General features: G+C 46.8%; 1 protein-coding gene across 1 annotated transcript; it reads left to right on the top strand.

Annotated features, from left to right (window-relative positions):
* Positions 1–14,411: 14,411 nt before the first annotated feature.
* LOC137562083 (mucin-17-like) lies at positions 14,412–54,808 on the top strand. The gene is made up of 10 exons (XM_068273419.1): positions 14,412–14,427; positions 14,769–14,873; positions 17,802–17,923; positions 20,431–20,489; positions 21,108–21,256; positions 33,282–33,335; positions 33,428–33,590; positions 36,201–36,274; positions 40,335–40,496; positions 54,537–54,808. The coding sequence occupies exons 1-9, from the start codon at positions 14,412–14,414 to the stop codon at positions 40,469–40,471; spliced, it is 879 nt and encodes a 292-aa protein (XP_068129520.1). The 3' UTR covers positions 40,472–40,496; positions 54,537–54,808.
* The last annotated feature ends 17,281 nt before the right edge of the window (positions 54,809–72,089 follow it).

The following is a 72,089-nucleotide window of genomic DNA, read 5'->3' as shown; positions in this document are numbered from 1 at the left end:
GACCAAAAAGCCCTCCTACTAAAAAAAATCAAAGCTTGGTGTAATTTGCCTTCTTAAAACAGAAGAAAATCTGAAATAATTCAGCTATAAGTGAACATTTGTGATTACCCACAACGCACTGCTACTAAATATGCAAATTATCCCATTTCACGCTTGGCAAGTCAAGTAAGCATATAGCTTTAAGTTTTAGGCCCCATTCACACTTGCGGTTTTGTCAAAACCGCACCGGATGTCCGGACCGGACCTGATTCGCACGGTTCCTATCCGGATCCGGTCCGGATCCGGTCCGTTTGCATCCGGTTTCCGTGCGTTGTGAACACGGTTGCGGTCCGGATCCGGTTTCTTAAGGAGATAACATCCTGTAAATACCTGGGGTCTGGGAGGTCAGCAGAAGGGTCTGGGGTCATTGTTGGAGACAGGTGGACGTGTGGAGACCATCCGTGGATACAGAGACTGCAGTTGGGACCATGGATCCAGGCATTTTTTACTCGTAAACCTGGGAATTCTCTCCTTCCTGTTGTTCGCCTCCTCGTTATCAGACATCAGACATGTTGCTGCCAAAACGAGCTCCAGCATGAAATCGCTGCTGCCCCACTAACGCTGGGCCCATGTGGTCCCCATCCAAAATGCATAGGAAGTGGGGTAGAACGTCCGGTTTTTGTAGCCAGTGTGTTGTGCGCTCTCCGGCTCTCATTGCTTTGTATTGGCCGGATGGTGCAGTCCGGCTCCGCTCCGGATACGGCTGCCGGAGGAGCCGGACCAAAAAATAGCGCATGTTGGAACGGACGCCGGAGTCCGGATCCGGTCCGGCAGAACGGACGCATGTGAACGGACGCATAGGCTTTCATTGCTATTGCCGTGCGTCCGTTCCGTCCGTTCTGCAAGCGGTCCGGCTCCGGCACGGCGATTCCGGATGGCCACCGCTAATGTGAACCGGGTCTTACACAGTCATATCAAACCCACATGTGACAGCCTATTTCAGACATTTGGTCCTCATTAGTACATAGCAGGGATTGGTAAGGCTGTATGAGATAGGGCTTGGACCAGCACAACAGAGTAACCAAGCAGCTCAGGGTGACCCAAACTACTAAGAATGTATAGGGGATAAAAGAGACCAAAAAGCCCTCCTACTAAAAAAAAAGCAAAGCTTGGTGTAATTTTACTTCTTAAAACAGAAGCAAATCTGCAATAATTCAGCTATAAGTGAATATTTGTGGTTACCCACAATGCACTGCTACTGAATGTGCAAATTATCCCTCTTTGCCCTTGGTTTGATATGACACTACTTCTTCTTCTTGCTTGGACAGGCCCTGGGGGCAGGGCGCTACTTCTTCTACTTGCTTGAAGGTTGAGGCACTTACTCTATTATATATATAGATAATAATAATAATAATAATAAATCAGAGTAACACATAACCAAATATAAACAAATCAACATAAAAAACAAAATAAACCACATCATCAAAAACTATTTTCATCACAGAGCAAAAATTCTTTATACTTATCTGTATTCATAAATTCAATCCATCCCGACAATTCTGTACTATAGTTCTCCCACATATTGCACTGCAACGCCACCTGCTCCTCCGCATCGTTAACCATTTAGCCACCTGGACGTGATTGTCATGTCCAGGCAGCTGCTGTTGCTCTGCTGCGCGCTGCACCCCCCCCCCCCCCCCCCCCCCCCTTCATTAGCCTGGAACATAGTTCCCATTCATTGATCTAAGTCCCTGGTAGAAAGACAGATGGCTTCTTATCAGAAGCCGCCATCTTTCTTAGAAAAAAAAAGTTTCCCGTCCTCCTTATGCTTCCTGGAAGCAAGAGTCCTTGCTTCTAGGACTAAAAAAAAATGTTTTGACGGTGGCTTGGCTTGTGGCCAAATAATAAAACTACATCTAATTAAATTTTTTTATGAAATAAACACACATTATTACATTTAAAATTAACTGTTTACCTCCCACACCAAAAATTGCCCAAATAAGTTTTTTTCATGAAAAAAAATTACAATAAGAAAACATAAATAGTTACCTAAGAGTCTGAACTTTTTTAATATGCATGTGAAGAGGGTATTAAAAACATTTTTTTTTTTTAATTATAAGCTTGTAAATAGTGATGGATGCAAAACTGAAAAAAATGCACCTTTATTTCCAAATAAAATATTGGCGCCATACATTGTGATAGGGACATCATTTAAATGATGTAATAACCGGGACAAATGAGCAAATAAAATACATAGGTTTTAATTATGGTAGCACAAAACAAAGTGACCGCCACTCAAAGAACTATAAAAATACAAAACTTTAATCTCAATATCAATTCTGAACACCAGCTAATTCCCCAACCTAGTGCCTCCCCCCATTAAAAAGCTGCATGGACTACAACAACAGGAGTGCTCCTGAACACACACCCCCCCCATCAACAATTACACCACATGCATACAATCTTGATCGGCCGATCTTCTAAGTTATAATGTCATATGGAATCTATGGGGCTGCATTAAATGTCCGCCTCGGCTGGGCTGAGTAACTCTTCGTTTGATACCTCAATCTTGATAAGATCACAATAGAGCACTATATACTGCTTCGTTAACAGACCAAAGTCTAATATTTCCAATGCTTCAATGGCAAACTTCACCTTATTGATAAGCCGGTGGCTACAGGTTCAGCAACATAAGCAATTCAAGCCACAATGCAACAACCCGGTCATGCCGGCAAGGGTTCCTCTTCTTATAGCCATCGCATGGTAACAAGGCTTTACCTTTCTTTAAGGATATATATGCTCATGGTTTCTGTCGCGGCGTCCCGCGACACCAGGTACCCGGTCTATGTGGCCCAGGATGCGGACATCAAACTTCCAGCATGTGTATTGTGCAGGAGCGTCCCGTCAGCCATTAGCAGCTAGCCACGCCCACATACGCGTTACGCCCACATCACGTGAGCTTCAGGAAAAGGGAATACCCTGAATATGTACTTGAGGAGGCCATGGAAAAGGCCTCCTCACTAAATAGAGAGGAATGCCTTAAGAAAAGGACAAAAATGAATGGGGATGACAAGGTCAGACTCATCACTACTTATGGCCAGGGGCGTAGGGCCTGTGGTCGCAACGGTCGCCTCGGCGACCGGGCCCGGCTCCTGAAGAGGCGGGGGAGGGGCCCGGGGGGCCCATGTCCGTTTGGACTCGGAGATCCCTGCGTGCGTTATTGGGAGGGGGGAGCTGCAGCCGTGCGGAGAGCAGCCCGACCTCTCCCCGGGCCCCCCCCCCCTCAGATGCAGAGTGCGCGGCGCACGGAAGCGCTGTAGGCAGAACTCACCTGCCTGCGTTCCAAGCGCCGCTGGTCTCCTCCCGCTCTGCATAGATCTGCTGTTACACACTGCTTCCGGCTAAACAGGAAGCAGTGTGTAACAACATCTATACAGAGCGGGAGGAGACCAGCGGCGCAGGGACGGAGGTGAGTTCCGCCTACAGCGCTTCCGTGCGCTGCGCACTCTGCATCTGAGGGGGAGAGGAAGGGAGGGAGAGGGCAGCTAGCGACCTACCTACCTACCTAACCTACCCTGGGGGGCCAGCTACCTACCTAACCTATCCTGGGGGGCAGCTACCTACCTAACCTACCCTGGGGGGCCAGCTACCTACCTAACCTATCCTGGGGGGCCAGCTACCTACCTAACCTATCCTGGGGGGCCAGCTACCTACCTAACCTATCCTGGGGGGCCAGCTACCTACCTAACCTATCCTGGGGGGACAGCTACCTACCTAACCTATCCTGGGGGGCCAGCTACCTACCTAACCTATCCTGGGGGCCAGCTACCTACCTAACCTATCCTGGGGGCCAGCTACCTACCTAACCTATCCTGGGGGGACAGCTACCTACCTAACCTATCCTGGGGGGACAGCTACCTACCTAACCTATCCTGGGGGGCCAGCTACCTACCTAACCTATCCTGGGGGGCCAGCTACCTACCTAACCTATCCTGGGGGGCCAGCTACCTACCTAACCTATCCTGGGGGGCAGCTACCTACCTAAGCTATCCTGGGGGGGCAGCTACCTAACCTATCCTGGGGGGGCAGCTACCTACTTAACCTATCCTGGGGGGCCAGCTACCTACCTAACCTATCCTGGGGGGGCCAGCTACCTACCTAACCTATCCTGGGGGGCCAGCTACCTACCTAACCTATCCTGGGGGGCAGCTACCTACTCTAACCTATCCGGGGGGGCAGCTACCTACTCTAACCTATCCTGGGGGAAAGCTACCTAATCTATCCTGGGGGGCAGCTACCTAACCTATCCTGGGGGGCACCTACCTCATCTAACCTATACTGGGGGGCAGCTACCTAATCTAACCTATACTGGGGGGCACCTACCTATCTAACCTGGGGGCACTTAATTGTCTAACCTGTATTCGGGGCACCTAGCTAGCCTATACAGGTGGCAACTATACTGGCTACCTATATTGGAGGCACCTACCTAACTAACCTATACTGGGGGCACCTACCTATCTAACCTATGCTGGGGGCAACTATTCTGGCTACCTATATTAGAGGCACCCACCTAGCTAACCTGTACTGGCGGCGCCTGCCTATCTAACCTATACTGGGGGCAACTATACTGGCTACCTATGCTGGAGGCACCTACCTGGCTAACCTATACCGGGGGCAACTATACTGGCGTACCTATGCCTGGCTACCTATACTGGGGGACCTATAGCTGGCTATAGGGATTCGGATATGTGTGTGCGTCGGGTGTTGCCGGGGGAGGGGGGGCTGTTGTTGCCGTGGGGGGGGGGGCCACATCCAGATTCCGCATCGGGGCCCAGAGGTTTGTAGCTACGCCACTGCTTATGGCTCTCACTGGCCCCAATTAAGAAAAGTTCTACAAAAGCACTGGCATGTCCTTAGTCTTGACCCTGATATACTCAGAGCGGTAGGTCCTTTCCCGCTTCTGACTCCCAGAAGAGCGCCCAACTTAAAGGACGCACTGGTGAGGGCTGAGGTATATTCTAAAAGTATGAAGAAAAATGATGGAAGGGGGTTCCTTGGCCCAATACCAAATGGGATGTTCCCATGTGGTTCATGCATGCACTGTAAGTTGGTGGAAAGAACTAAGACCTTCAAGAATGCTCAGGAGACAAAGGAATTTGAGATACGAAGCTTCATTAATTGTAAATCTGAAGGAGTAATTTATATGATCATGTGCCCTTGCGGGCTCAAATATATAGGAAAAACAAAGAGAAAACTAAAAGAACATATAGGGGAGCATGTAATTAATATTAAAGAAGCAGACGAAAAGAGCCCTTTGGGGGCACATTTTGCCTTGTTCCACGATAGGAATCCAGACTGCCTTCAATTTAAGGGCATCTTAAAACCTAAGAGGAATAGACGGGGAGGTGATCATGAGAAATTGTTATATCAGGTTGAGAACAGATGGATCTACAATCTGGGGACGTTGATTCCAAATGGGTTAAATTCTGATCTAAACCTTGTCCATTTTTTGCCTGAATATAAAAAGTAACTGATTGCAGTGAGGGATTGTCTGTGGATGGCTGTGTGGTAGAAAAAGACATACTTCCCCTTTAAGAACAAAATGAAAAGGTCACTGTCAGATTTACCGTATTTTTCGGACTATAAGACGCACTTTTTCTCCCCCAAAAATGGGGGGGGGGAAGTTAGTGCGTCTTATAGTCCGAATATACGATACTCCCCCTTCACACCCACACACAAGCTTACATGTCCGGGACCAGATGAATCCAAAATTGAGCGGCAACTGATCCAATTCTCCCTACAGCTTGCCTGTCTCCTCTCTCTCAGAGGCTGACATCTGCGTTCCCCCATGCCTGGCAGACATTGGCGATCCACCCCCAGCACAGCAGACATCTGCGCTCCGCCCCGCGCATGGCGGACATCAGCAATCCACTCTTGTATGGCTGACATCGGCACTTCACCCCCCCCCCCCCCCCCCCGCATGGCGGACATCACTGATCCACCCACCGTACATCGGCGCTCCTCCCCCCCTCCCCCCGCATGGCTAACATCACTAATCCACCCACCATACAGCGGACATCGGCGCTCTTCTCCCCCCCCCCCCCCCATGGCTAACCTCCCTGATCCACCCACCGTACAGTGGACATCGGCGCTCCTCCCCCCCGCATGGTGGACATCACTGATCCACCCACCGTACAGCGGACATCGGCGCTCCTCCCCTCCGCATGGTGGACATCATTGATTCACCCACCATACAGCGGATATCAGCGAGTTACCCCCGCAGACACCCAGCTCTCCCAGCTCTGAACCTCCTCCTGCGTGGGGCTGGAAATGGTTGCGACGGGAGATCAGGCTGGAGATGGATGCGGCGGCTCTACTGCCCGAGGTCTCTGGAGGTTGCGTCGCCATCGAGTAGCTCATCATCATGTGACCTGTAAGGTCTGGGGACAGAGCGCATCACCTCACGTGACCACCCGGCAAAGCATCTAAATAGGTGAGAGGGATCTCCTGTGATTATACAGAGTGTAGTGTAGTTGTGAGTGTACCTAGTGTAGTGTATCTGTGATTGTAGAAAGTGTAGTGTTGCTGTGATTGTATCTAGTGTAGTGTAGCTATGATTGTATCTAGTGTGGTGTAGCTGTGATTGTATCTAATGTGGTGTAGCTGTGATTGTATCTAATGTGGTGTAGCTGTGATTGTATCTAATGTGGTGTAGCTGTGATTGTACCTAGTGTAGTGTATCTGTGGTTGTAGCAAGTGTAGTGTTGCTGTGATTGTACTTACTGAATTGTATCAAGTGTAGTGTAGCTGTGATTGTATCTAGTGTAGTGTAGCTATGATTGTATCTAGTGTGGTGTAGCTGTGATTGTATCTAATGTGGTGTAGCTGTGATTGTATCTAGTGTAGTGTAGCGTAGCTATGATTGTAGCAAGTGTTGTGTATTGTTGCTGTTATTGTACCTATTGTATTGTAGCAATTGTAGAGTAGTGTAGCTATGATTGTGCCTAGTGTAGTGTAGCTGTGATTGTAGGTGTGAGTATAGCTGGCATTGTAGGTGTAAGTGTAACTGTGAGTGCAGTGAATGAGTGTGCCTGGGAGTGTAGCTGGGAGGACAGTTAGTGAGTGTAGCTGGGAGGGCAGCAAGGGTTAGTGTAGCTGGGCAGTGTAGCTTGGATAGGGACAGTTTTGGGGAAAAGGTGCATAAGGCGCCCCTGCACTATAGATGCACCAGGTTTAGTTTTTGTTTTTTCCCCAATTTTTGCCCTCTAAACCTAGGTGCGTCTTATAGTCCGGAGCGTCTTATAGTCCGAAAATGTAGTGTTTCCTGCTTTTTAGAATTAGCATACATAACAATAATGTGAAACTATGAGGTTTTGTAGTTAGTCTTTCTAGCAGGAGAACACAAGCAGTAAAATTGTCTTAGTGTATTGAAAAACACATCATTGGGCTGTAAGACGTTTTAGGGGCAGAAATAAGGCATTTTCTCGGTTGCAACATATGACGAAAATGAGGCTTGGCTACAAAGGAGGAGGTGATGGAAGTACAAAGTTGAATACGGATTCCGGAAGCCATAACAAGGCCTGGTCAGAGTATCTGCATAAGAGAGAGAGCACACCCACTGCCTTTCATCCACAGCGTCATCACACTGAAGAAGCTCACGTGATGTGGGCGTAACGCGTATGTGGGCGTGGCTAGCTGCTGATGGCTGACGGGACGCTCCTGCACAATACACATGCTGGAAGTTTGATGTCCGCATCCTGGGCCACATAGACCGGGTACCTGGTGTCGCGGGACGCCGCGACAGAAACCGTGAGCATATATATCCTTAAAGAAAGGTAAAGCCTTGTTACCATGCGATGGCTATAAGAAGAGGAACCCTTGCCGGCATGACCGGGTTGTTGCATTGTGGCTTGAATAGCTTATGTTGCTGAACCTGTAGCCACCGGCTTATCAATAAGGTGAAGTTTGCCATTGAAGCATTGGAAATATTAGACTTTGGTCTGTTAACGAAGCAGTATATAGTGCTCTATTGTGATCTTATCAAGATTGAGGTATCAAACGAAGAGTTACTCAGCCCAGCCGAGGCGGACATTTAATGCAGCCCCATAGATTCCATATGACATTATAACTTAGAAGATCGGCCGATCAAGATTGTATGCATGTGGTGTAATTGTTGATGGGGGTGTGTGTTCAGGAGCACTCCTGTTGTTGTAGTCCATGCAGCTTTTTAATGGGGGGGAGGCACTAGGTTGGGGAATTAGCTGGTGTTCAGAATTGATATTGAGATTAAAGTTTTGTATTTTTATAGTTCTTTGAGTGGCGGTCACTTTGTTTTGTGCTAATCGAATTGTGTTTGAGACCTGCCTTCCCCTTAACCGGGTGAACTAATATACTAAGGACCTGTGCACCGGATATACTATATTTGCACACTCTTTAATTATGGTAGCATGTATTATTTTAAAGCTATAATGGCCGAAAACTGAGAAATAATGATTTTTTTCCATTTATGTTCTTAATATTCCTGTTAAAATGCATTTAGAAAAAAATAATTCTTAGCAAACTGTACCACTCAAAGAAAGCCTAATTAGTGGTGGAAAAAATAATACATAGATCAATTCATTGTGATAATTAGTGATAAAGTGAATGAATGGGAGGTGAAAATTGCTCTGATGCATAAAGTAAATAATACCCACGGGTTGAAATGGTTAACCACTTCAGCACCAGAGCAATTTTATCCGCCCATTCATTTCTCATTATCTTGCATAGAAAGGAGTCTCATATTTTTATTTTCAGTTATATAGGTTTTAAAAAAAATACCATTGCATCATACTGTCACATTTGCAGTTTCAAAACCACACGCTCTTTTTTAAGCTATAAAACGAAGCAGAAATAATGACGCTTTGAACTTACCTGTAGTAAAACCTTATCTCAAGCTGTCTCTCACTGTTTTTTGGCTCTGTAAGTGCTTCAGAAAACAGGTCTGTATTCCACCCAGTGGGTCAAATAGGTCAGAGCAGGTCTTTTGCATAGATAACAGCTAACATTTTTTTTAACTCTTCATGTACTGGAAAACAATATGAGACTCTTTTCTTTGCTACTAATGTTCTATTTCTTATCTGTACTACACATACAATTCATTAACTCAAACGTTTATTTTCACTTCAGGTATGCCTTAATACAAAGGGTGTTGTGTTGAGAATAGCCTAAGGCTGTGTTCACATCTAAAATCGAAATTGCTGACACCATAGTTTTTCATTTTTTTTGCGTGATTTCTTTTTAGCACCTCCCGGCGTTCACCTGCACGTTGCATTTTTAGGCAGGCGTTTTGTAAGCGCTTTTTGGGGGGCGATTTGTGATTTTTAGCTAGTTTTTGGCCAGATTTATAGAGCCCTTACCTAAATAATTGCAATTAGTATAATTCCTTGTTTAATAGTTTAATAGTCATGGAACAAAAAGCGCAAATGCAATCGCAGCATAAAGCAATTTTGTGAGCATTTCGCGCTTTTCCTACACCTCCCATTATATCAAAAACGCCCCAAAAACAGCGCAGACAGCGATTTTGTCAACGGAAAGCAGACAAAACGTGCTGATATGAACAGTTCCATAAGGTATAATTGCAAAAGTGCTTTTAGGATGATTTTGAAAATTGCTGGCACTGAAAAAATAGTGAAAACGTCCTAGGTGTGAACAAGCCCTAAGAGTAGATTATTTTGATTGTTATAGTTAGGGGGTTGGGCACCAGACAGTGGCGTAGCAATAGGGGTTGCAGAGGTTGCGACTGCATCGGGGCCCTTGGGCCAGAGGGGCCCTCACTCAACCACAGTAGTATTAGCAATTTATTGGTCCTGTGCTGCTAATGATCACTTCTATACATACATTGAATTGTAGTTAGCATTAACAAGCTGTTCCCCATCCCCTTCTTGCACCTCTGACACTGTGGTCGTCCTTACCAGGTTTTGGTGCGACGTATAATTTGTTATGTATAGAGAGCTCGGGGGGGGGGGGGGGGGGGGGTGCAATATAAAACTTGCACCGGGGCCCCTATCTCCTTAGCTACACCACTGGCACCAGAAGAAATTACGGATAGGAGCTTAGGGTTAGGTATCAGGTTGGTTAGGGTTAGGGGGACATCAGGTAAGATGTGACAAAGCACCATCACAAATACTGTCACATAACTGAAATAGCAGCAGAGTATCAGTAATGGCATTACTGACATTGTAATATTGGAAAGTGATGCTCAAAACTACTGCATGAAGTTCTTACATACCCATCCCCCAGACACACTCGCTTTGCATAAATGTAGGACAATTCACTGTACAATATTTTATGAAAAAATAGGGGTTGATTCCCAAAATATACCTCTGTGTCCCCCCACCGTTCTTTGCTCCCCCCCCTCCACCGCACTATAACCCCCCCTTAAGGAAAGATAAATTGTGAGTTACTAAGTGAGGTGAGACAATTGAACAGAAAAACTTTATGAATAAGCCCCATAGCTACACAATTGCTTAAAGGAATACTGTAGGGGGGTCGGGGGAAAATGAGCTGAACTTACCGGGGGCTTCTAATAGTCCCCCGCAGACATCCTGTGACTGCGCAGCTGCTTACCGATGCTCTGGCCCCGCCTCCGGTTCACTTCTGGAATTTCAGACTTTAAAGTCTAAAAACCACTGCGCCTGCGTTGCCGTGTTCTTGCTCCCGCTGAAGTCACCAGGAGTGTATTGTGTGTTAAATTATAACATTGTGCAGTCCCAGTATAGTCTGTGCCTGCGCAGTACGCTCCTTGTGACGTCAGCGGGATCTAGGACATGGCTGCGCAGCTGCAGTGGTTTTCCGACTTTAACCACTTGAGGACCACAGTGCTAAACCCCCTAAAGACCAGGCCTTTTTTTAATAAAATGACCACTGCACTGCCCGGCCCGCACAACACAGCACATGAATGATCCCACCCCCCCCCCCTTTTCTCCCCACCTCCCCACCAACAGAGCTCTCTGTTGGTGGAGTCTGATCCCCCCCCCCCGTGTTTATATATATATATATATATATATATATATATATATATATATATATTCATGTTCATATTTTTTTATGTTTTTTACTATTTCTGTTTTTTTTTCAGCAATCCCCTCCCTCTCCCCAGCCGGCCAATCACGTGATCGGCTGTCATGGGCTTCTGTCTATGAGAGCCGATCCCTCCTGCCCATTGGCTGCCGCATTCACAGCCATTGGCGTGACACGGTCGCTAGGTAGTCTGAAATTGCAGAAGTGAACCGGAGGCAGGGCCGGAGCATCAGTGAGTGGCTGTGCGGGCACAGGATGTCTGCGGGGGACCATTAGAAGCCCTGGGTAAGTTCAACTCATTTTCCCCCGCCCCCCTTACAGTATTCCTTTAAGCAATTGTGTAGCTATGGGGCTGATTCATAAAGTTTTTCTTTTGAATTGTCTCACCTTACTTAGTAACTCACAATTTATCTTTCTTTAAGGGGGGGTTATAGTGCGGTGGGGGGGGGAGCAAAGAACGGTGTAAGTTCAACTCAATTTCCCCCGACCCCCTTACAGTATTCCTTTAAGCTCCTTGTTGTTTGTTTCCAATTACCTACAAAATTAATTTAGCAATAATTTTAAATTTTGCATAATGGTTTTTCATCGTAATTGTGAATCTTGCAAAAAAAAAAAAAAAAAAAAAAAAAAAATGAAGTGCAATTTGAGCTCATCACTAGTGCTAGCATAATTTCTTCATCTAAACCTGTTGCTTTAACTGCCTTTCCTACAGCACCTCCTGTGGAAACTACTGCTAGCATAACTTCCTCTTCTCGAACCATTGCTCCTACCGTTCCTGTTACAGCAGCTCCAGAGGAAACTACTGCAAGCATAACTTCTTCATCTAGAACTCTTGCTCCCACTGCTCCTCCTACAGCCGCTCCAGCAGAAACTACTGCTCCTCCTCCTCCTACAGCTGTAGCTCCAACTACTATCCCTCCCCCAACTACATCAATGGCTGTAAATACTCCAGCTGAAACCACAACTACTACTACAACAACTACAACCACCACTACAACAACCACCACTACAACCACTATTGGTGTTACAGATCAAGGAGCCCGTAAGTATCTGAATATCTTTATGTCTTGCTTTAGGTTGGTTTCGGACTGTGGATTAGCGGTAGTGGTGTGGCCCAGAGACCACACTGCACTGCTAAAAACAGGCCTTCGGGCCTGGTGTCTAATGGCCTCCTCAAACAACTATACAGTTCCCTGGGGCCATATGCAATTCACTTTTTCACCTGAGTTTTCTCTAAGGAGATATATTTTTATCTTCAATTTAAAACAACTTTCCAGCATTTTTCAACTAAAAAAAGGACAACAAAGTTGATGAAAAAGTACTATCAAAATTATTTAAAATATTTTCTTGTGTTCTGGTGGTTTAAAGGGGATTTTATTTACAAATTTAAAAATATCACCTAGGAGAAAACTCAGGAGAAAAAGTTAATTGCATATGGGCCCTGGTGTGTAGTGGTCCACCTCCATCCCCTATACAGTTCCCTGGTGCCTAGTGGTCCTCCTCCCTCCCCTATACAGTTCCCTGGTGTGACTAGCGGCCCCCACCCACCCCATAGTGCCAAGTGCCACGTGCCAAGTGCAAAGTGCCAAGTGCAAAGTGCCAAATGCAAAGTGTAAAGTGCCAAGTGCCACGTACCGAGTGCCACATGCCACATGCCGAGTGACAGTCAGACAGCAGAGGAGAAGACATTAGTGCACACTTATCGTCATACTGTCACTGCTCAGCAGCACAGCAGTTCTGTAGTAAGCTAACACAGTAGTACTACTACTCTAATAACTAACTACTAGCACTGACTGCAGTACTACAGTACTAACTACACAATAACACAGTAATCCTATTCCCTAACCTAACCTAACCTATACTGTAGCTAAGGCTAGCAGGCCAGCAAGCAGCAGCTGGCCTGGTCTGTGCACAGCACACACACAGACACATAGCAGCTGCCTGCAGCAGCCCTGCAGCACTCACTCTGACTGTCACTGAATGAAATCAAGCTAGCTACCTAATTAACAATAGTGTAGTGATAGTGAAGGGGTTAATCACTGAACAGCTTTAGGTTTATCACTGTATACAGCACTTGCTAGGCCTGCAGCACTGGAGCATGTTTCTCAGTGAGCAGTGACAAGTAAGGACGATATTTCTCATCATGGCAGCCCTCCTTATTATACAGGGGGCCTGGCCAGGGTTCCTTTCTGTGATTGGGTGCTAGGGATTAGGCTGGGAGCCCTCTGATTGGCTCAATGAGGTCAGGTGGGGCTGGCCAGGGTTCCCTTCTGTGATTGGTTGCTAGGGCTTCTGCTGGGAGCCCTCTGATTGGCTCAATGATGTCATCTCCTTAGTTACAGTATTCAGATTCGGATATCCGGGTATGCGACCAAATATCCGCGTATTGCTATGCGGATTTCAGCCCAGATATCCGGAATCCGAATCCGGTCGGATAGCTGAAAAAAGTTTGGATATCTGGGTTACCCGGATATCCGGGATCCGGATGAGAACCACTAGTTATATGTTATCACAATTATGTGGATCTAACCATGATCTGTTTTGACCACGGCCACTCTCTTGGGGCCCCCTTAATTTATTCTGCACTGGGGCCGCGTAGCAATAGAGGTCGCAGCGGTCGCATGCGCGACTGGGCCCGCCCGCCTGAAGCCTCGAGGGGGGGCCTGGCCGGGCCCCCCCTCCCTGTTTGCATACTGTAATGTTTTGTGTTTGCGAGGAGGACGGGAGCGTGTGGGTGCTGCCGGGCCGGCATCCTTACTAATTGCGGCGCACGGGCGCAGCCGCCGGCTCAGGCAGACAATCTCGTGGTCATCTCTCATCTCTCCCTCGGCTCCGCCTCCCTCCTCCCCATCGTCAGCAGCAGACAGAGTCAGCGGTGGAGCCAGGCGAGTCTGGCGAGATGAGATGACTCATGTCATGTCACTACTGCTGTCTGTGACTATAACGTCACTCGCTCTCTCCCCTGGTGCTGGCTGGGCTGCCCTGTGTACACAAGTTTGTGGTGTGGACTTTGTTTCATTCGCACACAGCAGCATCTGATGCAAATGAAAACTCACACAGGTCATGAGGAATGCTGGACAGTAACCTGAGTCTTCACACAGTCTGCATTTCTAACGTAAAAATAAAGTTTAGCTTCAAAACTGCTGTGAAAGTGTCAGATGATGGAGTCAATTCCAAGGCAATGGGAAGGTGAATATGGTGACTATTGACTTTGTCCATCACTGAGGAGGGATAAACTGACAACAAAAGGATGTAAAGGATAAGTCTGAGGTATTTAAAAAATGAGACCAACTTACCTGAGGCTTCCTCCACCTCCTGGCAGCGGATCTGTCCCTCGCCGCAGCTCCGGTGTCCCGGGATCCCCTTCCTTGGACATGCCAACCTTGCCAGGTAAGGATCTTCTGCAGCTGCACAAGTGCATGGCTGTGCCACTCACGATCGCACTTACATGGCAGACGTACTGAGCCTGCGCAGAACACTCCACACCACATGAGTGTGATCGCAAACAGCGTGGCCACAAGCTCACGCAGCTGCAGAAGATCCCAACCTGGCGAGGTCAGCATGTCAAACCCGGGGACACTGGAGCTGCAGCGAGGGACAGATCAGCTGCCAGGGGCTGGAGGAAGCCTCCAGTAAGTAGATTTTTTTTAAATTCCTCGGACGTCTCCTTCAATGCATTAATTGATAATGGATTGATGTTTGTTTTCTGACCGTGTAAAACTTTTCCGCAGCAAACTGTCAGAATGGTGGCTACTACGATGGAATAAAATGTGTCTGTACAGATGACACATATTATGGAGTTTTCTGTGAAAACATCATTGACAGAACACCGCCGGGTAAGTGACTGTCAGTGCAGATGATTTAATCAGTATATCAGAATATTGGAACAGAATGGATGTGGGGTCCGGAGGGAGCAGCGGATGTTGCGGCTCTGCTACATTAAAAAGGAACTGTAGTGCAATTATCATAATTAATAAAATTGTTTTTTTTTTGTTTTGTTTTTTACAATGCTTATTTATAGGTTATTTAGTCAGTGTTTGCCCATTGTAAAATCTTTTCTCTCCCTGATTTACATTCTGACATTTATCACATGGTGACATCTTTAGTCCAGCCAGGTGATCTGTACGGAATGTTCGATACTGAGAATTCTATGCACAGAGGGAGATTTTGCTTGCTTGGCAGTTGGAAATACGATAGCCGTTATTTTCCACAATGCAACGAGGTTCACAACTGTCAGAACCATGGTCATGACATCACACTGTGGGAGGGGTTTCACCACAATATCAGAACGGAGGCTCGGGCAGGACTGGCGCAGGACAGGACGGCTGCTGGAGGCTTACAAAAGCCTCAGGTAAGTGAAACAATGCGTTTAAAAAGTATTTACAGTTCCGCTTTAAGCTTTAACCTGCTGAGCGGTCTGGACAAGCTCAGCTCGTCCAACACCGCCAGAGGCTGCCGCTCAGGCCCTGCTGGGCCGATTTTCGTCAAATAAAAAGCAGCACACGCAGCCGGCACTTTGCCAGCCGCGTGTGCTGCCTGATCGCCGCCGCTCTGCGGCGATCCGCCGCGAGCAGCGGCGAAAGAGGGTCCCCCCAGCCGCCTGAGCCCAGCGTAGCCGGAACAAAAAGTTCCGGCCAGCGCTAAGGGCTGGATCGGAGGCGGCTGACGTCAGGACGTCGGCTGACGTCGATGACGTCACTCTGCTCGTCGCTATGGCGACGATGTAAGCAAAACAAGGAAGGCCGCTCATTGCGGCCTTCCTTGTTTATTCTGGGCGCCGGAGGCGATCGGAAGAACGCCTCCGGAGCGCCCTCTAGTGGGCTTTCATGCAGCCAACTTTCAGTTGGCTGCATGAAATAGTTTTTTTTTTAATTTAAAAAAAACCCTCCCGCAGCCACCCTGGCGATTTAATCAGAACGCCAGGGTGGTTAAGCTGTAGCTCAGGTACAAAATCACATACTTACCTAAGAATAGGAAGGTTCTTGATCCTAATGATGCTTCCTATAGTGTTCTTTGGTCCCCCGTAGCTGAGTGTGAACCCTCCAAAGATTACCATTAAGGGCTTGTCTGATCAAGACCACTCTCTTCTTCAAGCATGAGGGGGCCATACTGCAGTCTCGCCTGTGCACACGGCCATGCCCGCTCGGTCATGCCTGCAGTATGGCTGCACTCGAACTACAAGCGAGCGGCAACATGGTACCAGAGGACAGTGAAGGAAGCCTCATTTAGATCTGTTTTTTTTTTTTTTGTCTTTTCTCATTAATTCTGCCCTGGGGTTCTCTTGAAGCTAATCATTCATATATGGCTCAATTTTGATTTGATGGCAGGTCTTGTCTGTGCAGGGGAACACCATGTGGAGGCAAGGAAGAGAGATGACAGTTAGATCATACCATGTCTGTGCAGGGGAACACCATGTAGAGGCAAGGAAGAGAGATGCCAGTTAGATCATACCATGTCTGTGCAGGGGAACACCATGTAGAGGCAAGGAAGAGAGATGCCAGTTAGATCACACCATGTCTGTGCAGGGGAACACCATGTAGAGGCAAGTAAGAGAGATGACAGTTAGATCACACCATGTCTGTGCAGGGGAACACCATATGGAAGCAAAGAAGGGAGATGACAGTTAGATCACACCCAGTGGCATAGCTAAGGAGCTATGGGCCCCCAGTGCAAGTTTTTATAAGCCCCCCCCCCCCCCCCCCAAGCACTCTATATATAACAAATGATATGTCACACCAAAACCTGCCAAGGATTTCCACAGTGTAATGGGTGCAAGTAGGGGATGGGAAACAGTTTTTTAATGATTACTACTTTTTAAAGCATCTATAGAAGTGATTATTATGAGTACAGGACCAATAGAGAGCTAATACTGTGCTTGAGGGATGGCCCCTCGGGCCCCTCTGACCCAAGGGCCCCGATGCGGTCGCTACCTCTGCAACCCCTATTGCTACGCCACTGATCACACCATGTCTGTGCAGAGGAACACCATGTCAGCTGCAGCTGAGTTACTGATGGGAGATCAGTTGTTTAGTGAGAAAAAATGCCACTTGCAGGTATTTTTTAACATAAGCTCAAGGGGAAATGTATCCTGTCCCTAAGGGCCCATTCACACTTAAGCGATTAGCAGGAGCACTTTTTAAAATGCTAGTGCTTTGTTACCCTATGGCAGTGCTCTCACTGCCACGATTGTCACCGACCGTGGGCGTTTTGTGATTAGCACCAATCGCAAACGTGTTACCTGCAGCATTTTCGGGGCGATTCTGGAGCGATCATGGCGCAGTGCTTATAAAGCGCTGACCGCGATTGCTCTGAAATCACAGAAGTGTCCAGTGATTTTTGCCGCACTAATCGTGGTAAAAACACTCAAACAAAACTCTAGCTCTTAGCGCTAGAATTTTGCGATTCTCAGATGTGAAAGGGGCCTTATACACAACTGATGATAGAGATATTAGAACAACAATGTTGCTAAAGTGCCCCTTTAAGTCTAATCTAAACATTGCATGTAGGGCAAAGCTACAGACTACTATAGAGCAGTATTTCGTTAGAAGAAGCATTTCTGATGCTGAAGACAGAATAAATAAAATAAAAGAGGAAGGAGAAATGGCAAATGGGAGCCTTACTCATCTATCACATGACTATTGAGCCTACAAAATCATCTTTAATTATTAAATACATTTATTATAATGATGTACGGTTGTTTTATTTTTTTTTATATTATATTCCTAAATCCTCTGCATTATATTATTCCCCTTGCTCTTCCACAGTTACAACCGTTGACGCTGCCGTGGCTGTAGTGATGAAAATCACCAGCGAGCAATTTACAGAAGACTTACAGGACTTTGAGTCAGAAACATTTAAGGCTTTTGAGGAGAAATTTACACAACAGGTGAGGGGTTCACGCCTTCATATATGGTATGTATCTCAGTCACACACAATGAGTACCTATTGAACCACTGCTGCTTCTCTTGGGTGCAGAGTGGCGACAATAGTTAAAATATTGGTAATGTAATATTACCGATATTTTGCTATAGACTTTCCCAGCCCTTATTCTCACACTAACCTCCCACTCCTAGTGCCTAAAACTAACTTACCTTCCTGATGTCTAACCCTAACCCTCCTTCAAACAGTATGGAAAAGGTTAAACATGCACTGCTTCACAGTGAAGCACAAAAGAAGGGATACAATAGGATCACAATAGGACTACCAGTGATGAGCATCGGATGTGTGTGCAGGGGGGTGGGTTAAACTTACCCAGAACCCGTCCTCTTTAACCCGTCCCACGGTGCATCCCATGCTGCGTTCCAAGCCGCGGTCTCGTGACTACAAACACTTCCTCCTTGCGGTTTGAAGGAGGAAGCTTAGTAGTCACATGACGAGACTTGGAACGCAGCGTGGGATGCGCTGTGGGACGGGTTAAAGAAGATGGCTTCTGGATAAATTTATCCCCCCCACCCCACACACACGCGCTCATGTACACTATTTATCTGGATGAAATCTGAATGAAACACATTCGGATTTCATCCGGAGCTCAACACTGAGGACTACATTTGATCAAACATGCCCACAGCATGAGGAACCTGAAAATTACCATCCTGAGGGGAAATTTCAAGGAAGGAACGTCGGACATTTGAATACAAGTTCATGTTTCAGACTCAGATGTTTTAGATGTTTCAGACTCTAAACAAGGGCTTGAACATAAAGCCTGGTTTCATGAGTATGTATGAATCATAACACCATTTGGCCTTTGTGCTTTCAAAGGTTTTTTTGTTTTGTTTTGTTTTGTTTTTTGTCTTTTCTTTTCAGACTGGTGGAATTTTTAACACTTCTTTCTTTGTTGCTCTCTGGCTGAGAGATCAGTTGATTATTGTGTGCACCTGTAGCGACAAATGCTGTCAGAGGTCATTAGAATATTGAGGAAGTCTTTTTACATTTCAAAGGGGGTACAACTGTGTGACGACATGTCAAATTGGGCCTACAGAATCATATACTGTATATTCTGGCGTATAAGACTACTTTTTAACCCTTGAAAATGTTCTGAAAAGTCAGGGGTCGTCTTATACGCCGTAATATGCCCTATCCTGTTACCGCCTCTCAGATATCGCTGCTGAGGACTGTATTGAAGTGGTGCACATGTGCAAGTTCTGAGAGGCAAAGAAGGAGGTAAATAGGATACAATGGTGGGCCAGAAGGGTAAAAGAGGCATGTTTTATGGGCACAGCGCAATCTATTCTTCCATACCACTCTGATAAACAGGTAGACAAGGAAAGCTGACCAATCCACTTAGGGAGAGTTAACCAATCCAAATAGTCAATCACCTATATACTGTTATATTCTGGGTACCACATACAGTACAGCACCAGTATCTGTTCATCCACAGCGCCAGTATGATTTTTTTAAAAAAATTATTTGGTGCACGTTGGAAGAGGGGTAGTATTATACGGCGAGTATATCCCAAACTCTATATTTTAACTGGAAAAGTTGAAGGGTCGTCTTATACGCCCAGTCGTCTAATACGCCGGAATATACGGTATGTCTGTTTGTGATTCAAAACTTCTTATTGTACGGCTCTGATACAGTTAGTAAATAAAGATATCACCGGAATCAACGTTTGTTGGTTTGATGTCTGCATTTCTGCTCCTCAACTAACTCCGGACCATGTGGTTTTTGGAAGATGGACACCGCTACACCCCACAGGTAAAGGACCGTGCAGGACCAGGTCAGCAAGGCCTGTAGAAACATTTAAACACAAGGAAGGTCCGCACCAGTCCACTACAAACTCCGGACTACACTTCACTTGCTTAGCCCTCCTTCTGAATGCCTTACATTAACTTCTCCTCCTAATAAATAAAAACAAAAATAATAAATACTACTAGCCGGTTAACTACTCAGACTACCCCCTATGTTATTCCTCCTAATGGTCAACTGGGTATCTACCATTAGGTGCATGTCACCGAATAGGCACGCAATACCTTACATTTACACAGGTGTCTATGAGCGAGCACTGTAAAAACAGTGCAGGAGAGTTGGGCGCAGCTGGTGCCACCATAGGCTGTAATAGGAATTACAGCTATAGCTGCGATCAGTGAGTGATTTGGGCGCCGTCAAAAGTTTGGGTGCCGCCGAGTTACATCATTCCCCACCATCCACGGCGACCTGAAAGGGGAATAGTAATCAACGCCGTCGGGACTTATGCAAGGTCAGGGTGAACCATTTTTTAGCTTTACCCTGTGCCCAAATCTCCCAGCAGCTGATTCATATGTATGCTCTATGAGACCCCTGCCATCACAGGTGCTCAATCAACCTGATGCACATATAGATATGCATTCTCTTTGAAGTTTGTAAAGTCTATATGTATTGAGTGTCACTGATCTGTTTTTTCCTTGTACCTTGTAGATAGAAGAAGCTTATGCTGAGATCCCTGGATATAAAGGAATTAAAATTATTGGAATCAGGTAAATAGCTCTGTTAAATCCACAGAGAGATTTTACTGACACATAATATTGTATTACTCCTAATGATAACTGAAACTAACCAAGCATTCATTTCAATGTGCATCCGATAGCATATGACCTAGCGACTGCTAAATCTAAAGGCCTCTACTCCATTCTTATCCTCTTTTCCATTTTTGATACTGTGGACCAGCCCCGACTTCTCCAAATCGTCTCATCCATGGGCATTCAGGGTCTTGCTCTCTCCTGGCTTTCCTTCTACCTCTCAGATAGGACCTTCAGAGTTGCGTACTCTGGCACCACCTCCTCTCCACGCCCCCTCACTGTTCCCCAAGGCTCAGTCCTCGGACCTCTCTTTTTCTCTATCTACACATATGGTCTTGGTCAGCTCATCAGCTCCTTTGGTTTCCAACACAGACAGATTTGTAGGCCAGATGCAGTATCTTGAATCATATTGTGACCATATTGTGAAAATACAATGTATTTTTACAATTACGTTTTTTTTAAATCCAAAATAGCATTTTCGATGTGAAAATGACTTTGGAGAAAATTCACAAGCGACACAAATCAGCAGTGACGACCCAGCATCTAACAATGTTATTTTTTTCATTTGTGTGACAGGCAGGGCAGCGTTATTGTGGATTATGAAGTCATTGTGGAACTCGAGTATAAAGAACATGCAAATATCAATGAGCAGTACGAAGAGATGTTTAAACAGGTTGAAGAGAAAATCACAGAGTTGGTGACAACCCTGTCCAACTGTACTGACGGTAGGTTTGCAAATGAGGGAAAATGCATTTGTTATGTATACTTACTACAGTTTTCACAACTGCCAGTAACCAGATTAAATGTTAGTACTACTAGATGCAAACACCAGTATTACATACACATACATGGTGGAGAGGTGCCCAAGTATATAAAACAATTACAAATTTAAAATTGAGGTGGCTTACCTCATAAACAGCAAGACTTACAGTACTGGTCAAAAAGTTTATTAGCGCAAGGCAACGCGTTTTGTAAGCCCAAAAGTCTCACTTCATCAGGCCAACAATCTGTGCCGAGTTTACTGTGCTGATCAGCATCGGGCGCCTCCAGGCCAGTGCTGTAAGTCTTGCTGTTTATGAAGTAAGCCACCTCAATTTTAACTTTTTAATGGTTTTATACACTTGGAGCCTCTCAACTGTGTGTTCCCTTATCCCCCTCTGTGGCGGGGGGAGGGGACTCTCCCGAGCTCCCTTGTCAGAGAGTGACCAACGTTCATATTTTGGGGACAGCTATTACCCTCAGGCATTGATTGGATGGTTGCCAGAGCCACAGTTATCATAAGGCACTGTAGGCATGTGCCTACAGGCGCCTGATGATGGAGGGGTAGCTCCTTCCCTTCCCCTAGATCCTCCCTCATTCACAATGCAGAGTCCTGAGCAGAGTGTAAATGGGAGGTTACTCATCCGACTCTTGGCATTCCACTGATGAGCTCTCCCTTCAGTCGAGGGCATCACTGGGTACTTAATAGTGAGGGTACCTCTCTCTACCTAATGCTAAGGGACACCTGTAGCTACCTGTGCTGGGTAAGGGAGAAGTGATAGCTGGGCAAGCCAGCACACTTGCGATGCAGTTCAGCTGGGGTTTGTGGGTTCTAGGAGGGCAAGGTTTAGGGTGTCAGGACTGATGGTTGCCATGTGCTGTAACCCACCCTTGTGAGTACCACAGTCTTTATTGTATATCAGCTGAGACCCTATTTGTACATACTGCACCATTCGGGCTCCCGGTATCTCTGTGTTCTCCTTTGCAAGGTTTATCCTTTCCACCCCACAGATTAGTATTACATAAACTGTATAAACACTATCAGTGGTGCTCAGACACCGCTGATCACGGATTCGAGTAAATCCGGCCACGGCGGTATCAAAATCCGGAAAAGCCGTGATTGCTATCCGGATTTGAAACGGACTTCCGAATTTGACTCGGATTTTCACAGTGATTGCCTGTAAAATCTGTGATCACAGCCGTGATCACGGATTAGACTTTAACATTAATAATACAGCCCCCATACTTGCTACAATCCCCAATTGCATGGATTATAAGGGTGAGAAGGGGCTACAACTGGAGAAAATTGATGTTAAAGAAATTATCACTTTAAATGTGGCTATTAATAATAGTAATGTCTTTTTAAACATGAAAATACACTTTAAGCAATCACAGAGTCCCTAGCAAACTACAACCATGCAGGCAGGTGATGACTGATGAGTCCCAATGGCACCTGGCGGAGGTGGTGCCACTGGGGGAGGATAAGTGAATGACACCACAAAAACACCCAGAGAGGTTTTTGTACATTATTTTTTTTTCTCGCAGCGATAGCAATGACAGCAGAGTTGTCTGTGGATCCTACATACATGGAGGCAGTAGTGTAACTAGAAATCCCTGCCCCCCCATGTGAAACTTTGGGTGGAGCCCCCCACCCCATGTCTACTTCTTGTATGTCTCCAATGTGGCTGACAGGAAGTAGGGTCAGCAGAGTTGGAGACATAGAAGACGTAGGCATGCAGAGCTCAGTCGCCATCAGAAGTGAGTTCCCCACCCTCTGGCATGGTTTCTGGAGGGGTGAGCCAGGAACACTGAAGGGGGAGCCCCAACCCCCGCCGCTGTGTGCCTACTGCCCCTTTATCCTGTGCTGCGCCCCCTCCTGCTGCTAAAAACTGCCCTGGCGGGCCCCCCACCAGACTCGGGGCCACTGTGCCTGCATCCCTTGAAGGGGCTATTGCTACAGCCCTGTATGGAGGGCAGCATGGCCTTGAAAGTTGAATATTATGAAGAGTGTCCCAGCTCAGGAAAGAAGGGTTTAGGAAGACCATAGAAGCATCTGGACCATCCAAAGGCTTTCCTCATACTGAGGTAAGTAGTGATAATGTAACCAGCTTTTTATGATTATGCAAAATTTTGTGTACATTTTTGCTATTACACCCATACATAATTACAATTCGTAAATTCAGTTGATTTTATTTAATCACCGCATAATGTTGTGCCGAATTTAGCGGTTAATGGCAAAGCCCCCTACATGTTATTGTCACCAAAATTGCTACATGTGTTAAGGAGAATAGTGGGTACAAGGCAAAAATAAATAAAAAAAAATACCTTGTACTTTATGAGAAAATCTATTTTAACTACTTGCCGACTGCTCCACGCCAATTGTCGTGAGCAGTGGTGCTCAGCAGAGCTCGAATATTCGAGTAGCTCGAATATTCGAGCTCTTTTTCAGCTATTCGAGCTCGGTATTCGAGCTCCGAATAGCTGGAGCTATTCGAATGGGCTATCCGAGTACACTCGAATAGCCCATTCACTATTCGAGCTATTCGAGCAAACGGCGCTATTCGAGCTCGGTACCGAGCTCGAATAGCGTCATAGCCCAGATTGATGTCCTTAGAGCCAATCAGAGGGCTCCCAGGCCCTCTGACGGCAGCCAATCACAGAGGGGGACCCTGGCCAGCCCCTACCCTATAAATAGCGGCCGCCATGTTCCGTTTCTCCATGCTTGCCTGAGACTTGTACAGAGAGAGAGTTGCTCCTTTGTGCTTTGGCTTAGCAAGTGCTCTATTGTGGTCATTTACCTAGCGTTTTTGCTCACCTACACCTGCCATACACACCTATATTGTTGTTAGTTAGATAGACATTGTATTTTAGTTAGTAGCTTGTGTGTTACATTAGAGACAGCCAGGCAGCTGCTGCAAGCTTACAGGTTTAGGCCTCAGGGGGGCCTTGCCTCTGTGGGCAGCTGTCCTCTGTTTATTTCTCTCATCTATACCAGTATTTCTGCTGTCCTTTACTAATAGTATTGTAGTTATACTGTACTAGGAGTAGGACACTCACTGACTGTCACTGTTTATAAGCTACTAGCTAGCTCCTGCGTGTGTGCACTCACTCACTGTCTGTGTGTACACACACTCTATTTCCTTCTGATTACTGATAGATTATTGTTAGTTAGTTGTACTTACTTACTACTTACTCTTACTGTACCCGTAGGGACACTCACTGTCACTGTTCATATAGGCTACTAGCTCCTGCGTGTGCGCACTGCACTCACTGTCTGAGTGTACACACACAACACACACTCTATTTCCTTCTGATCGCTGATTGATTATCGTAATTAGTTAGTTTTACTTACTGTTACTACTTACTCTTACTGTACTAGGAGTCTAGGACACTCAGTCACTGTCCATAGGCTACTAGCTCCTGCGTGCGTGCACTCACTGTCTGAGTGTACACACACCCACACTCCATTTCCTTCTGATCGCTGAATGATTATCGTAATTAGTTAGTTGTACTTACTGTTACTACTTACTCTTACTGTACTAGGAGTCTAGGACACTCAGTCACTGTCCATAGGCTACTAGCTCCTGCGTGCGGTCACTCACTGTCTGAGTGTACACACACCACCCACACTCTATTTCCTTCTGATCGCTGATTGATTATTGTAATTAGTTAGTTCTACTTACTGTTACTACTTACTCTTACTGTACTAGGAGTCTAGGACACTCAGTCACTGTCCATAGGCTACTAGCTCCTGCGTGCGTGCACTCACTGTCTGAGTGTACACACACCCACACTCCATTTCCTTCTGATCGCTGAATGATTATCGTAATTAGTTAGTTGTACTTACTGTTACTACTTACTCTTACTGTACTAGGAGTCTAGGACACTCAGTCACTGTCCATAGGCTACTAGCTCCTGCGTGCGGTCACTCACTGTCTGAGTGTACACACACCACCCACACTCTATTTCCTTCTGATCGCTGATTGATTATTGTAATTAGTTAGTTCTACTTACTGTTACTACTTACTCTTACTGTACTAGGAGTCTAGGACACTCAGTCACTGTGTTCATAGGCTACTAGCTCCTGCGTGCGTGCACTCACTGTCTGAGTGTACACACACCACCCACACTCTATTTCCTTCTGATCGCTGATTGATTATTGTAATTAGTTAGTTCTACTTACTGTTACTACTTACTCTTACTGTACTAGGAGTCTAGGACACTCAGTCACTGTGTTCATAGGCTACTAGCTCCTGCGTGCGTGCACTCACTGTCTGAGTGTACACACACCCACACTCCATTTCCTTCTGATCGCTGATTGATTATCGTAATTAGTTAGTTGTACTTACTGTTACTACTTACTCTTACTGTACTAGGAGTCTAGGACACTCAGTCACTGTGTTCATAGGCTACTAGCTCCTGCGTGCGTGCACTCACTGTCTGAGTGTACACACACCCACACTCCATTTCCTTCTGATCGCTGATTGATTATCGTAATTAGTTAGTTGTACTTACTGTTACTACTTACTCTTACTGTACTAGGAGTCTAGGACACTCAGTCACTGTGTTCATAGGCTACTAGCTCCTGCGTGCGTGCACTCACTGTCTGAGTGTACACACACCCACACTCCATTTCCTTCTGATCGCTGATTGATTATCGTAATTAGTTAGTTGTACTTACTGTTACTACTTACTCTTACTGTACTAGGAGTCTAGGACACTCAGTCACTGTCCATAGGCTACTAGCTCCTGCGTGCGTGCACTCACTGTCTGAGTGTACACACACTAAATTTACTTGTGATTACTACTGATTATTGTAACTGCTAGTTGTACTTCCTGACTGTTACTACTTACTTACTGTACTAGGGGACACTCACTCAGTCACCTCACCAACCAACCCACTCCATTAAAGTACCCCACTTTTCACCCGCCCTTTTACAAAACTTTTGTCTATACGCCCAAAACATTTAAGATGTCTGGAAGTGGCAGCCAGCGCGGTTTGGGCAAGGGGAAGGGCAGCAAGGGAATCAGGAGGAGAGGGAGCAGCATTGTGGCAAGCCGCGGCCGCGGGCGCGCCACCATGCACAGTTCCGCAGCAGCAGCAGCAGCGTCAGTGGCTAACATTCCTCCCATAGCCACTGGCCGTGGACGCCTTGGGCGCCGCCCAGCAGGAGCATCTGCAACTCACGCTGCAGAGACACAGCAGCAGCAGCGTGTAGCACCTGCTCCCATTTTCCTCCAGCCGGGTCGGAAACGTCCCATTGAGGAAAAGGATGCAGACACTGTGGTGCAACTCATGACGGAGGATGAGCAGCCCGCCATCAGCTCTGCATCCGAGGCCTCCACCCTCACCACCACCACCACCCCTGTTCGCAGCAGCCGCCCAGCAGGGTCTGGGGAGGAGGCCAGTTCACCGTCACTCGCCGACCTGTCATTCAGCAGTCTTTTGACCCCAGGCATCATGAGTAAATTGTCTGCTGTTGTTGGCGATCTTGAGGAGGAGATGCTGATGGGCACTTTGGGGGATGAGGGATTGGACAGCAAGACTGTGGCGACAGTCAAGCAGCCCATCCATGCATCAGGAGAGGAGTTTGGGGGGTCCTCATCCCAGCAGGACATGTTTCAGGAGGGGGAGGATGATGATGACCCGGTGACAGACAGAGACTGGGTGCCACCACCTCCAGGGGATGTCGTCCTCAGCAGCTCTGAGGAGGAGGAGGAGGATGCGCTTGTGGGCCTTGCAAGGAGGCGCATCATTGCAAGCATTGGCAGCGTCCCACAGCCTGCTGGTGTCTCAGGCTCAGCAGCAGCAGCAGCAGCAGCAGCCAGTACCACCCCCAGCCGCACCCAAGCCCCCCCCCCAACCACCACAGGGAGACAGGCAGCAGCGCTTCCATGCCGTAGGGGGAAGTTTCTGTCACCAATCTGGCGGTTTTTCACCATGCCCACTGTGTACAGCAAGTACGCCACTTGCAACCACTGTCAGCGGAAGTTGAGCAGAGGTGCAGACCCCTTAAAGTTCAGCACCAGCTCGCTCATCAACCACCTTGCGGCTAAACATTTCCACCAGCATGAGGAGTTCCAGAGGCTGAAGGCATCTGCTGCTGGCAGTGGCACCACACCCATCACTGCACAGCCTTCAGCAGCAGCAGCAGCAACAGCAGCCACCCGCCCTCCTGCTCCTCCAGCAGCACCAGCAGGAGTGCGGAAACGCACTGCTCCTCCCCCCTCTGCAACTCCTGCCGCCGACACTGAGGCCTGTTCTGGCAGCCAGTCCTCAGTGGCCTCCTCTGCTGTGTCTGCTGATTCCCGTGTCAGCAAAAGGCCACGCCAGAGCCTTTTGAGCGAGTCCTTCCAGGGGGTGGTTAGGGCTCTGCCTCCCAGCAGCCGTCGCGTGCGGCAGCTGAACGGCTTGCTGGCACGGGCCATGTGCTCCCAACTCCTGCCGTACACGCTCGTGCAGGAGGGGAGCGACATTCGTGCGCTGCTTGCTTGCGCAGCCCCAGACTGGCAGCTCCCCAGCAGACACTTCTTTGCCCGCAAGGCCATTCCTGCACTGCACCGCTTTGTGATGGCCAATGTGGAGCGAGGGCTGGAGCACGCGGTTGGTGAAAGGGTCCACGTCACCATGGACTCCTGGAGCAGCCGCTTCGGGACAGGCCGCTACCTGTCCTTCACTGTCCACTGGGTCAGCTTGGTGGAAGGGGGTGAGGATGGGAGAGCAGCAGCGGGCACAGCAGCAGCAGCAACACAGTGGGTGGTGCCACCCCGCAGGCTCAGGGGAACTGCAGCAGGTTCCTCCGATCCTCTGCCATCCTCCGGCACACCTGGCCAAACCCCCCGCCTCAGCAGCAGCGTGAAGGCCCGCCACTGCCAAGCGCTGCTGCACTTGGTCAGCCTTGGGAAGACCAAGCTGACGGCAACCCATGTGTTGGCCAAACTCCAGGAGCAGGAGAGGATTTGGCTGACCCCCAGAGGCCTCAGAGTCGGAGAGGTGGTGGCCGACAATGGGGCCAATCTGGTTGCCGCAATAGACAGGGGAAACCTGACCCACATCCCCTGTCTTGCCCACGTGCTGAACCTGGTGGTGCAGAAGTTCCTGCGCACCTACCAGGGGATGGGCGAACTGCTGGAAACGGCAAGGAATGTTGTGCGTCACTTCCGGCGCTCGGCTGCAGCCTGTGCGAGCCTGGAAGACGTGCAAAAGGAGCTGGATCTGCCACGCCATCGGCTGATCCTTGACGTTCCGACTCGCTGGAACTCCACCCTGGCGATGTTGGAGCGTCTGGTTGAACAGAGGCGCGCTGTCAAACAGTACCTTGCCCTGGCCACTGTTTCCGCAGCTCAGAGAAGGGACAAGACCAGCAACATCCCGTCCATCGTCCCCGATGATGACTGGAGGCACATGCAGCAGGTGTGCTTAGTGCTGGCTCCCTTCCTGCAGGCCACAAACATGGTGAGCAGGGACCATGCTATGGTTTGCGAGTGGGTGCCCCTGGTTTCTCTGCTGAACAGGGCCCTCGATGCTTTGCTGGAACAGGGAGCGGCAGCCTTGGACCAGCAGGAGCGGCAACCAGCTGCGCAGTCCACCTCTGAGGGGGAGGAGGAGGAGGACTTGGTGGAGGTCCCTGACCTGGCTGCTGATGAGGGGGATCAGCACAGCGCAGCTGAGTTGGTGCGGGGGTGGAGAGAGGATGAGGCGGCAGAGGAGGAGGATGAGGACAGCACTGACGTCGATGTGCCAGCAGACGTGGCCCGCCTCTTCCCAATGGCAGCGCACATGCTGACGTGCCTGCGCAGGGACCCCAGGGTGATCCAGATGAAGCAGAGGGAGGACATCTGGATCAGCATGATGTTGGACCCACGCCTCAAGGGGAAGTTGAGCCAGTTCCTGCCGCCTGCAGGAGGAGACCCAGCGCAACAAATAAGGAGCTTGCAGCAGGCCCTTGTTGAGCGCTTGGAGGAAGCCTTCCCCCAGCCTTCCACCCCCACTGTCCAGCAGCCAGCACAGAGGCAGCAGCAGGTGCCTGCATCCAGCAGCAGCAAGCGCCCCACAGACCTGCTGTCTCTCAGCCACGAGCTCTACAGGACTGTAGAGGCTCCGGCAGCAGTGAATAGAGAGGAGATGCATGCAGCAGCATCCTCCTCCGGTCACAGCCAGCGCCTGACCCGCATGGTGGCTGACTACATGGGGTCCTACAGCGGGCTTGACAGCGATGCCCCTGTTGATCCCATGGAGTATTGGGTCAAGCGCATGGAGATCTGGAGCGAGCTTGCGCAGTACGCCCTGGAAGTGCTGTCCTGCCCCCCTTCCAGCGTGCTGTCCGAGCGCTGCTTCAGTGCAGCTGGTGGCGTGGTCACCGAGAAACGCTCACGTCTGTCTCACAAGTCTGTGGACAGACTGACGTTTCTCAAGATGAACCAGGCGTGGGTGGAAGGCGAGTTCCTGGCCCCTGTTGTCGGCGAGAGGGGGACATGAACTGGCTGCCGGAACCATCGTTAATGTGCCTTACCACCCTTTACCACCTCCTGGCTCCTGCTCACTAAGCCAGCCTGGTTCACTTTGACTATTACGTCGCCTGCAGCCACACATTTTACACCTACAGTGGGCTGCTGTGTACTGCCCTTCTGCTGTCTGTCTGTGTTTCCCACTGCCAGGGTACACAGAATTACCTTCTTCTGCTGCCACTCTGCCACCAGCTATTACGTCAAACAATAGCTATATTGGTTGCAAAACCAAAAACCAAAAAACCATAAAAAAAAAAAAGGTTTAATTTTTCTGAGGTGCCCGGGTTGAAAACTGTGTTGTCCCAGTTGTGTATTGGACACAATGTGGGCTGCACGACCGCTGTCTGGGACCTCCTGTTGTGTTTATTTACAGCCCTGGTATCACCGCTAGGTACCAGGGCTATTATGTCACGGCGAGCTGCCTGCCTCATTGACTGCCTGCTGCCACACACTCATCCTCCTCCTCCTGCTGCTGAATTTACCTCCTGCTGTCTTTGTGTTTCCACTGCCAGGGAGCACATACAATGGCGCTTCCAACATGCATGCGCCCACCAGCTATTTGTTACGCTCAAAAATAGCTGCATTTCTTTAAAAAAAAAATTGAAAAGAGAAATACGTGAAGAAGAAGAAGACGATATTGAAAAGGAAGGAGAAGATAAAGATGAAGAAGAAGAAGAAGATGAAGAAGAAGATGATGAAGAAGAAGATGAAAAAGAAGAAGAAGATGAAGAAGATGAAGAAGAAGAAGATGAAGAAGAAGAAGAAGATGAAGAAGAAGAAGAAGAAGATGAAGAAGATGATGAAGAAGATGAAGAAGATGAAGAAGAAGAAGAAGAAGAAGAAGAAGATGAAGAAGAAGAAGAAGAAGAAGAAGAAGAAGAAGAAGAAGAAGAAGAAGAAGAATAAGAAGAAGAAGAAGAAGAAGAAGAAGAAGAAGAAGAAGAAGAAGAAGAAGAAGAAGATATAGAAGAAGAAGATCGAGAAGAAGAAGAAGAAAGATAAAGAAGAAGAAGAACAAGTATATACAGTAACACTACTGAACAAAATTAAGGACACAACTTCTCTTTCCACATTTTTTTTTAAAGGAACATCCCCACATAATCACTTGCTGTTGTTACTTGGAAAAAAAGAGGTTTCTTGCATCATTCACCCTCAAAACAAGTGTTGGAAGCTATTTAAGGCCAATTCGAATAGTCAGCTCGAATAGTTAGCTCGAATACCGACTCGAATAGTGAGCTCGAAGTCCGAGGTCGAATCGAATAGTAAAAATTATTCGACTCGAATATTCGACTGACCTCGAATAATTTACTATTCGAATTCGACCAAACTCGAATTTTAAAAAGGGGTATTTGAGCATCACTAGTCGTGAGTAGTGCGGCAGCCCCAGGACCGCTGCACGCTGGTTGGCATGAACGGGCGTCTATGGGGCTAGCAGGAGATCGCACACAGCATCTCCTGCTTGGTGGCAGAGCTCCACCCCGCCTTCAGTCTCGGAGCGGGAGACGCCATCTAATAGGGTAGTACAGCACAGCGATCAGCAGCAGCGCTGTTCCGGGCGACAGCCGTGTGACATGGCTGTCCCCCTGGGTGACACAGAAGCGATCGGCGGTGATAGCCTATCACCACCGATCGCAGTGATTGGCTGACTGGGGGAGGGAGGGAGGGAAAACATTTAAAGAAATATGTTTTTTTATTTAAAAAATAATAATAAAAATATTCACATTAAAAATAAATAAACATAAGGGGAGCGATTAGACCCCACCAACAGAGAGCTCTGTTGGTGGGGGGAAAAGTGGGGGGGAATCACTTGTGTGCTGTGTTGTGCGGCCCTGCAGCTTGGCCTTAAAGGACAACTGAAGAGAGAGGTATATGGAGGCTGCCATGTTTATTTCCTTTTAAGCAATACCAGTTGCCTGGCAGCCCTGCTGATCCTCTGCCTCTAATACTATTAGCTATAGCCCCTGAACAAGCATGCAGCAGATCACGTTTTTCAGACTTTAAGGCCCCGTTCACATCACAAAACGCAGGCGCGTTCTGTACAGAACACAACGCACAGGAACGCACGTCATGTGCGTCTCTGTGTGTTGCGTGGCTGATCCCATTCACTGAAAGTGAATGGGACAGCCACGCGTTTTTACAAAAAATGCGTGCAGCATGCGTTCCCGGAACGCGCACAGGTCCGGAACGCATGCAGTGTGAACATCAGACATTGCACTCTATGCAATGTCTGATGTCGTGCGTGTCGGCCACCTGCACGCGTTTCCAAAACGCGACTGGAAACGCGTGCAGTGTGAACGGGGCCTTAAGTCAGATCTGACAAGACTAGCTGCATGCTTGTTTCTGGTGTCTTTCAGATACTACTGCAGAGAAATAGACCAGCAGGGCTGCCAGGCAACTGGTATTGATTAAAAGGAAATAAATATGGCAGCCTCCGTATACTTCTCACTTCAGTTCTCCTTTAAAGTTGCAGTGGCCTAATTAAGTAAAAATGGCCTGGTCACTAGGGGGGTTCAACACCGCAGTCCTCAAGTGGTTAAAATTGCGATGGAAAAATGCAATTTTTCTGAGTTTAAAAACCATTTTCATTTACATTCTTAAAATCATTTTTCTCAAAAACTACTACAAAACCTTTTTTTTTTTTTACGTTTACACAATCTTCTTCTTAGATTATTTAGCAATTTTGGTGACAATAGCATGTATGGGGGCTTTGCTATACACCGCTGCATAAAATTATGCAAAAATTACACAAAATTTGAATGAATACAATTACGTACGAAATTACGATTTTTCCCAACATTTTGCATTACAATTTCGCATCATAATTGTGAATTCCGATGTGAAATTACATCTACGTGAAATTTGTGCTCCTCACTAGAGGTAAGTATCTAACTTTTTCCTTTTATTAGGCTGCTTTCACAGTGGGACGTTACAGGCGCACATTAGAGCACCCTGTAACGCAGCCCACCGCACAGTAATGAAAAATCAATGGGCTGTTCACAGTGCCCACGTTGCGTTACATTGTAACGCTGGACGTCAAGTTAAAGTGCAGCATGCTGTGCGTTATATGCGGCTAAGCCACGTTAGACTGCTTGCACATGCTCAGTAATGTTGGAGGAGGAGGTCTCCCCTCCTCCTTCGCGGCCATCCACATGGCTAATTAATATTCACTGCACTGTGTGACTTCCTGGAGCGGCCGCTCTGTGCTGCGATTGGCTGGCGGGACCACGTGATGCAGATCACGTGGTCTCCGCAGTCCATAGCACAAAAAAGGCGCACCAAGAGCTGCATAACGCAGCTCTAGGTAGCGTCCGCCTCCAACACTACCAGGCGTTGCGTTAGGGGCACGTTATGCGACCTATAACGTCCCGTAAAACACAACGTCCTGGTGGGAAAGAGGCCTTAAACTGACTTTAGATATGCTGTAAAGCAAATGAACTGAGGGCTATTGTATTAAATTTATTTTACTTTTTTTTTTTCTTTCAGGAACTGTCTTCTGTTTTGATGAAAACGTTACAACTGGGAGAGTAGAAATTCCGTGTAAGGAAGATTTCTTTGTTTCCATACAAAAGCTTTTGGAATTGTGTGATGTGCCAGATGACTTCACATTTTTGTTTCCTTTCTCCTTGTAGCTCCCTGCAGCAAGATTGCGACTGAATTCCAAGATTACTACATGGAGCTTCTGATTCCGGAAGGCATGACCTGTGTGTCGCAGTGCGATCCAATAAACCCTAAAAGCCAGAACTGTAATGAGGGCAGATGTGTGATTCAGAAAAGTGTAGGCCCACAATGCTTGTAAGTGTTCTGTTGATGCAATGTAATTCTAATATTTTTTATTGTTCATACATACACAGGGCCGGATTTACCATAAGGCACTGTAGGCATGTGCCTACAGGCGTCTGATGATGGAGGGGCGGCTCACTCCCCTCCCTTAGCACCTCCCTGCCTCCTTCCCAGTGCAGAGTCCCAAGATGAGCGTAAATGAGAGTTTAGTCACCTGGCTCTCGGCACTGCACTGATAAGATCACCCTTCAGTCAGGGCATGTCTAGCTACTTTAATAGTGAGGGTACATCTGGCTACCTAATGCTAAGGGGAACCTGTAGCTACCTATGATGGCTGGGTAAGTACCTGGGTAAGTATTTTCATGATGACGATCGAATCAGACACGTTGACCAGCTTAGTGAAATTGAACACGGTCCATTCTCGTAAGGTCTTAATTGCGTCTGTGCATCCACCGTTTTGTGCTCCATCCTAGAAAAATGCAGTAGATTCGGCCTCTATGTTCCGTTTGACGCAACGTGATGTATTGCACCCATATTTTTCAAATGTTAGAATCATAAACATTTACTGTAATTCTTGAATTGAAAATAAATATACAATTGAAAGGTGTGAGACCCCCTTTAAGGGAGAACCCCGTCCTAATAAGGTAACGGAAACAGAAGAAGCTACATAAGTGATAAAATAGAGAAACTATGCCTTAGAGGGGATCTAATTATCTATATATATAATAGGCTAAGTGCCTCAACCTTCAAGCAAGAAGAAGAAGTATCGCCCCGCCCCCCGGGCCGGTCCAAGCAAGAAGAAGGGGCTGATCCAAGCAAGAAGAAGAAGCATCGCCCTGCCCCCAGGGCCGGTCCAAGCAAGAAGAAGCTAAACACTGCATTCCAGCAGCTCTGGAGGTGTGTTTATCTTCTAAAGGCAACAATGGTTAATTTGCATATATTCAGCAGTGATGCACTGGGAGACATCTCAAGCTCATTCCAACCTGAATTATCGCAAATTCTTTCTGTTCTAAGAAAGCAAACTTTTGTTTTCCATAGTGTTTTAGTAAGGGGGCTTTTAAGACCATTGTATCCCCTCACACACTCCAATGAGTTCTGGGTCACCATGAGCTTGCTGGTTAGTCTGTACCTCTCGGTGTTACAAGCCCTACTCCACAAAGCCAAATTAATCCATGCCATGCACTGATGAGGAGCAAACAAGCCAAAACAGTCTGTATGCGTGTTGGATTGTTAAGGCTCAGTACAAATTAACAAGCTGACACATCATTGCAGTCCAGCGTATCTGGAGGTGTGTTTAGCTTCTAAAGGCAACAATGGTTAATTTACATGTATTCAGCAGTGATGTACTGGGAGACATCTCAAGCTCACTCCAACTTGAATTATTGCAAATCTATCTTCTATTCTTCTATATATATAATAGAGTAAGTGCCTCAACCTTCAAGCAAGAAGAAGAAGTAGCGCCCTGCCCCCAGGGCCGATTCAAGCAAGAAGAAGAAGTAGTGTCATATCAAACCAAGGGCAAAGAGGGATAATTTGCATATTCAGTAGCAGTGCATTGTGGGTAACCACAAATGTTCACTTATAGCTGAATTATTGCAAATTTTCTTCTGTTTTAAGAAAGAAAATTACACCAAGCTTTGTTTTTTTTAGTAGGAGGGCTTTTTGGTCTCTTTTATTCTCCTATACATTCCGAGTGGTTTGGGTCACCCTGAGCTGCTTGGTTACTCTGTTGTACTGGTCCAAGCCCTATCTCATACAGCTGTATCAATCTCTGCCATGTGCTGATGAGGACCAAACGGCTGAAACAGGCTGTCACGTGGGTTTGATATGACTGTGTAAAACTTAAAGCTATAGGCTTGCTTGGCTTACCAAGGGTGAAGAGGAATAAGTTGCATATTTAGTAGCAGTGCGTTGTGGGTGATCACAAATGTTTACTTATAGCTGAATTTTTGCATATTTTCTTCTGTTTTAAGAAGGCAAATTACACCAAGCTTTGATTTTTTTAGTAGAAGGTCTTTTTGGTCCTTTTTATTCACCTATACATTCCGAGTGGTTTGGGTCACCCTGAGCTGCTTGGTTACTCTGATGTACTGGTCCAAGCCCTATCTCATACAGCCGTTTCAATCCCTGCTATGTACTGATGAGGACCAAAAGTCTGAAACAGGCTGTCACATGTGGGTTTGATATGGCTGTGTAAAATGTAAAGCTATAGGTTTGCAATACATCAGTGGTTCTGGATGCTTGCTTGGCTTACTAAGGGTGAAAAGGAATTATTTGCATATTTAGTAGCAGTGCATTGTGGCCGTAACCACAAATGTTCACTTATAGCTGAATTATTTGGGTTTGGGTTGGTTTGGGTCACCCTGAGCTGCTTGGTTACTCTGTTGTACTGGTCCAAGCCCTATCTCATACAGCCATATCAATCCTTGCCATGTACAGATGAGGACCAAATGTCTGAAACAGGCTCTCTACATGTGGGTTTGATAATTTAAAGCTATATGCTTGCTTGGCTTACCAAGGGGGGAAAGGGGTAATTTGCATATTTAGTAGCAGTGCATTGTGGGTAACCACAAATGTTCACTTATAGCTGAAGTATTGCAGATTTCCTTCTGTTTTAAAAAGGCAAATTACACCAATACAGTGTGCAGCATTGCAGGAAGTGACGACAGTGGAACGCAGGATGGAACACGGAAGAGGTGAGTCATCCCCGCCCGCTGCCTCTTACTAATAGTGGCGGCTGCTACTGTGCTTAAGCAGGAGGGGGAGCGCACATGGGGGGGGTGTCCAACCCCCCTCCCAGCCGCTGTGCCCAATACCCCCTTCCTGCCCTCTACCCTCTTATGTGGCGTATGCTACGCCACGGGTCGGCTAGTCATGTATAAATACATCAGAGGTCAATATAAAAGCTTAGCAGATGAGCTTTTTGTCCCTAGACATGGAGGAAAAACATTTTAGCCATTTATTTAGGAAAGAGTTCTTTACAGTAAGAGTGATTAAGATGTGGAATGCATTGCCACAGGAAGTACAGGTAGTCCCCGACTTACGAACGGCCGACTTACAAACAACCTGCCGATACGAACGGCATGGATTCTGTGTTTCCATGGGAACAAGCCCAATTTTTTTTTTCCAAATTGGACTTTTGGACATTTTTGAGAATATCGATTTTCAAAAAAATCAAAGAAAAAGTGGCTTTTAAACTTGTATAAGCAGGTACAGAGGGCAGAGGTGACACAGAAAGGGACACTGGAGGCACAGAGGAGGTACAGAGGACAGAGATGGCACAGTGTTCCGACTTAAGAACAGATTCAGGTTAAGAACGAACCTACAGTCTATCTCGTTCGTTAACCGGGAACTACCTGTAGTGGCAAATTCTATATCTGCATTTAAAGGGGGCTTAGATTCTTTTCTTGCATTAAAAGACATCCATGGCTATAATTAATAGGTAATGGCCAGTGGTGTTGATCCAGGGATTTTATGTGATTGCCATCTGGAGTCGGGAAGGATTTTTTCCTCTTTGGGGCTAATTGGACCATGCCTTGTAAGGGTTTTTCACCTTCCTCTGGATCAACAGGGATATGTGAGGGAGCAGGCTGGTGTTGTACTTTATTTTTTTTTCTGATTGAACTTGGTGGACGTTTGTCTTTTTCAACTCAAATAACTACCGGTATGTAACTATGGAAATAATTTGAAGTGTACACATTTATAAAATGGAGCAATTGACTCTAAATGGCACATGATAGTGTAGCCATACATAAAACTTTATTAGCATACTAACACAATGGTCATGTGATGTATTTTGAAAGATACTGTATTTCTTCAGGTCATGTTCATATTTAGCATCAATAAACCAGGAACATCTATGTGAGTTTCTAAAAGTAAGTGTACCATGTAATTTGTGCAGAGGTGCATTTTAGCCATTAGTGTTAATGTTCGGGTTCAGGTCATTGCTATATTCAACCCAAAACGGCTGTTCAAACTTGGTTTGGGTCAACCCGACAAACACCGGATTCGACTGTAAAAATTCGGCAAAGCGCCCATACGTGCTAGAATCACCGAATTTGCTGGGTATGTTTAACTGCCTTACAACCGCGTCACGCCGATGGGCCAATTAGCATCAAGTCCTGGAGCGGGGTTTGCAGGAGATCGCGCACACTGATGCGCACACAGCTCCACTCTGCCATCAGTCTCCCAGCAGTGACTGTCGCTAGGAGACTGTTAGACGTCTATTTACATTGTACAGCGCTGTGATCTACAGCAGTGCTGTACTGGGCACAGCTGTGTACAGGAGACAGGAGAGCGATTGGCTATCAAAGGCTGATGTCTATAAGAGCCAATCGTGTTGATTGGCCAGAGAGGGCAGGGAGCTATAAAAAATATAAAAGAAATGGCAATATTTATTTTAAAAATATATTTATAAAAAAAACAAATAAACTTCCTGGGAGCGATCACAGTCCACCAGCAGAAAGCTCTGTTGGTGGGCAGAAAAAGGGGGGGGGATAACTTGTGTGCTGAGTTGTACGACCCTGTGGTGAGGCCTTAAAGCTGCAGTTACCTAAATAGTAAAAATAGACTGGTCACTAGGGGGGTGTAAGCCTACCGTCCTCAAGAGGTTAAGGGAGCCCATGGCCTGAAGGAAGTCCCAGGTAAGTATAAATAATTTAATTTTATTTTATTAATCTCAGGTACACTTTAAGGAAAATAATAATAATTAAAAAAAAAAGATTTTAACCATTTCAGCCGCGCTGACGTGAGTTTTACGTCCGCAGCGGCAGCAGCTAGAGCCGCAAGGATGCGCTGGTCACGTCCCTGCAATTTGGGGGGTCTGCAGGCGATCCAGCGAGCAGATGCCCGCGATCGTGCTGCTGCTGCTAACAGGGGGGATTGACAGCAGGGGACAAAAGTCCCCTGTGCCAATTCGAGCATGTCCGCTGAGAATTGCTCAAAAACAGTGTTTATTCTTTACATATCTCCCGCCGCTGATTTTCGCCAGTTTCCGCCGCCGATTGTTAAATTTATCAATGGAAACCATGTTTCCATCCACTAAATCCCACCGCCGCCACTGAGATCGGAGACTTCCGATGGAAGCCTATGTCACTTACCCTAGTTACAATGTAGTGATACATTGTATCCTATTAGTGTACATATTAGGGGACATCTTTTGGCCAAATAGTAAAACACACCTGACTTTAGGCTGCTTTCACAGTAAGATGTTACAGGCGCACGGTAGTGCAGCCTGTAACGCAGCCTAACTCACAGCAATGAAAACTAAATGGTCTGTTCACAGTGTCCACGTTGCGTTACATTGTAACGCTGGACATCAACTTAAAGTGCTGCAAGCTGTGCATTATATGCGGCTAAGCCGCGTTAGACTGTTTGCACATGCTCAGTAATGTAGGAGGAGGCGGTATCCCCTCCTCCTCTGCGGCCAGCCCCATGGCTAATTAATATTCACTGCACTGCGCGGCGATTGGCTGGCGGGACCACGTGAGACGGATCACGTGGTCTCCGCATCCCAGAGCACAAACAAGGCGCACCAAGAGCTGCATAACGCAGCTCTAGGTAGCGCCCTGCTCCATCACCACCAGGCGTTGCATTAGGGGCACGTTATGCGACCTATAACGTCCCCTAAAATGCAACGTCCTGGTGGGAAAGCAGCCTTAAGGGGAAAAAAAAATAATATCTATGACAAGAGGGCATATAATTATTAAATAATGGGCTTAAAATGAGTGATGGATGTAAAACTGAAAAAAATCGACCTTTATTTCCAAATAAAATATTGTCACCATACATTGTACTAGGGAAATAATTTAAATGTTGCAATAACAGGGACAAATGGCCAAATAAAATGTGTGGATTTTAATTATGGTAGTATGAATTATTTTAAAACTACAATGGTTAAAAACTGAAAAATAATGCATTTTTTTCATTTTTTTCTTATTATTCCCATAAAATTGCATTTAAAATAATTCTTAGCATAATGTACCACCCAAAGAAAGCCTAATTGGTGGCGGAAAAAACAAAGTATAGATCATTTTGCTGTGATAAGTAGTGATAAAGTTATTGGGGCATGAAAAGAAGGAGTGCTGATAGGTGAAAATTCCTCTCATCCATAAGGTGAAAAATACCAGCGGGCTGAAATGGTTAAAGGCAGGAAAACGACATATGCTGCAGTACACTTTAATGTATACTTTTTCATAACTTTGAATTTTTTTGAAAAAATGGACAGCATGTGGTTCCCCTCTCTCAAGCCTCTCTAATCCCTTGTCACCTATGAAGGCTGGTATAGCCAGAATGTGGAGCCTGGACTGTGTGAGGCTTCGCATGGCCCATGGTATGGGGGGGGGGGGGGTCTCTGGAAGAGTGGCAAAGTCTCCCCCAAAGCCCTTGTCCAGTCCATGGACAAAGGGGCACTTCCCCACCTCCGGTGTCCAGGTCAAATTGAGAGGAGCAATAGTAGATAGACAGCTGCCCAGCTTTGCCCTGCCTCTGTAACACTGTGGCGGACGGGGGTTTGTTGAGAGTGTGGTGGCAGAAACTTGGGGGCCCTATAGATGCTGGGCCCTATTGCAATTGCTCCATTTGCCTATATGGTAGCACTGGTCCTGGAGGGGTGGAGGGGAGAATGACAGTAGCAGTAGTAGATAGACAGTTGCATAGCTTTGCACTGCCTTGAGGATTATGTGTAAAGAATTGAGCATGTGTATATGTAAACCATTATATGTTTTTCACCTTTTCATACACCATTTCTATACACAGGTGTCCAAGGACAGATATCTACCTATATACATCTACTCAATGCACAGGAAAAATACTCAAATCAGGACTATATGGAGGTGTTGGAGCTGCCATCGGGATCTTACTCATTGTTATCATCGCAGTATCCATTTTCCTAGTCAAAGAGAAAAAGAAGTCAACTAAGTGAGTAGTGTGCAAAAGAAAGTGAACGGCTATTGCTGTGTAGAGTACCTGATTTATCATATGGGATATTATAAGTGGTCCAGCAAATATAGGCTAGGTTGTTTTTATTATCTGCTAATAGGTGGCTGCTAGAGACTGTCTCCATCACCTGGGTCAAAGTGGTACACAATAGGGGAATATACAATAACCACACACACACACACACACACACACACACACACACACACACGCACGCACGCACGCACGCACACACACACACACACACACACGCACGCACACACACACACACACACTACACACACCACACACACACACACACACACACGCACGCACACACACACGCACGCACACACACACACGCACACACACTATACACACACACACACAGTTCAAGTGGAAGACCCCCTTATGAGGCGACTGTTTTTTGCCTGGGGCAGTTTCTTCAAAGACCACAAAGGTCTGGGCCTTGGGCAGTTGCAGCACCAAGGGGCACCTTGACCTGAAAAAAAGGGGTTGCTACATTTAATTATTTTAAGTGTGTGTGTGTGTGGGGGGGGGGGGTGTGACCAGCTATGGAGCTGTGAGGAAGCACGGACCTCCAGCTCTTCCTTACCCGCGGCAGTTTTGGCACTATCCTGCTGTCTAAACCTGCTGATCCATCCTCAGTCTGGTCCCTAAGGTTGAGGGAGAGACGGCACAACAAGGGGATGGCGGCAAAAGGCTCCCAAAAGATGATAGGACTGGTGGAGAGACTCGCACGGTTCGGCAGAGATAACTCCCAAGATGGTGCCAGCGGCCATGCGGCTGACTTTGATCTGTCGGAGGAGACCCTCCCTGGCACCAGTGAGCAGTAGAGATGGCCCGAACGGTTCGCCGGCAAATGGTTCCCGGCGAACTTCCGGAGTTCACGATCGCGGAGAACCGCAAACTTTTCCGGAAGTTCGGTTTGCCCCCATAGTGCATCATGAGGGTCAACTTTGACCCTCTACATCACAGTCATCCCATCACTGTATATACCTACTACCTGTTTTTCACTTCAGTGCACCCACTAGTGTTGGGCGAACATCTAGATGTTCGGGTTCGGGCCGAACAGGCCGAACATGGCCGCGATGTTCGGGTGTTCGACCCGAACTCCGAACATAATGGAAGTCAATGGGGACCCGAACTTTTGTGGTTTGTAAAGCCTCCTTACATGCTACATACCCCAAATTTACAGGGTATGTGCACCTTGGGAGTGGGTACAAGAGGAAAAAAAAATTAGCAAAAAGAGCTTATAGTTTTTGAAAAAATCGATTTTAAAGTTTCAAAGGGAAAACTGTCTTTTAAATGCGGGAAATGTCTGTTTTCTTTGCACAGGTAACATGTTTTTTGTCGGCATGCAGTCATAAATGTAATACATATAAGAGGTTCCAGGAAAAGGGACCGGTAACGCTAACCCAGCAGCAGCACACGTGATGGAACAGGAGGAGGGTGGCGCAGGAGGAGAAGAAGGCCACGCTTTGTGAGACACAACAACCCCGGCCTTGCATGAGGGCAAGAAGCGTGCGGATAGCAGGCTTTGTACCGCCATGCAGTCATAAATGTAATAAAGATAAGTGGTTCAATAAACAGGGACCACGCGGCAACGCTAACCCAGCAGCAGCAGACGTGATGGAACAGGAGCAGGCGCAGGAGGAGAAGGCCACGCTTTGTGAGACACAACAACCCAGGCCTTGCATGAGGGCAAGAAGCGTGCGGATAGCATGCTTTGTACCGCCATGCAGTCATAAATGTAATAAAGATAAGTGGTTCAATAAACAGGGACCACGCGGCAACGCTAACCCAGCAGCAGCAGACGTGATGGAACAGGAGGAGGCGCAGGAGGAGAAGGCCACGCTTTGTGAGACACAACAACCCAGGCCTTGCATGAGGGCAAGAAGCGTGCGGATAGCAGGCTTTGTACCGCCATGCAGTCATAAATGTAATAAAGATAAGTGGTTCAATAAACAGGGACCACGCGGCAACGCTAACCCAGCAGCAGCAGACGTGATGGAACAGGAGGAGGCGCAGGAGGAGAAGGCCACGCTTTGTGAGACACAACAACCCAGGCCTTGCATGAGGGCAAGAAGCGTGCGGATAGCATGCTTTGTACCGCCATGCAGTCATAAATGTAATAAAGATAAGTGGTTCAATAAACAGGGACCACGCGGCAACGCTAACCCAGCAGCAGCAGACGTGATGGAACAGGAGGAGGCGCAGGAGGAGAAGGCCACGCTTTGTGAGACACAACAACCCAGGCCTTGCATGAGGGCAAGAAGCGTGCGGATAGCATGCTTTGTACCGCCATGCAGTCATAAATGTAATAAAGATAAGTGGTTCAATAAACAGGGACCATGCGGCAACGCTAACCCAGCAGCAGCAGACGTGATGGAACAGGAGCAGGCGCAGGAGGAGAAGGCCACGCTTTGTGAGACACAACAACCCAGGCCTTGCATGTGGACAAAAAGCGTGCGGATATAGCAGCAATGCTTTTTGCCGCCATGCAGTCATAAATGTAATACAGATGAGAGGTTCAATAAACAGGGCCCGGAAACGCAACACCATCCCAGATGTTCATTGGTCATGTTACTTGGTTGGGGTCCTGGAGTGTTGCGTAGTCATTTCCAATCCAGGATTGATTCATTTTAATTTGAGTCAGACGGTCTGCATTTTCTGTAGAGAGGCGGATACGCCGATCTGTGACGATGCCTCCGGCAGCACTGAAACAGCGTTCCGACATAACGCTGGCTGCCGGGCAAGCCAGCACCTCTATTGCGTACATTGCCAGTTCGTGCCAGGTGTCTAGCTTCGATACCCAATAGTTGAAGGGTGCAGATGGATGGTTCGACACAGCTACGCCATCTGACATGTAGTCCTTGACCATCTTCTCCAGGCGATCGGTGTTGGAGGTGGATCTGCACGCTTGCTGTTCAGTGGGCTGCGGCTGCATGGGTGTCAGAAAATTTTCCCACTCCAAGGACACTGCCGATACCATTCCCTTTTGGGTACTAGCTGCGGCTTGCGTTGTTTGCTGCCCTCCTGGTCGTCCTGGGTTTGCGGAAGTCAGTCTGTCTGCGTACAACTGGCTAGAGGAGGGGGAGGATGTCAATCTCCTCTCTAAAGTCTCCACAAGGGCCTGCTGGTATTCTTCCATTTTGACCTGTCTGACTCTTTCTTCAAGCAGTTTTGGAACATTGTGTTTGTACCGTGGATCCAGAAGGGTATAAACCCAGTAATTGGTGTTGTCCAGAATGCGCACAATGCGTGGGTCACGTTCAATGCAGTCTAGCATGAATTGAGCCATGTGTGCCAGAGTCCTACCAGAATCCTCATCATCCTCTTGTGAGCGTTGTGATAGTTGTTGTGATGCATCATAGTCGTCACCTTCCTCCTGGTCTGCTTCTGCTGACCATTCGCGTTGAATTGTGGAAGTCCAACGTGCACCGCTCTGGCCCTCGTCAGTGGTGGCATGAAATTCCTGCTCCAACTCCAGCTGTTCCTCCTCCTCTTCTTCGTCATAGCTGCTGGGGCCAGCGTTCCCTGAGGCGGATGGCCTGATGTTGGTACCATCACGCTGATCGTTTTCTCCTTCAGATTCCCCCAGTTGCATCATGACAGCTGTTTCCTTGATTTTTAACATCGACCTCTTCAGTAAACACAGCAGTGGTATGGTAATGCTGACTGAAGAGTTGTCACTGCTCACAAGCAACGTGGATTGCTCAAAATTTTGGAGGACTTGGCAGAGGTCCAACATGTTGGCCCAATCGGATCCACAGAAGCTTGGCAGCTGGCCGGATGCGCCTCGGTACTGCGCCGTCATGTACTGGACCACTGCACTCTTCTGCTCGCAAAAGCGGGCTAGCATGTGCAGCGTAGAATTCCAGCGCGTAGGGACATCACACAGCAAGCGATGGTGGGGGAGATTGAAGCGCTCCTGCATCTTGGCGAGTGCCCCCGAAGCAGTACTGGAATTTCTACAATGTTTGGACACTCGACGCACCTTCAACAGCAGATCGGGCACGCCTGGGTATGTCCTCAGGAATCGCTGAACTACTAGGTTCATCACGTGCGCCAGGCAAGGGATGTGTGTCAGCTTAGCCAACCTTAAAGCGCGAATGAGATTACTCCCATTATCACACACAACCATGCCCGGTTTCAGGTCCAGCGGTGCCAGCCACAAATCCGTCTGTTCCTTTATTCCCCTCCAAATTTCCTCCCCTGTGTGCTGCTTATCCCCAAGGCAGATTAGCTTCAGCAACGCTTGCTGACGCATGCCAACAGCTGTGCTGCACTGCTTCCACGATCCTACTGCTGCTGGGTTAGCGTTTCCGGATGAGGTACAGCTTTGAGATGCGTTGGAGGAGAAGGAGTCAGAGAGGTAGGTGCTGCTGTTATCCAGTGGGAGGGACGGCGGTGCAGCTGTTTGTGGCGTGGGCAACACCCGTGCCGTAGCAGGTGAGGAATCGCTGCCAGGCTCCACAAGGTTCACCCAGTGCGCGGTAAGGGAGATGTATCGACCCTGGCCGAACGCACTCGTCCAGGTGTCAGTGGTGAGGTGAACCTTGCAGGCAACGGCATTCTTCAAGCTTCGGGTTATTTTGCTGACCACGTGCTCATGCAACTCAGGCACTGCAGAGCGTGCAAAGTGGTAGCGGCTGGGAACCACGTAACGTGGGATGGCCACTGACATCATGCCCTTGAAGCTGTTTGTCTCCACCAATCGATATGGCAGCATTTCGCAGGCCAGAAGCTTGGCTATGCTGGCTGTTACTGCCACGGCCCGGGGGTCATTTGCTGGCAATTTCCTCTTGCGCTCAAACATCTCCGACACAGACAACTGAACCGTAGCGCTGCACACGGAAGGGCTGTTTGTTGTTGTGTTTGATGAACACTGGGAGACCTCAAGAGCACTACTCCGGAAAGTGACAGTGTCAGCGTCGTCTGATGTTTGTGAATGTTGTGAACCACGCAATGGCTGGGCTACTGCTGCTGCTGAGGCGGGTCTGGTGGTGAGTCTGGTGAACCCAAGGGAGGCAGTGTTGTTTCTGGTACCCTGTCCTGACGCGTTTGCCCAAAGAGTGGGATGTTTGGATAGCATGTGACGGCTCATGCTGGTGGTGGAGAGGTTGTTAATATTTTTCCCCCTGCTCAGGCGGGTCTTGCACACCTTGCAAATCGCCATGGTAACATCCTCAGTGCAGTCTTCAAAGAAAGCCCAGACTTTGGAGCACCTGCCTCCTTGCTGGCGATTTCTGTTTGCTCCTCTTTTGCCTCTCACTTGAACTTCCACGCTTGTGGTGCCTGAAATTGCGCGCCGCCTACCTTGTGGCACAAGGCGAACTCGTGCAGCAGTGTGTTCTTCAACAGACTCATCTGTGCTGCTGCTACGACGGCGATGTTCTCGTTCACAAACAAAATCTGGGTCTCTGTCCACATTGTCCATACCCTCCTCTTCCATCTCCTCAAACTCGTCATATGTCATTGTGGGCCACCGCCGTGGAGTAGAGCTCCCCACAACAACCTCTGCGCAGCACACTCCAACGTCGTCTTCCAGATCTTGTCGGCCGACCTCCTGCAATTGCAACCCCTCCTGCCCAAATTGCTCTGGGATTTGGGTTTCCGAGTCCTCTTCGGACTCGCCTTGTATTTCAGTGCGCGGTGCATTTCCCACAGTTAACAGTTGTGAATCCAGGCACAACATTTCTGGCTGTTCCTCCATTGACCTTTGAAAGGTGGAAGTTTGTTGGGCTGGGAATAGCTCCTGCGAATACCCCATTGTGTCCTGAGGTAATTCATCGGACTGGTTATCTGGCAGTTGTGTGCGTGGTGTCGCTGCCGGTTGTGTCAGCTTTGTGCCCACTGGCTCCTTGTAACTGGCTGAGGACTAGGACCTCGTGCGTGATGTGCTGGTGCTGCTTAACCCACTGCTGGACGCTTGAGAGGTCATCCAAGTAATTATCTGGTCCTGTTCTTTTGGATTTGTGAGGGTTGTTGTCCTGGACAACATGGGCGGTATTGAGTGGGTTTTCTTGGGTGCTCCCCTGTGGCCTGTACGTGAACCGTCAGGGGAAACACCTCTTCCCTTGCCCCTCCCTCTTTCACCGGATTTCTTCCTCATTTCACTTATCCTTACAGTACACGCTGACTGGCAGCAGTACAGTGGCAGTACAGAAATGCTATACAGTACCACTATTCCCAGCAGCGACACAGAGCACAATGCTATACAGTGACGGGTGAGCGGTGTACCACTATTCCCAGCAGCGACACAGAGCACAATGCTATACAGTGACGGGTGAGCGGTGTACCACTATTCCCAGCAGACACAGAACAGTACACAGAATGCTATATAGTGTGGCTGAACGAGCGGTGTACCACTATTCCCAGCAGACACAGAACAGTACACAGAATGCTATATAGTGTGGCTGAACGAGCGGTGTACTACTGTTCCCAGCAGACACAGAACAGTACACAGAATGCTATATAGTGTGGCTGAACGAGCGGTGTACTACTGTTCCCAGCAGACACAGAACAGTACACAGAATGCTATATAGTGTGGCTGAACGAGCGGTGTACTACTGTTCCCAGCAGACACAGAACAGTACACAGAATGCTATATAGTGTGGCTGAACGAGCGGTGTACTACTGTTCCCAGCAGACACAGAACAGTACACAGAATGCTATATAGTGTGGCTGAACGAGCGGTGTACTACTGTTCCCAGCAGACACAGAACAGTACACAGAATGCTATATAGTGTGGCTGAACGAGCGGTGTACTACTGTTCCCAGCAGACACAGAACAGTACACAGAATGCTATATAGTGTGGCTGAACGAGCGGTGTACTACTGTTCCCAGCAGACACAGAACAGTACACAGAATGCTATATAGTGTGGCTGAACGAGCGGTGTACTACTGTTCCCAGCAGACACAGAACAGTACACAGAATGCTATATAGTGTGGCTGAACGAGCGGTGTACCACTATTCCCAGCAGACACAGAACAGTACACAGAATGCTATATAGTGTGGCTGAACGAGCGGTGTACCACTATTCCCAGCAGACACAGAACAGTACACAGAATGCTATATAGTGTGGCTGAACGAGCGGTGTACCACTGTTCCCAGCAGACACAGAACAGTACACAGAATGCTATATAGTGTGGCTGAACGAGCGGTGTACCACTGTTCCCAGCAGACACAGAACAGTACACAGAATGCTATATAGTGTGGCTGAACGAGCGGTGTACTACTGTTCCCAGCAGACACAGAACAGTACACAGAATGCTATATAGTGTGGCTGAACGAGCGGTGTACTACTGTTCCCAGCAGACACAGAACAGTACACAGAATGCTATATAGTGTGGCTGAACGAGCGGTGTACTACTGTTCCCAGCAGACACAGAACAGTACACAGAATGCTATATAGTGTGGCTGAACGAGCGGTGTACTACTGTTCCCAGCAGACACAGAACAGTACACAGAATGCTATATAGTGTGGCTGAACGAGCGGTGTACTACTGTTCCCAGCAGACACAGAACAGTACACAGAATGCTATATAGTGTGGCTGAACGAGCGGTGTACTACTGTTCCCAGCAGACACAGAACAGTACACAGAATGCTATATAGTGTGGCTGAACGAGCGGTGTACTACTGTTCCCAGCAGCGACACACAATGACTGGGGGGGACCCTGGCTAGCGTGGCTGGAGCGCGAACTACCCTGCCTGCCTACCCAAAGCTAAACCCACAGACAAATGGCGGAGATATGACGTGGTTCGGGTATTTATTTACCCGAACCACGTGACAGTTCGGCCAATCAGAGCGCGTTCGGGTCTGAACCACGTGACCCGTTCGGCCAATCACAGCGCTAGCCGAACGTTCGGGGAACGTTCGGCCATGCGCTCTTAGTTCGGCCATATGGCCGAACGGTTTGGCCGAGCACCGTCAGGTGTTCGGCCGAACTCGAACATCACCCGAACAGGGTGATGTTCTGCAGAACCCGAACAGTGGCGAACACTGTTCGCCCAACACTAGCACCCACCTACCTACGTGAGTGCACGCAGTGTCACTGTGCAGTACATGTGTGTGTGTGTGTGTGACAGGTGCACATTGTAATACCCATCACTGCATATACCTACTACCTGTTGTTCACTGTGCGCCCACCTACCTACGTGAGTTGAGCGCCCGCAGTGTCACTGTGCCTGTCCGGTACCTGTGTGTATGTGTGTGTGTGTGTGAGACAGGTGCACATTGTAATACTCATCACTGCATATACCTACTACCTGTTGTTCACTTCAGTGCACCTACCTACGTGAGCGCATGCAGTGTGCACATTGTAATACCCATCACTGCATATACCTACTACCTGTTGTTCACTGTGCACCCACCTACCTACGTGAGTTGAGCGCCCGCAGTGTCACTGTGCCTGTCCGGTACCTGTGTGTGTGTGTGTGTGACAGGTGCACATTGTAATACTCATCACTGCATATACCTACTATCTGTTGTTCACTTCAGTGCACCTACCTACATAAGCGCACGCAGTGTCACTGTGCCTGTCTGGTACCTGTCTGTGTGTGACAGGTGCACATTTGTAATACCAGTCATTGCATAATTGTTCACAGTACCTGTGTGACCGCACACTGTGTAATATATCACTCTGAGCATACCTGTTAACTGCACCTGTGAGACAGCTGCACATTGTATTGTAATACCAGTCACTGCATACCTTTCACTGCATCTGTGACTGCACATTGTATTATACCTGGCAGTCAGTGCATACCTTTCACTTGAATGGATGGCAGACTTGCCCTCCATAACAGATTCTCATTAAAGGTAGTAAAGTCAATTAGTAGTGTCATATACAGCAGGGCCTCAAAAGTACTCCTGTATTGTTATTTTTTTTCACTACCTTGGGACTTGCATCCCATGCCTGCTGCCTTCCTTGGATGTGTGGTGGTAGCCGTTTCTCAGGCTCCAACTCCAGACCGGAATCGAACCCTGACTCCCCAGCCGTGCGCTTTCTTTAACCTCTTGACGACCAGCTAACGCCGATTGGCGTAAACTGGTCGTCTGCGGGTTTCCATGGAAACGGCCGCTGGTTCGAGCGGCCTTTCCATGTCCGTTCACGGAGGGTGTCTCCGTGAACAGCCGGAGAGCCGCCGATCGCGACTCGCCGGCAAAATGTAGACACGCGGGGAAGAAATCCCCGCTGTTTACATCATACGGCGCTGCTGTGCAGCAGCGCCGTAGGGCAGATCGGCGATCCCCGGCCTCTGATTGGCCGGGGATCGCCGGCATATGATAGGCTGAAGCCTATCCTTCAATGCGCAGGACGGATATCCGTCCTGCGTAGCCAAGGAAGGAAGAGGTAGGGAGGGAGAGGGAGGGAGCACAGAAAACGATGCGGAGGGGGGCTTTGAAGAGCCCCCCCCTGCAAAACGCAGCAAGCCGGCGGCGATCAGACCCCCCCAGCAGGACATCCCCCTAGTGGGGAAAAAGGGGGGGGAAGTCTGATCGCCCTGGCATAATACTGATCTGTGCTGCGGGCTGGAGAGCCCACGCAGCACAGATCAGGCAAATCACCCCTGGTCGGCAAGTGGTTAACAATGGTAGACAAATGCTCAGAAGTACACAGGTAAACATAGGTGTCCTAACTCTCGCCCTGTAACATGCATAATGCAGACATGCAAACATTTATTGCATCAAACCTATTTAGGGATCACAATGCTCATACACCAGCATAAGCTGTGTGCATGCTGAGTGCACTAGATTAACGTCCCAGGAGAAGACGTCAGAACACCCTGACGTCCCAGGAGAGGACGTCCTTAAATGACTTATTTAAATGTCCTAACTAGAGGTGATGTGCCTGGATTTATGTGGTTTTTTTTTTTTTTGTTATGGACACTTGTGGCCAGGGTTTTAATCTAGTGCACTTCTTCCTTCCCCTGTTTGTGTTTTTTGTCTGCATACACACAGCTTATGCTGGTGTATGTGCATGGTGCGCATGGATGCATTACGTTAGCTCCCTTGTGCGATTGGTAAGATGCGCTATCTGTCCCAGGAGAGGACGTCAGGATGAGTGCTCCTAATCCCTAAATAGGTTTGATGCAGTGAATGTGTGCATGTCTGCACTATGCATGTTACAGGGCTAGAGTTAGAACACCTATGTTAACCTGGGTACTTATGTGCAGTGTAGGTGACTAAGCAAGATAATGCATTGCTTTGTGAACTAAGACCCTGGCTTTTAACTTAGCTGTAGGGATAACAGTGGTGCCTGGATAAATGAATCTGTGAATGCATTTGTTTGAAAATTTGCATGCAAGTGTGCAAAGGGTTACTGATTTTTGCTATTTTTTCTGGCCACACCCCCTTTGGCACCTCCCTTTCCTTAAATGACTTATTTAAATGTCCTAACTAGAGGAGATGTGCCTGGATTTATGTGTTTTTTCTATGTATGCAGTGTCACCCACAAATGCAGCTATGCTTTAGTAAGTTAAAGCACAAATACAGTGACAAGATATGCAATGGTATGGTAATAGAGTGGTGGGACTACAAATCCCTGCTGGCCTGGAAACTGTGGGCTCTATGTATGCAGTGTCAACCACAAAGACAGCTATGCTTTAATAAGTTAAATCACAAATACAATGAAAAGATATGCAATGGTATGGTAATACAGTAGTGGGACTACACATCCCAGCTGCCCTGGCAACTGTCTGTTGGCTCTATGTATGCAGCATCACCCATAAAGACAGCTATGCTTTAGTAAGTTAAAGCACAAATACAGTGAAAAGATATGCAATGGTATGTTAATACAGTGGTGGGACTACAAATCCCAGCTGGCCTGGCTGGCAACTGCCTGTGGGCTCTATGTATGCAGTGTCTCCCATAAAGACAGCTATGCTTTAGTAAGTTAAATCACAAATGCAGTGAAAAGATATGCAATGGGATGGTAGTACAGTGTGGGACTACAAATCCCAGCTGGCCTGGCTGGCAACTGCCTGTGGGCTCTATCTATGCAGTGTCACCCACAAAGACAGCTATGCTTTAGTAAGTTAAATCATAATACAGTGAAAAGATATGCAATGGTAATACAGAGTGTGCTTGGCCTGGCACAGTACAGCAACTAGGCCCAGCTGTGACAGGGCTGTATGTATGCTGTCTGTGGTCACACACAAAAAAAAAAAAACAGATCAGAAGAATATTAGCTCTCAAAAGAGCTTGTTGTGGGGTGCTCTCAGCAACAACATTGAGCGAGGAGCAAGCTAACAACAGCCTAACTAACACTTTCCGTAGTTCTCCAGCAAGCTCTCCCTGCTCTCACTATTAATTGTGTTATTTTCAATTATTGTTATTATTATTATTATTATTATTATTATCATTATTATTATTATTATTCTTCTTTGCCCTTTTCCAAGCCCAGGTGTCTGAAGCTGAGCAGTAGCAGCTTCCACTGACAGCACACAGTTTACTAACGAGCTAACTTCCAAAGCTGAAGGTTTAAGTGCGTGCATAATAGTGAACTGCCCTAAACTGTTCAAAAGGGGCAGTATAGTGAAAAATAGTAAAATTTAAAATGTGTGCAAACATAAACAAAGAAGTACGTTTTTTTTTTCCAGAGTAAATTGAGCCATAAATTACTTTTCTCTTATGTTGCTGTCACTTACAGTAGGTAATAGAAATCTGACAGAAGTGACAGGTCTTGGACTAGTCCATCTCTTTATGGGAGAATCTCAGGGATTTATTTATTTTAAAAAGCACTTAGTGAATGGCAGTTGCTTTGTCCAACTGCCAAAAAAACTGTGCAGCGAGCAGGGAATCTGGCCAGCATCATTGTTTAAATCCTTTTTAGGAAATGTCTTTATAAAGAATAAAAGCCTTGCTGAGAATCCCCTATGAAGAGATGGACTAGTCCAAAACATGTCGGTAATGTCAGATTTCTACTACCTACTGTAAGTGACAGCAACATAGGAGAAAAGTAATTTATGGCTCATTTTACTCTGGAAAAACATACTTCTTATTTGTCTGTTTGCACATATTTCAAATTTTACAATTTTTGCCATAGTGCCCCTTTAAAGCAAACCTAAAGCAAAAAACAAACAAACCTTATGATATAATGAATTGTATGTGTAGTATAGATAAGGAATAGAACATTAGTAGTAAAGAAAAGAGTCTCATAACATTGCACCATTCTGTCAGTTATGACAGTCATACAGTTGCAGTTTTAAAACCACACTCTGTCTTCTAAGCTATAAAACAACGCATAAATAATGGACCTTTGAACTTTTCTGCAGTAAAACCTTATCTCAACCTGTCTCTCACTGTTTATTTGTTGTGTAATTGTTTAGGAAAAAAATGACTGTAGAATAGCTCAGAGAAGCTCTTTTGCATAGATAACTGATGCTTTTAAAGAGAACCCGAGGCGGGGTTCTTACATCGCAATCCCCATACAGAGGCTGGGTCTGTCTATAGAGCCCAGCCTCTGTTGCTATTTAGTTTCCTCCAAAGCCCCCCCCCCCCCTGCGTGCTGTCAGACCCCATAAAACACAGCAGTGCTGGCGACATACAGCGTGTCGCAGCTGGCTGTGTTTATCTCACTAATGTCAGTGTCCGCTCTCCCCTGCCTCCTGAATCGCTCCGGTCCCCGCCCATGTCCCTTCCCTCCCCGCTGATTGGAGGGAAGGGACGCGGGCGGGGACCGGAGCGATTCAGGAGGTGGGGGAGCAGCCGAGACTGACATTCGTGAGGTCAACACAGCCGCATAGCGCTGCTGTGATCTATGGGGTCTGACAGCGCGCAGGGGAGTCTTTGGAGGAGACTAACTAGCAACAGAGGCTGGGCTCTATAGACAGACCCAGCCTCTGTATGCGGATTGCGATGTAAGAACCCCGCCTCGGGTTCTTTTTAAACTCTTCCTATGCTGGAAAACAATATAAGACTCTTTTCTTTGCTACTGATGTTCTATTTCGTAGCTGTACTATACATACAATTCCATTTATCATAAGTTTACTTTCACTTTAGGTTTGCTTTAAAAGGTTTCAAACGAGGCATTTTGCAGTTGAAAATAGGCATTTTAATGTGATTCTGAAAGACAAGCGACAATGCCTGTATTTTGGAGCAGAAAAGCAGCAGCAGAGAGCCTGACTGCAGTAAGTTAGTTTCCCATTGATTGTGTTTGTAACAGTCACCTTTTCCCAAGTCTAACTTGAAGAATTACAACATTGCTGTACACTTATAGAAGACAAAATTGTTTGTATATTCTTTACTGGAGTCCTGAATCATCCCAGTTCCAGTGTGTAGCTGTGCCTCTTGCCCAAAAAGGCCTTTGCCTTTTTGTATATCACATAGAGAACGGCTGCTGCCTCTTTTGGCAAGGGGAGGGGCTACCGGTCAGAACTCGGCTGATTTGAGACTCTAGGGAAGAATAATACACAGATGGCATGTTAAGTAGTTATAACTTGTTAGCATTAGCACATCTATTGGTATTATAGTTACACCAAAGGTGGGTTTTAATGGGACCCTGAACAGAAGAAAAGAAATGGAATCTGGACTTGCCCCGTAGCTCCCTTGGTGTCCTCTGGGTCTCCTCCGTGGTCTCGCTGGTGACTCTGTTAACTCTGTGACTTCGGCTGAAGTCGCACATGCGCTGGCCATCCACACATCCAGCACGATCATGGGCCCATCACCATAAGCATCCTGCACATGTGCAGTTCAGTCTGTCAACCATGCAGGAGCATTATGGCCACCAGCGCTGTGACTGTGTTGCGCATGCACAATTTCAGCCGAATTCACCGAGTTAACAGAGTCACCAGTGGGACCACAGAGGGGAACCAGAGGAATGCGGAGGGATCTTGCAGGCTATGGGGGGCTGGAGGAAGCCCTAGGTAAGTTCAGATTCCATTTATTTCTTCTGTTCAGTATCCCTTTAATGCCAGTCAGATGATTGTAATCCCAATGCTGATACACGTATAGGCTGATCAAACATGTGACTTTATATGTTTTTATTTTTATTCATTTATATATTTTTATAGGTGAAAATCAAACGCCCCGAAATATGCCACGAGAACCTCTCTATGACCTTACAGCCACAAGGCAGCAGCCAGTTATGAAGGGAACAATTCTGTGATGACCAGAGCCAGTACAATATTTAAATGTTCAAGTTTATCTAGATGATGGAGAAGAAAGAGTTTGTGAAATATTTTTATTTTCTTTTAAAATTGGTTATTTTCTAAATGCCTTATTTTGTTACCTCTATTTATAGTAAAAATAAACTATATTAAATATGTTGTGGTGTATTTGTAAATTTGATATTGTTGTTGTTTTTATTATTTTTTGTTTTACTTTTATAGTTACATTATCTTCCATGTGCTGTGAATAGTACAACATAGGCAATAGTAGGGAGCAAAGATACATATCACATTTCAACACACTGTACAATCAGGATATCCAGCAACACAAGTACAAATACAAACAACTGATGTGTAGTTTAAAAACATCACCAATACTGGTATATGTTGTTCATTTGGTAAAATACATAGAAACAGAAAACATTAGGGGGAGTTTCCTGTCCTTGCTAATTTCCAACCTAGAGATCATGGTGCACTTGTGGTATGAAAGGCCTGGCCAAATTTAGCATCAGCAATATGAGCTATTAGACCTTTTTAGTACTACTCTCCCTAGTAGCACCACTCATTAGTGATGAGCAAAAAGACAATTTAGAGCAGAGCCAAGACACCCTAGTCAGCATGGTAGAAGCCCACCAAAGCACCCCTAACCAACATCCAGATTGCAGAGCTGTTCCAATACATGAACGACATTGAAAATCGCAATCAGCGAAACAACCAGAAGCTACAAAAAATGAGGACCTGCTCCTCACTATAATGGATGTATTCTTGAATATATAGAGTACCTGCACTCTAAAACGTGCAAGCAAATTTGCCATGAGATGTCCTCTGCAGACATGTGATGTCTTCTGCATAAACGAAGATATTGTTCCTACAGAAGATATAATGAGAGCGGCTAGAGAGAAAGGAGAAGTTGAGCTTCATGATGGCACCAAACACCGGATAATGGGGGATCTTTCTCTCCTCTTACAGCTCCTGCAGGATAAAAATAAATGATATAGATGGGGCTATCCGCAGAGGCGTATCTAGAGGGGTGCAGACATGGCTCATGCCATGGGCGCCACAGCACCATGGGCGCCATGCCTGCCCCTGTGCTGCACCTCCATGCCTGCTCCTGTGCTGTGCCCTTATACCTGCCCCGTGCTGCGCCCTTATGCTTCTCCCCCATTCCTACCCCTGTGCTGCTCCCCCATGCCTACCACTGTGCTGCCCGCCGTATCTACCCTGGTTCCTTCCCATCACTCAGACCTCAGAACAAATTTATTCTGTTTAGTAGTAACAGAGGCGCCAACAGAATAAAAACCAGAACTATTTTAAAATGATAAAAAAAACAAGTGGGTAAGGGTGGACTTACCTCCCTAATATCAACACAACCACTGTGGTCAGTATGCAAAAAACATTTAATCTGTACTCCAAGTAAAACACATGCAACGCGTTTCGCGGGTCTCAAGCCTGCTTCTTCAGGCAAAATATAAAAAGGAGCAGCTTAAAGGTTGTGCAGCATAGCGCACAACCTATATGTGCATATAGTGGCTGCCTTAACCCGGCAACCCATGTTTGGGAGTATATCTCTTATCATTTAATTACTGTCATTTTATCACTGGCGTAGGGGCCACGGTCGCAGCAGTCGCCTGTGCGACGGGGCCCGGGGCCCTCAAGGGCCCGCTCATCCTCCCAGCGTGCCTCCCTTCCACTTTGCTTCCGGCTTCTAAAAACGTGGGTACGCATGACAGCGCTGCCACCCGCTCTGCTGATGCTATAGTCGGGCCTCTGCATTGCTCACTCATCCCGACTCACTCTCACATTCATGCTGCCCGGCCCGCTCTGCACTGTATCAGATCTCTGTGGCTTTAGATCCCCTGCAAGTGGGGGAGGGGCGCTTTGCACAGCACAGACTTCAGTCGGGACTCGGGAGACTTTGTGGCCGTTCCGGAGTAGCTGCTTTCTATCTGGTCTGGACTGGACAGGCATGATGGGATCAGCGACAGCCAGGATTCATGCAGCTGCAGCCGCGGAGAGAGTGTGGGATGTTCCTCCCTCAAGTAAAGTTCAAAGGCTGCCTGCTGGGGTGAAGTATTCACTTATTCTTTGCTGCTGGGGGGAGGGAAGAGGGTGACAAAGTGTGTGTATGTGTGGTGCAGAGTGTGTGTATGTGTGGTGCAGTGTGTACGTGTGTGTGCCAGTTTGTGTGTGTATGTGTGTGCCAGAGTGTGGTGTGTATGTGTGTACCAGAGTGTGTGTATGTGTGTGTGTACCAGAGTGTGTGTATGTGTGTGTGTGCCAGAGTGTGTATGTGTGTGCCAGAGTGTGTATGTGTGTGCCAGAGTGTGTGTGGTGCAGAGTGTGTATATGTGTGTGTCAGAGTGTGTGTACCAGAGTGTGTGTGTGTGTGTGTGTGTGTGTCCACTGTGTGTGTTTTAAAGGCATGCTTTCTGGGGAAGGGGGGAATGTTGTTGGGGGAGAGGTTATTACCCAGTCCAAGGGCTCCTTGGGAGAAGCACCCTTAATGCTGGGTACACACCATGCGTTTTCCCGCTTGATCCGTGGGTCGATTGCGATCAATTCGATTATTTCCGACGTGCCTGATTCAGGTTTTGATCGTTCCTGCGGTCAATTTGCATGTTAAGTATGCAAAATCGACGGCAGGAACGATCGAAACCCGAATCAAGCACGTCGGAAATAATCGAATCGATCCCGATCGACCCGCGGATCGAGCGGGAAACCGCATGGTGTGTACCCAGCATTAGGGGAAGGGTGGTAGGCCATAAGAGCTACACTTTATGGGGGGGTAGGGATTGACCTGGGGTGTGGCCTATGCTGAGGGGCGGGGTTTAGGGCACCAGAAATTCTGCGCCTACAGGCTCCTAAATGGTAAATCTGGTCCTGCTCCTGGCTATTTAAGGGGGGGGGGGGGGCTGGGTCCAAAGTTTGCATCGGGGCCCCGAGGTTTGTAGTTACGCCACTGCATTTTATATCATCAATAATACACTATTGGGGGCTCCCATTTTCTACATTTTGTCTCCTTACAAATTTATTCTGTTATCTGGGGAACATGGCTACCTAACTTATGTATGTATGGCGCACTTGGCTTAGTTTTAAGAAAGAGGATAGAGAGGGAATAAGAAGAGAAATTTGTAAAAAAAAAAAAAGTTACTTCAGCATTATTCGGTGCCCAGAAACACAGGCAACCATAACATGTACGCGACAAGAGATGCTGTTCTTAGAGGGAAAGGGGCTCTGACTGGGGCGGTGGCGCAATTTCAGTGTTTGTCATAGGCTCTATGTTACCCAGATACGCCCCTGGCTATCCGTTTCATCTGAGAGCAAAGCACAATTTCAAAACAGCAGTCTTCAAGCAACCCTCGGACTTACCAGCATTCCTGGAGAAATTGAATCTGCCACAAGTAAAGATAATAGAAGCATGGCCTTTTGAAACACAATCAGCCCCCAAACCACAGCGGCAACATTGGACCACAGTCTCCAGAGCCACAGTCTCCAGAGACCACAAGTTAACAACCATAAAGAATCAGCACCAACATGGCATTCCAAAATTAGCCATACGGTTTACAAGCTTTATCCCAAATGCAGGATAAAAATGTACAATTTCGCTGGGGCTATCCATTTCATCTGAGAGCCCAGCACAATTTCAAAAGAGCAGTCTTCAAGCAACCCGCGGACTTACAAGCATTTCTGGAGAAATTGAATCTGCCACAAGAAGAGATAATAGTAAGGATATCCCTTCAAGACACCATCAGCATCCAAACCACAGAGGGAACATTGAACCACAGTCTCCATAGCCCACCAAAGTTCACAACCATAAAAGCATTCCTGAATTAGCCTTACAGTTTAGAAGCTTTATCCCAAATGCATCTACATTTTTGCTTAATTTGTTTTGGGAGCCAGTTACAGGTCCCTGCTGTCTGCTACCCACTTTTGAGGAGCCAGGTCAGATATTGTTGGTACTGTTGATATATATTTTAGCATATTTGAGAAGAATGTTGTACATTTGAGGGTCGGCAGGAGGTAGTGTGGGGTAAATAAGAGTAGCCCCTACCTCTGACCACCTAAGAGGATAACACTTGCTCACACAGAGAGAAAAAAGAACGACTGAAACTAACTTACTCATGGACTTTAATTCTATTCTCGATATACAGTAGGTTATAAGGTTCAAGAAAACGAAACCAAAGCAATGTTGCTGATACTACATGTATGTGTATTCTCAAGTTGAATATACTCACCCTTTCAGTTTTATATTACGAAAGGAGGGGGGGGGGGTGTTATGTATATTTAGACTATAATAGCTGCAACTACCGTGAACCCCTTTCTTTTCAGAGGTAATAACTACCCCCTTGTTAGATCTCATGAGAGATGATACACTGCATCCTAAGAGACATACCTACTGTAATATACTGTACATAACATGCGCATGGTAAGGGAAAGATAACTTCTATTGATGGCAGGCATTGGTTGGGGCAAATAATATTAACTTCAACCTACTGCCATTCTTAAATGTATAGACTACTTAAAGGACTACTGTAGTGGGGTCGGGGGAAAATTAGTTGAACTTACCTGGGGCTTCTAAGGTCTCCCGCAGACATCCTGTGCCAGTGCAGCTATTCACCGATGCTCCAGGCCCGCCTCTGGTTCACTTCTGGAATTTCTGACTTTAAAGTCGGAATACCACTGCGCCTGTGCAGTTGCGCCATCCCTCCCGCTGACGTCACCAAGAGTGTATTGTGCAGGCCCAGTATGGTCTGTGTCTACGCAGTACGCTCCTGGTGACGTCAGTCGGAGCGAGGACACAGCCGTGTAGGCACAGTGGTTTTCCGACTTTAAAGTCAGAAATTCCAGAAGTGAACTGGAGGCGGGGCCGGAGCAACGGTGAGTGGCTGCGCGGGCACAGGATGTCTGCGGGGGACCATTAGAAGCCCCGGGTAAGTTCAACTCATTTTCCCCCGACCTCCCTACAATAGTCCTTTAATGATAACCAAAGAGATACAGTAGAGATCAGTCAAGACTATTTCTCATCCAGCTCCTTGAATCTGAGTACAGCTCACTGACTACAAGATAACAAAAAGGTTATTTTTCACTACTATCCTCCCCTACGCCCCTCCCTAGAAACGCCCTCATCGCTGATTCCTCAATGTAAAGCTGAATACTCACCATAGCGACGCAGGAAGATGGAGCCCAATGACATCCCTTGACGACGAGCATTCCCCATTCCGTCCTCCTGCCAGTGGGTATCCGCGAACAGGAAGTAAAGCGATCTTGGTACTTTGCGTTGACTTCAGTCATCAGGGATCTTAAAGATCTGATTCACCATGTCGGTCGTTATTGCTGCACATCGCTAAATGTTGTTCACATGATCGTAGAAAGAAGCAGCACATGTTCCGTCCACTCGCGTCCCTTGAAATTTCCTGCTCTTATACAGATGTGCACAGCTGCCGAGGCTGGGATAGTGTTATGGGTATGCATACTTAACAAGTGCTGCTCATACATGAGCATCATTTCTCAAGAATGCATAACCAGATCACTATCGCCTGCTGAGCATCCAGGCAGGGGTGCAATATTACAGGGAGTGGGCAGATATGCATTGCTTCCTTGTCGAATGGGGGACATAGAGGAGCAAATTCAAACCAGTAATCGCTAGTCAGGGTGTTGGACAGAATTGGAGGGGGGAGTGGGGGCAGTTGGTGAGAGTAGGCTTTGTGCACTGGAAAGTACAAATCTGGCCCTGCCCAGAAGTATATAATAAACATTATATTGTGATACTATGGGCTTGATTCACAAAGCCGTGCTAACTGTTAGCACGTTGGTGAAAAGCCCATTACCACGCCTAAACTTACTTTAGGCGTGATAAAATAAACTACGTAAAGTTTACGCGTGCAACGCCATTAAACCCTATGCGACATTTTGCGTGCACCGGACGTTGCGCGCGTAACACTTTACGCGCAAAACGTTGCGCACGAGTTTTTCCCTCAAAGCGGTGCTAACCTACTTAGTGCAATGCTTATCACGCTCAAAAGTCTTTAGGCGTGCTAACTAGGTTAGCACCGCTTTGAGAATTAAGCCTTATAGGTACCCTGTAAATGCAACATATTAAGCCCTAAGGTTTTTAGGGAGGCCTAAAATTACCTGATATAAAAAGTTCTTAGAAAACCGCACACCCTAATATCTTTACCCAGGCACTATTAAAATTGACCATTATGGAACAAAATCAGAAGATGCAGTGGTCCAAACCAGAGTAAAGGTGGCCATACATGGTACAATTTTTTTTTTTGATTAGATAATTTAGTTTGATTATTCCGTTAGATCGAATATAAAGATTTTTCTAGCATGTCCGATCAGATTTTTCTCAATAAAACGGGAAAATCGTTCAAATTTCTTGATCGAAAAAAAATATTTTCAATTTTCATTCGATTTGATCATTTAGATCAAATAAACAGGAAAATCGAACACTTTTATCGTATCGTGTATGGGCACCATAAGAAAGATCCATGACATTTATAAATACACTATTAGTGGTTTGATGAGATAGAACACAAAATAGTTCCTTGCTTGCTCTTCAAAAGAGAACAGACCACTTCTTTAGCTCGCATCTAGAGCTAAAAGATTCATGAATCCCCCTACTATCCTACCTCCCCCCCCCCCCCCCACTTCCCCTCAATTCCCCTATCCAAGGCCAGATTTATACTTTTTGTGCCGCTAAGCCAAATATGCTGTGGCTGCTCTTTCTTGCGCAGTGTTGCCCTTCCTAATGCATGTACAGCTCCCTCTTCCATGTGTATCATCCACGTACTATAGCCCCTCTCTTTCATGTACAACTCCCTTGAGCATCATTTCCCCTTTCCATGTGTTGCTCCCCATGATCACCCTCTTCTTTCATATCTATCATCTCCTCTTTTATGTCTAGGTGCAGCTGCCCAAGGCCCGGCCCTTTGTGGCCTTCTCCAGAAATCCGGCCCTGCCCCTACCCCCTCCGCCCTCCTTCCACATTGTCATTAAGTTACTGAGATAACTACTATAAGAGGCATATAAATGGGGACATGTCCTACTAAGTTGTATGCATAATCATTCTCACAGGCATATAGGTCTCACATGACTTATGATCCCTGGAGGCCCTCTGAATAGGAAACCAGGAGGTTATATGTCCTTGGGTGTTGCCGTCAGAAGATGGAGCTGAAGTTACTTTTAAAACACTGTAATTGTCCACCAGCAATATCTGACATCCACATTACATAATTCCCTACCATCCACGTGGACCTGGAGGAGGAACAGTAATTAACACCGCCGGGACTCGTACAGGAGCTGAGTGCGCCCAGATCTCCCAGCAGCAGATTCATGTCAACCCCTTCTCATATCATTCCCCCTCACCTTCAGTACTTAACCCTACCTTCTCTCTCATCTTACACTTTCTGCTATGTTTTAATTGCACTGTTATGAATATAAGATATGAGATAAAATGAGTATATTAGATATTTCACTCTGCGCAGTAATATTCAAACACATGTACGTGATTACGATGCATACCTATAATATGTATCAGAGTGCTGAAATGAGTGGTTGTATGTTATATACTTTTTTTGACTCAATTAAATATATATTATCAAAAAAAAAAAAAAGATAATGATGAGGAAATTTGCTTTGGTATAATGAACCAAAGCAAATTTCCTCATCATTATCTTTTTTTTTTTCGTTTTTTGAGGCATCAGACTGAACTATGAACAGCGAGCTGCAAGCATGACGTCAATGGGGGAAAAAACAACATTATCCCATAGCAGTAATTTAAAGGGAGACTTAAGTCAACCTAAAAAAATTAGTTTAGCTTACATGTGGCTTCTTGCAGCCCCCTGGAGTCCTCCTGTGCTCACAATGCCGGTACAAGTCCCTCTGGCCAGCAGCGGTTAGCAACCCCCCTCCCCAACCCCAGGTAAGTTAAAATCATTTTTTTAGGTTGACTTCATAGATTTCCTTTAATTAAGTACATAACTTACCTTCCAAGATGTGTCAGATCACATTTCATAGAAAAGTTACAGGCAAATTTCACAAACCACTGTTAAAAAGAAAAATAAAATCTTACCCAGCAGCTTAATTGCCACAACATCTCACATGCTACATAGAAGTTGATCAACAGATGAGAGGGTTCCATATTTTACATGGCAATCATAATAAAAGTAGGAACAACAGCAATGAACTATCAATATCCTTGCCCAATCCAACTGGCGGATCAACTCAGATGATTATTGGATATATATATTGTGCAGATGGCCGGTATCTTAAAGTCTTTTAAATCTGTACTGTGAAAATCTTACATAAATAAATGTACCAGCCTGTTTGTTGTCTTCTACTAGCCCCTCTGTGACATTTTAACTGCTCCTGCTGCTTTCTTGGTGATAAAATCACTGTTTTATTCATTTTTTGTAAACAATGAAGATGACCGCCAAACAGGATATACGTCATCAGAGAAGGTGATAACTAGCGATAGTGGTTCTCTATGGGGCGCCGTTTTTTAACTACGATAACTGGCGCCATTTTTAACGGACCCCTGTGTCACTGTGCATCGTTCAACCATTCAGCGCACTTTACACAAGGAGATTCTGTATATGAGAGTGATGCAGAGGAAGCTTTTTCTCCGCCCACAGCACAAACAGAGCCGTTTGATGTATGCTAAAGCGCATTTGGACAAGCTGGCTTCATTTTGGAATAAGGTGCTGTGGACTGATGAAAGTAAAATTGAGTTATTTGGGCATAACAAGTGGTGTTATGCATGGAGGAAAAACAACACAGCATTCCATGAAAAACAACTGCTACCTAGAGTAAAATATGGTGGTGGTTTCATCATGCTGGGGGAATGTGTGGCCAGCGCAGGGATTGGGAATCTTGTCAAAGTTGAGGGACGCATGGATTCCACTCAGTATCAGCAGATTCTGGAGACCAATGTTCAGGAATCAGTGACAAAGCTGAAGCTGCGCCGGTGCTGGATCTTTCAGCAAGACAACTACCCTAAAATACTGCTCAAAGTCCACTAAGGCATTTATGCAGAGGAACAAGTACAACACTCTGCAATGGCCATCTCAGTCCCCAGACCTGAATATAAATGAAAATCTGTGGTGTGAGTTAAAGAGAGCTGTCCATGCTCGGAAGCCATCAAACCTGAATGAACTAGAGATGTTTTGTAAAGAGGAATGGTGCAAAATACCTTCAACCAGAATCCAGACTCTCATTGGAACCTACAGGTAGCTTTTAGAGGATGTAATTTCTGCAAATGGAGGCTCTACTAAATATTGATTTCATTTATTTTTTGTGGTTCCCAAATTGATGCACCTGCCTAATTTTGTTAAAACAATTATTGCACACTTTCTGTAAATCCAATAAACTTCATTTCACTTCTCAAATATCACTGTGTGTGTCGCCTATATGATATATTTAACTGACATTTTTTATTGTAACAACCAACGATTTATAAAGGAAAATCATAAGAAGTTCAACACTACCACCTTTTTAGATAGGGAGTGAGATCTTTTCAAGAACAGGTACAGGATTTATGTCAGATAGCACCATCTATTACTTATTTTTATAGCACCATCATCGCCTGTGACTCTGTACTGATTTTATGACAGGTGCAATAAACTTCTGCAATTAAATGCATACTAAGGTAAATAATAAACAGATGGTAAACAGTTAAATTGCACACTTTGTACAAAAAAAATACCCAGGCATTAAATTCCAATATCTATACAGCAGTAACAGGAAACAATACTATACTGTAGAAAGAGAGAAATCCCAATTCATTCGGCCATACAGTCTTAGGGCAGAAGAGTTAGAAATAAGAAGTAAGGGGAAACACTAGGGATGAATCCAAATTGTTGACAGTCAATTTTACATAAAAATGTCCATCTTATTTCAAGCTAAATTTTATAACAAATGCTGAATACATTTGTCTGCATCATGTACACTGCATAATAAAAGCAATTAATCCACTATTGTGGTTGAGTTCAGGTCATATCTGCTTTCTTGGTCCTTAACAGGGACCCCTGTAGGAGGGTAGTTGTTACAACCATCTTGATGAAAGGTAGGACTTTTGAATAACCATCTTGAGAGACAGGGTTAGGTTCTGCTAGCTAAAATATATCACCAGCATTTTATAAACAATTAGACAAAACATAGGACAATGGAGGAAGATCTCTAACTTGTAAATTTAGTTTCTGCTTTGTCATATTTTCTTTACCATCACTAACAATAAAAATCTTTACTTCAAGGGATAAAGGGCTTAATTCACTAAGCTGCTCTGCTAAAGCAGCACAGCATAGTTTGAGCAGCGCAAACTAAAATCCTCAGCGCACGCTGCGGGCTGTGTTGCAGTGGTGCTCAGCAGAGCTCGAATATTCGAGTAGCTCGAATATTCGAGCTCTTTTTCAGCTATTCGAGCTCGGTATTCGAGCTCCGAATAGCTGGAGCTATTCGAATGGGCTATCCGAGTACACTCGAATAGCCCATTCACTATTCGAGCTATTCGAGCAACCCGGCGCTATTCGAGCTCGGTACCGAGCTCGAATAGCGTCATAGCCCAGATTGATGTCCTTAGAGCCAGTCAGAGGGCTCCCAGGCCCTCTGACGGCAGCCAATCACAGAGGGGGACCCTGGCCAGCCCCTACCCTATAAATAGCGGCCGCCATGTTCCGTTTCTCCGTGCTTGCCTGAGACTTGTACAGAGAGAGAGTTGCTCCTTTGTGCTTTGGCTTAGCAAGAGCTCTATTGTGGTCATTTACCTAGCGTTTTTGCTCACATACACCTCCTATACACACCTATATTGTTGTTAGTTATTTAGACATTGTATTTTAGTTAGTAGCTTGTGTGTTACATTAGAGACAGGCAGCTGCTGCAAGCTTACAGGTTTAGGCCTCAGGGGGGCCTTGCCTCTGTGGGCAGCTGTCCTCTGTTTATTTCTCTCATCTATACCAGTATTTCTGCTGTCCTTTACTAATAGTATTGTAGTTATACTGTACTAGGAGTAGGACACTCACTGACTGTCACTGTTTATAGGCTACTAGCTAGCTCCTGCGTGTGTGCACTCAATCACTGTCTGTGTGTACACACACTCTATTTCCTTCTGATTACTGATAGATTATTGTTAGTTAGTTGTACTTACTTACTACTTACTCTTACTGTACCCGTAGGGACACTCACTGTCACTGTTCATATAGGCTACTAGCTCCTGCGTGTGCGCACTGCACTCACTGTCTGAGTGTACACACACAACACACACTCTATTTCCTTCTGATCGCTGATTGATTATCGTAATTAGTTAGTTGTACTTACTGTTACTACTTACTCTTACTGTACTAGGAGTCTAGGACACTCAGTCACTGTGTTCATAGGCTACTAGCTCCTGCGTGCGTGCACTCACTGTCTGAGTGTACACACACCCACACTCCATTTCCTTCTGATCGCTGATTGATTATCGTAATTAGTTAGTTGTACTTACTGTTACTACTTACTCTTACTGTACTAGGAGTCTAGGACACTCAATCACTGTCCATAGGCTACTAGCTCCTGCGTGCGTGCACTCACTGTCTGAGTGTACACACACCACCCACACTCCATTTCCTTCTGATCGCTGATTGATTATTGTAATTAGTTAGTTCTACTTACTGTTACTACTTACTCTTACTGTACTAGGAGTCTAGGACACTCAGTCACTGTGTTCATAGGCTACTAGCTCCTGCGTGCGTGCACTCACTGTCTGAGTGTACACACACCACCCACACTCCATTTCCTTCTGATCGCTGATTGATTATTGTAATTAGTTAGTTCTACTTACTGTTACTACTTACTCTTACTGTACTAGGAGTCTAGGACACTCAGTCACTGTGTTCATAGGCTACTAGCTCCTGCGTGCGTGCACTCACTGTCTGAGTGTACACACACCCACACTCCATTTCCTTCTGATCGCTGATTGATTATTGTAATTAGTTAGTTCTACTTACTGTTACTACTTACTCTTACTGTACTAGGAGTCTAGGACACTCAGTCACTGTGTTCATAGGCTACTAGCTCCTGCGTGCGTGCACTCACTGTCTGAGTGTACACACACCCACACTCCATTTCCTTCTGATCGCTGATTGATTATCGTAATTAGTTAGTTGTACTTACTGTTACTACTTACTCTTACTGTACTAGGAGTCTAGGACACTCAGTCACTGTCCATAGGCTACTAGCTCCTGTGTGCGTGCACTCACTGTCTGAGTGTACACACACCACCCACACTCCATTTCCTTCTGATCGCTGATTGATTATTGTAATTAGTTAGTTCTACTTACTGTTACTACTTACTCTTACTGTACTAGGAGTCTAGGACACTCAGTCACTGTGTTCATAGGCTACTAGCTCCTGCGTGCGTGCACTCACTGTCTGAGTGTACACACACCACCCACACTCCATTTCCTTCTGATCGCTGATTGATTATTGTAATTAGTTAGTTCTACTTACTGTTACTACTTACTCTTACTGTACTAGGAGTCTAGGACACTCAGTCACTGTGTTCATAGGCTACTAGCTCCTGCGTGCGTGCACTCACTGTCTGAGTGTACACACACCCACACTCCATTTCCTTCTGATCGCTGATTGATTATTGTAATTAGTTAGTTCTACTTACTGTTACTACTTACTCTTACTGTACCAGGAGTCTAGGACACTCAGTCACTGTGTTCATAGGCTACTAGCTCCTGCGTGCGTGCACTCACTGTCTGAGTGTACACACACCCACACTCCATTTCCTTCTGATCGCTGATTGATTATTGTAATTAGTTAGTTCTACTTACTGTTACTACTTACTCTTACTGTACTAGGAGTCTAGGACACTCAGTCACTGTGTTCATAGGCTACTAGCTCCTGCGTGCGTGCACTCACTGTCTGAGTGTACACACACCCACACTCCATTTCCTTCTGATCGCTGATTGATTATTGTAATTAGTTAGTTCTACTTACTGTTACTACTTACTCTTACTGTACTAGGAGTCTAGGACACTCAGTCACTGTGTTCATAGGCTACTAGCTCCTGCGTGCGTGCACTCACTGTCTGAGTGTACACACACCACCCACACTCCATTTCCTTCTGATCGCTGATTGATTATTGTAATTAGTTAGTTCTACTTACTGTTACTACTTACTCTTACTGTACTAGGAGTCTAGGACACTCAGTCACTGTGTTCATAGGCTACTAGCTCCTGCGTGCGTGCACTCACTGTCTGAGTGTACACACACCCACACTCCATTTCCTTCTGATCGCTGATTGATTATTGTAATTAGTTAGTTCTACTTACTGTTACTACTTACTCTTACTGTACTAGGAGTCTAGGACACTCAGTCACTGTGTTCATAGGCTACTAGCTCCTGCGTGCGTGCACTCACTGTCTGAGTGTACACACACCCACACTCCATTTCCTTCTGATCGCTGATTGATTATTGTAATTAGTTAGTTCTACTTACTGTTACTACTTACTCTTACTGTACTAGGAGTCTAGGACACTCAGTCACTGTGTTCATAGGCTACTAGCTCCTGCGTGCGTGCACTCACTGTCTGAGTGTACACACACCCACACTCCATTTCCTTCTGATCGCTGATTGATTATTGTAATTAGTTAGTTCTACTTACTGTTACTACTTACTCTTACTGTACTAGGAGTCTAGGACACTCAGTCACTGTGTTCATAGGCTACTAGCTCCTGCGTGCGTGCACTCACTGTCTGAGTGTACACACACCACCCACACTCCATTTCCTTTGATCGCTGATTGATTATTGTAATTAGTTAGTTCTACTTACTGTTACTACTTACTCTTACTGTACTAGGAGTCTAGGACACTCAGTCACTGTGTTCATAGGCTACTAGCTCCTGCGTGCAGGCCCGCCATCAGGGGGGGACATCCGTGACTCCCGTCACGGGCCCGGCCCTGCAGGGGGGCCCCATCCCCGCCGCGGCCCTGGCGGGTGCCGCCCGGCCGCCGCTCAACCCCCCATGACCGCTGCTCCCTCCCTCCCTCCATCCCTCTAACCGCCGCCGCCTCCACCTAGTCAGACCCCGATCAGACGGCGACAATAGTGCGGGCGCTAGGACCCAGCGCCCGCACTGATATGCGGAAGTGACGTCACTTCCGCATATAGAGCGGGTGCGTCCAGCGCCCGCTCTGGTCGGGTCGCCGCTGATCTTGAGGTCTGACGCTGGGCAGCACTCACTGGCAAGGTAGGGGAGGCAGCGGAGGCGGCGACGACGACGGCGGCAGCGGCTGGGGGGGGCGGCTCCCTGTCACTCGCTCACTAGCTAAAGGGCCTCCCTGTCATTCACTCACTACTTAAAGGGCCTCCCTGTCACTCACTCACTACTTAAAGGGCCTCCCTGTCACTCACTCACTACCTAAAGGGCCTCCCTGTCACTCACTCACTACTTAAAGGGCCTCCCTGTCACTCACTCACTACTTAAAGGGCCTCCCTGTCACTCACTAGCTAAAGGGCCTCCCTGTCACTCACTCACTACTTAAAGGGCCTCCCTGTCACTCACTCACTACTTAAAGGGCCTCCCTGTCACTCACTCACTACCTAAAGGGCCTCCCTGTCACTCACTCCCTACTTAAAGGGCCTCCCTGTCACTCACTCCCTACTTAAAGGGCCTCCCTGTCACTCACTCACTAGCTAAAGGGCCTCCCTGTCACTCACTCACTACTTAAAGGGCCTCCCTGTCACTCACTCACTACTTAAAGGGCCTCCCTGTCACTCACTCACTACTTAAAGGGACTCCCTGTCACTCACTCCCTAAAGGGCCTCCCTGTCACTCACTCACTAGCTAAAGGGCCTCCCTGTCACTCACTCACTACTTAAAGGGCCTCCCTGTCACTCACTCACTACCTAAAGGGCCTCCCTGTCACTCACTCACTACCTAAAGGGCCTCCCTGTCACTCACTCACTACCTAAAGGGCCTCCCTGTCACTCACTCACTAGCTAAAGGGCCTCCCTGTCACTCACTCACTAGCTAAAGGGCCTCCCTGTCACTCACTCACTAGCTAAAGGGCCTCCCTGTCACTCACTCATTAGCTAAAGGGCCTCCCTGTCACTTACTCACTAGCTAAAGGGGCTCCCTGTCACTCACTCACTACCTAAAGGGGCTCCCTGTCACTCACTCACTACCTAAAGGGGCTCCCTGTCACTCACTCACTACCTAAAGGGGCTCCCTGTCACTCACTCACTACCTAAAAGGGCTCCCTGTCACTCACTGCCTAAAGGGCTCCATGTCACTCACTGCCTAAAGGGCTCCATGTCACTCACTACCTAACCTGGGGGTCCCTGTCAGAATCCAGGTGAGAGGTGTCTACCATAATAAGGGGGCATTCTGCCTATTTATGTGAAATGCTGTCTATTTATGTGCCTCATGACTGCTGAATTTGTCTTGTTGGGGGCCTAATGATTGAATTTTTACTTGTTGGGGGCCTCATGATTTGTTGGGAGCCTCAAGATTGCTGAATTTGTCTTGTTGGGGGCCTCATGATTTGTTGGGGGTCTCACGATTGCTGAATTTGTCTTGTTGGGGGCCTCATGATTGCTGAATTTGTCTTGTTGGGGGCTTCATGATTGCTGAATTTGTCTTGTTGGGGGCCTCATGATTGCTGAATTTGTCTTGTTGGGGGCCTCATGGTTTGTTGGGGGCCTCATGATTGCTAACTGCGAGACTATGGGAAAAGCTGAATCATTACCATATGAGACAATAGCATTAAACCTACTTTTTTAGCTTTTTTAAACAGAAAATAAAACTGGGAGGTTCTAAAAAAATGATGGAGCACTTCCTCCTTCCGGCTTGAAGGAGGAAGTGCTCGATATCGAGGCTTGCAACGCGTCCATTCGGACACTTGCACCTCGTTGAAACGCTGGGTGGAGAACGGCGTTCTGGGTAATTAACCCCGCCGCATCTAGCCACTCAGCTGTGGCAATTAGAGCTAACTTGAATCACGAGTATCCACCGTGGTTATTCGTGATTAATTTGTGGACAGCAAGCCTCCAACTAGCTCTGCCAACATGTAATGGCTACGCACATTTCTCAGTTTGTGTGTGGGGGGGGGGGGGCCCGGACTGATGATTTGTGAGGGGCCCCAAAATTTCTGATGGCGGCCCTGCCTGCGTGCGTGCACTCACTGTCTGAGTGTACACACACCCACACTCCATTTCCTTCTGATCGCTGATTGATTATTGTAATTAGTTAGTTCTACTTACTGTTACTACTTACTCTTACTGTACTAGGAGTCTAGGACACTCAGTCACTGTGTTCATAGGCTACTAGCTCCTGCGTGCGTGCACTCACTGTCTGAGTGTACACACACCCACACTCCATTTCCTTCTGATCGCTGATTGATTATTGTAATTAGTTAGTTCTACTTACTGTTACTACTTACTCTTACTGTACTAGGAGTCTAGGACACTCAGTCACTGTGTTCATAGGCTACTAGCTCCTGCGTGCGTGCACTCACTGTCTGAGTGTACACACACCCACACTCCATTTCCTTCTGATCGCTGATTGATTATTGTAATTAGTTAGTTCTACTTACTGTTACTACTTACTCTTACTGTACTAGGAGTCTAGGACACTCAGTCACTGTGTTCATAGGCTACTAGCTCCTGCGTGCGTGCACTCACTGTCTGAGTGTACACACACCCACACTCCATTTCCTTCTGATCGCTGATTGATTATTGTAATTAGTTAGTTCTACTTACTGTTACTACTTACTCTTACTGTACTAGGAGTCTAGGACACTCAGTCACTGTGTTCATAGGCTACTAGCTCCTGCGTGCGTGCACTCACTGTCTGAGTGTACACACACCCACACTCCATTTCCTTCTGATCGCTGATTGATTATCGTAATTAGTTAGTTGTACTTACTGTTACTACTTACTCTTACTGTACTAGGAGTCTAGGACACTCAGTCACTGTCCATAGGCTACTAGCTCCTGCGTGCGTGCACTCACTGTCTGAGTGTACACACACCACCCACACTCCATTTCCTTCTGATCGCTGATTGATTATTGTAATTAGTTAGTTCTACTTACTGTTACTACTTACTCTTACTGTACTAGGAGTCTAGGACACTCAGTCACTGTGTTCATAGGCTACTAGCTCCTGCATGCGTGCACTCACTGTCTGAGTGTACACACACCACCCACACTCCATTTCCTTCTGATCGCTGATTGATTATTGTAATTAGTTAGTTCTACTTACTGTTACTACTTACTCTTACTGTACTAGGAGTCTAGGACACTCAGTCACTGTGTTCATAGGCTACTAGCTCCTGCGTGCGTGCACTCACTGTCTGAGTGTACACACACCCACACTCCATTTCCTTCTGATCGCTGATTGATTATTGTAATTAGTTAGTTCTACTTACTGTTACTACTTACTCTTACTGTACTAGGAGTCTAGGACA

This window comes from Hyperolius riggenbachi, chromosome 3 (assembly GCF_040937935.1).
Source record: "Hyperolius riggenbachi isolate aHypRig1 chromosome 3, aHypRig1.pri, whole genome shotgun sequence".
NCBI classification, from domain to species: Eukaryota; Metazoa; Chordata; class Amphibia; order Anura; family Hyperoliidae; genus Hyperolius; species Hyperolius riggenbachi.
This window is presented reverse-complemented; position numbering and strand designations above follow the sequence as displayed.

Coding starts and splice junctions, on each gene's coding strand:
- LOC137562083 (XM_068273419.1), top strand. Junction 21,257..33,281: donor CCTGTCCAACTGTACTGACG/GTAGGTTTGCAA, acceptor TTTTTCTTTCAG/GAACTGTCTTCTGTTTTGAT. Junction 33,591..36,200: donor AGTGTAGGCCCACAATGCTT/GTAAGTGTTCTG, acceptor TGTTTTAAAAAG/GCAAATTACACCAATACAGT.